Genomic DNA, 72,089 nt, shown 5'->3' on the forward strand with positions numbered 1-72,089 from the left:
AGAAACTTCTGCCCCTGAACATCTGCATCCTCTGTAGGTTCTCTGGGCCAGTCGGGCAAATAGGTTGTAAAGGCTCTGATTCCAATTAGTCACACAAGGAACACAAACAGAGGCATCAAAACATCCTTCGCAGGCAAAATGGCTGGGAAATAGTTCGTACAGGCATAACTAACTGAACTTTCACATGACAAATACGACCCAGGAACAAGTCACTATTTTTCAGGGCTACATCTAATCTTTGCATTTACTTACGGCCATGCAAAATGCCTAGCAATGAAAAGCACACTCTGGCAGAGACAGGAGTGAGATCTATCCTGGATGTCCAATACAGATGTCACAGAATCCCAGGATGGTTCAGGTTGGAAGGGACCTTAAATACCATCTAGTTCCAACCCCTCTGCCATGGGCAGAGACACCTTCCACTAGACCAGGTTGCTCAGAGCTCAACAACTGTTTTCTCAAGAGCAACACATCCTTCCAGCCCACCAGTAACAGACCCCAGCCTTTCCACTGGCTTTTGCCTACCAAATTTGGTGGCTTCTGCCCACCAAATGTCTCCTCCTAAGGAAAATGTAGCTTGAAAGAAGTGGGTGTCAGTGGCTTGTCTGTCAGTGGTTTATCAGATTGAAAACAAACAGGGAAATTCTTCAGGTCCAGAAGGAGAACGGAGGAAACCCAAGATTCACATCAGTTTGAAAAGTGCTGAGGGACTCCTCGATAGGAAAACAACAGACCAGTCAGCCTGGGGTAGGGCTGCAGATCTGGGACTGAAACTGAACAGGTAGGAGAAAAACTCAATATGCTGACAGGGAAACTGCTCCCCACATAGAAAACAAATCTTCCCTGGAATCAATCAGATGTAGTCATGCCTGACTGGAGCTGATGTTTCTCGTAATTTTTTTTTTTTTTTTTTTATTAGATTATCGTTGCTTTTCCTTCTCTGGATTCATTCTGTGTTTTGTTTTACTTGTGTGACTTTTGCCATTATACAAACTTAAAGCAACAATTTCTTCTTTTGTCTTATGCTCAGCATACTGTGCAACTCACTTCACTGGGACCACAGAGCTCCAAACTGATGAGACAGGCACGAACAAGAAAATGAGGAGAAAAGCAACCCTACTGCTTCAAACCCTGTCACCAGAGCCACTTTGCTAAAAAGTGACCTAGAACTGCAGGTTAGGGCCAAACTGTGGTTTCCAAATTTAGAAAGGAAAAGCCTTTATAAAGCAGGTGCCAAGATCTTGAACCTATTAGCTGGTTTTCTATTGCTTTTCTGGGCATGGTTGAAATGTCTGTCATTAAAAGTGTTTTTTATTTGGAGGTGGTGGTGGGAGAAGTATCTTTTTTTTAATTTTTAACACTAAAACAAAAATCCCAAACCTACTCCTGGTCCCCTTCATTATCCAAACTCAAACTCATTACTTCTCTCCCTTGAAGTGAGTATATATATTCTATGCATGTTAAAACACAAAAATAATCAGGGGCCAATTTTTAAGTACTTAAAGAAGTTTTACAGTTTGCTACATTTGACTGAAAGGAGAAAAAAACAAGTATTACAGGAAAAAAATGCTTCAGAGGAGTTAGCAAAGGACTGCAGTAAGCTGGAGCTCCTCACATGTCCTCCTCTGTAATTTCTTCACTCTGTTATCACTCAATGTTTTCTGTCACTTCACTCTTTGTGTTCTCCATTATTTAAGTTAATGCTTCCTTACCAGACCTTCTCCAAAAGTAAACACAAGCATATCATTGCAGACTTAGCACACAGTGGTGGTATTGCAAGTTTGACACAGTGTGTGCACATGAACAGAGAGCAGTACTTGTGTAGAGGGAAATCGCTGTTATTAAAGGCACTGATACAGCTGGCAAAGGAGGTTTTTGAAATATGTGTCCTTCTGAGATTTAACACATCACTAAAACTCTGGTGGCATTTGCTACCACGATATACTTCAGGTATTTGTTTGCAATACCTCTTCCCTCCCCTTGGGTCTGTCCACACTGTCTGCCAGTGTGCCAGGCCAAGGCCTGATGCCATCGAGGCCAATTCCTGGACAGAACTGTCCTGCTTGTTAACAGCTTGTTTAGTTGGTGCAAGTGCTCATGGGTGAAAAGCTATTGCAGCGTGACCCACCTGGTGGTGTGTTGCATTGGAAAAGCACAAATCAATTCTAACGCATTTCTAGCTGCATGGGAAAAAAAAAAAATCACAGTTGTTTTCTTTCAGATGACTGCTTCTCACACAAGTCTTTCCATCAAGGACTTAAAACCACACTCGTAGCCTTTGTGAAAGCAGTTCCTCTTAACCAAGCTACAAAATGAAGATGCAGAAAAAATTGAACAAGTAGACAGGACAGAAAAGTTGAATGAGCATTGGCTCTTCTTATTTTAATGAAGAAATACTTCAAGTTAATATCAGTGCATATTTAGAAATAGCATGTGATACTCCCAATGCCAAATACATCAGCAAATTACAGTTTCAAAACTTTATAAATGAATCGCAAGAAGAAAAAAGATTAACAAAGAGAATAAGGTTCAAAATAAACATCCTGTTTGTTTGCTGCACTGTGTCAATTATATTCCTGGTACTTACACAGCAAGAGTGATCCAGTATTTCATGGTAATTAGGCTCTCCAAAATAGCAGTTATTTTCCTACAAATGAATTAAGCGGTTTGCATTTATTTTTGATGTGTAATTAAATGTTATTCTTAGCTGTTACAAAGAAATTTAGTCATGTCAGAGTAAAATTTCATTCCATGACTGAAAAAATAACACTAACATAGGAACACTGCCTTCTGGTTATACCCACTGGTAACAGTCAGCTGAGAATAGGAAGAACTACATGTAAGCACATTTGGCTGTTACATAAAATGGCTTTTTTTTTTTTTCTGTTTCACAGCCTCATAACAATACTGTTTTTCAACATTGTTCCCAGTCATTGTTTTTAAAATGGTTCATCAACATATCCTGAATCAATCACCGATATAAATAACTCCAGTGACAAAATCCATTATGAAAGGACACAGAACTTCAAACTGAAAGTTGTACTGAATGACTTAAAGGTGGAACTGTAATTACTCCATAAGGTTAAAAGAAAAAAAAAAAAAGAAAAACACACAGTAAAAGCCCTATCTTTAATTAACTGGCAATGATGGAATCTGAAAAACTGAGACATAATTTTAAGAGATGTTTAATTCACAATGGACTCTAAAGCAAGACAAATCATACTGAAGCTAGAGAGAGATGCACATTTAAAGCTTGCAAGTGTTATATAAAAATATTTCTCAGTTCTTTCATTTCGATATAAGGAGTCCAATTCCCTAATGGAAGAAGATAAAATACATCCTCTTTCCTACCCCACTGCTGTACATATAGACTGTTCCCTGGATATCAGGAAATGGCTTTTCCCCAACAAAAATACCAGCCTTGGGAATCACAGACTTTCTGATAGTCAGGGTTTGTTGATTTTGCTTTTTAAAGTATACTTTCAAGCAGGTGAAATACTGACAGGATATGCATTTTGTTCACTACTAGTCTACTGTGCAAATCATGTACGCTGACCCTGTAATTTCAATCCAACTGCAGTCTGCATCACCTAGAATGACTGTGAATCTTACTGTGATACTACAGCATGGAGATGACTGCCAGGTATGAAACACGAGGCTAAATCAGATTAGTGGGAAAGGCACATGCGAGGGATTTAGCAGGAACACCTTAAGGTTCCTTGTTACCGTACCCTTATGCTCCTGAAGTTACAATAATTCTGTGCACTACCTAAACAACAAAGTTTGCTTCCAGAAAATTGTGAGGTAACAGGAAACTTCTGCTTATGGCACGTACACATGAAAGGTCTATGAGTTCAGCTGAAACACTCGAGGTGGTAGGGATAATAGACACAAGGGAGGCTACAGAAACAAAAACTTAACGTTTTGTTATACTGTGTACATTCCTTTTATGCACAAACACGAGGTGCGCAAAATAAGCTGTTTGCTCAGCACAATTTAATGTTTTGCATATGTAAAATAATCACCTAATACTGCAATATAATCAAAAATCATGCACTAGATAAACAGAGCTGCTTCCCCATGAACAGTAGTTCTCAGGAACATTTTATTCTGCTTCAGGTAACATCCTGTGATTTGCCAGCTTACACAGTCCCTTTTACAGAACACAGTATTTAGCTAAAACTGAAGAGCAAAATTAAGAAAAAAAAAAAGAAAGAAGTTTTGATTTTATTTGTGATACAGCTGGGACAGATGCAACTGAGCTGCTGCAATGCACCAAAGAAGAACGAAAATTCAACATGAATATCAGAAGAATAAATATATACCCTAAATTAAGCTCTGTAAATACATTCACAGGTCCACTTAAGACACCCTTATGTGTAATTCATACTTCTTCAAATCTGCAGAGAGAGATGGATATTAGTTCATGGGGAAAGCAATTTATCATATGACTCGGTTTATCTGTCATTATTCCAGCAAAAATCAGTAGCAAATCTGAAAATCTACATTACTTTTCCCCAGACCAACCACACAGAGGCTTAAGTCACAAAATCTGTTATTTCCAATATTTGACCAATAAGGCTTTATTTACACTTTTTTTTTTTTCTATAAAGTCAGGAAAAGGTTTGGTGCAATGTGCAAGAAAAGACTGCACATTTCACTGACTGGAGACTAACATCTGCTTATGGTTTAATGCTAACCCAGAGGCAGCCAATTAAAGTCCCATATATCCATGTTTTTACATAAAGTTTCCTTCCAGATTCTGTCAGAAGCATACTAGCAGTCAGGCCACCTAAAAACAGCAAAGATGGCAAAGTTTTCTTGAGGCTTAGTTTGGAATGAACACTTTTTCCAGGGAACTTATTTCTTCTTTTAGAATCCTTCGCATCATAAAATTCTATTAGTAACCTAAAAGCAGAGAAAAAGAGATGGTTAAAGTCATACAGGAGTGCAAGGCATTTTAAGCAACTTACTTTTCTCCAGTAACTGCTTCTAATCACACATTATTTAACAAATGATCTCACCATACTTAGCAGCTCATCTGTAGCAAGTTGAAACAATGAGTACACCTTATGAACGTGTTGCATGTCAGAGTACTCAACCTGAGCGCTTGTAAGCAATACGGGTATATTTTCCTTGGGGACCAATTTTAACAGTGAACATAAAAATTGAAAAGAATCCTTTTCATTCAGCATTTAGCATAAAAGCCCATAGCACTGGGCAACACTGTAGGACAAAACAACACACAGATAATCACTGAACACCAAAGGAAGAGGAAAAGCCATCTTCATAAAATAAACTAATAGATAACAAGGGCTCACAGGACACTAAATATATGGGAAGCTAAATGTGCAAGAGTAAGATGCTACACCACAAGTTGAGTAGCAACTTTTTTCCTCCTACTTTTAAAAACCTTTGATAAATGGATCTGGAAATTCCGGGTTTTAACTATCTCTAAATTTGCCTGACAAGACTCCTTTGGTCCCAGGAAAGATGTTCCAGTGAACAACAGCCTACAGTGAGACAGAGATAATCAGGGTTCAGTTTTGCTTGTCTTCACCAGACAACTAAAGGGATAGACACTGAACAGTCTTTTATTTTGTGTATCATCTCCTTGTCTATATGAATTAAATTCAGGCTTTCTTCCTTTCAAAAGTGAAGAAAAGAAAAATTTTTTAGTGATCTTAAATGTCTAAGACACTTTAGTAACATTGTCATGCTTACAGATAGTCATTAACTTTGACATGAATTCAAAGTTCACAGAAGAAATGAATCCATTTTTTACTTCCATGGAGTGTGAGACTGGCAGAACAATTTTAGAACACAAGTGAAGAATCAGGGAAATTTCTATCTGGCACCAAGTATTCAAGGATTTAGAAAGTAAACAGATGCAGCTCCTTAAGCTGGACTTAATGGCAAATAAAACCATCATCTCTCAAACAATATTTAAATCCCACACCGAGGTACAAAGTCCTTCCAGAGAACAAGGCCCTCTAGGATCTGCTGCATATGCTCACTGGTGAGCTTATCTGGAGATGCTGGAGATAGCCAAGCATCTTAGTTCTGCCACAATTAAAAAATGGACAAATAAAACTTCTACTTCACCTCTTTTCCCTAGTGAAGGTAGGGATTTTGGGGTTAATTGTGTTTTTATCCAGTCGCTGTCTGGATGAAAAATGTGTAAACAATTTTGGCGGAAGAGATTAGATCAAGACCTACCCCTAACTCCAATTTAACACTGACTACAAGGACAGAATCACACTGCTTTTTGTGCTTGCCTACCACAGGCATCTTACATTCTTGGCTGCACAGGACTCTTACTACAAGCAGATATGAGTCTTGCCTGGAACACAGACTCACGCCTCTTCAATCTAAGAAAGGTCAAAACCCCAGGAATCCCAACCTCCCGAGCAAAAGGTTTAAGCACAAGGTTCTGATACATTTTATGCACAGGAATACCAATATCACCCTCTCTTCAGAAAGCCTGACAGCTGGTACTGCAGGTAACACAGAAATCACAGGTGTATCTATTAATAGAAAAGAAGTAAGACAGATTGTTGAAACAGGAAGTTCTACGTATTTCTACTCACTTATCCTTTATTTCAAAACGTTCATGAAGCCACCTTCTCATATACATCTGCTCTTCTGGAATGTCCTTCAGTTCAATTCGGTCAATGAAAATATGAACTCTTGGGCATTCCTTACAAAGGAACTCTAAAAAGAGAGCAAAACAACAGAACTGAGTCACAAAAACACTGTAGGGCATTTGTTTGTCTATAATACACCAAAAAAAATCAGTCTGTGCATGCCTTGGAAGCCTAACTTCAGTACTCGAAAGCCTCCCTTCCTTATGGTCAGATCCTGAGCACCTCGTTGACCTTAGAAACCACCTGGCCCACACACTTCAAATAGTGGATCACGATCACGTGCAACATGGAAGAATTGTCCTAAAATGCATCCCGCTAACTCCAAAATGCTGTGCTTGAAAACATAATGCTCTACCTCAGCAGAAATCTACTCATGCAGTAGTGTGGGATGCAGTAACTTTGATAGTGTAGCTAACCACCCTGCAATTTTGTTAGTAGTCCTCTTTGGTTGTCTTTTTTAAAATCTAAATTTTGTTGCTTCTGGATTGGAATTACAGTGATTTCCCAAAGCACCTCCAGAAGAAAGTATGCTTCAGTTTAAGCAGTAATCTATCATTGCAGAGTATAAGAGGGCAAAAGACTCAGAACAAAAAGATGCTCTCCATTTTGTATCCCTTTATTTTTCTTCTGTCTTACAAACCTCGAAACAGCCCTATTGCAATTCCCCTACCCCATTTTCTCAATTTGTCCCTAGAAAAATTTACCAAGCAAGCACTAATGAAAAACATAAACCCATTACTCAAATAGCCTTGTGGGATTTCTTACAACTAATAAGTGGCAAAAATACTGTGCATGACTATTGTGATATACTGCACATTGTAAAATATTGTGCTTATTGTAACCACTGTGAAATCCTGTGCAGTGTGTACTGGTAACCATCTGCATTTACCAGTAGCAAGGGGTGCTGCAGTAACCATGGCATCCCTGTACAGAGAGATGCATGGTGTGAGGATGGAACTCTTCAGAAATTTGTATAGTCTTCATGTTTTGGAAAGGGACCAGAAGTGCTTTCCTACAATACAGACAAGCAACAAATGTAACACAGAGAGGGTGGTCCCTTTGGGTTGTTGACATTTTTGGACAGCAGTGCAGATGTACAGAAGACTTTGACCCGTAACTGTTAGGGGTATCTTAAGGAATGAACGTGCAAAATAATTGCTGCAGCATGTACCTCTTTATTGATGTCTGCCAAAGCAGATATCCCTGTATTTATTTTTCATCTTTGCAGGATTACTGATTTGTAAGGACTTTGCTGTAAAAGCAGTCCTTATCATATACTAGAAATTGCCTTAAGGAATTTTAAAAGCCTGTTCATGCAAATGTGTGTGTGTGCTTGCAGAGGGGGAGGGAAGGAGAAGAGATAAAGAGATCACTGAAGTCTTATGGCAGTTTGCTACACAAATCTGTAAGGTGCTGTGTGTGGTTCTGTCCAGAGTTCATGCAAAGAGAGCCCTTCACCAAACCGCACCGTAACGTAAAGGGAGCAACACGGCCCTGCACCATTAGCTGGGGAAATGGCTGAGGGCTCCAACCAGGCACAAGTCCACCTCAGACATGCAACAGCAAACACAGCTGTCACCAAGAGCTTCCTGGTAGAACCTTCTCCTAGCTACAGCTATTAGATGACAGGCAAGTTAAGTACTTGGAGTCAGGAATGGCAGTACATGTAGACATTTTCTTCAGGTTTACGTGCAATGCTTTTACAACCACAAAGAAAACAGTTTTACCTAAAAGCAGGTTTTTCCTCTTGCTTTAATGGGGAGAAAGGATTTTCAAGGCCTGTTTCTCCAAAGATATTATTCAGGCCACTATATGAAGGTCATTGACTATATGATCACCTAAAAGCATACTATTAATATTTTAAAATGACAGATGTATTATCCATGTCTTAAACGCTTATGATGTTCACTGATGTCCAAATCCTCTTTTGAATAGCATTACTATTAAGTAGAACAGTCTAACAACATCCAAAACTGTATCTAGAAAACAAATGCCTGGGAGCCAGATGATACAGTCTTTTTTTGCACCAGACTCCTATAAAAAGCATCTATGGTACGCATGTTCTGCTAGAGCTGAAGATCCAGCTTTAAAAGATATTTGAAACATTCTGTGCATCTTCTTGTGTATGTTTCTTTTGCTTCATAGGTTGCTAAGCATAGGAACAAACAAGTCTTTACTGATGTTAGTTATAACCTCAATTATAAATTATTATGGGAAATTATAAGCCAATCAAAATTCAAGATGTAAGTATTTCAAAAGAAACACCTTACCCCCGCCCCAAGCTGAAATGTAGCAATTCTACAAATCTGCTCGGACAGCAAAAAACCTCCACAAATATCTGAGAGTTGCTGCTCGCTTTCTACCTTGTGCCCAAGTTCCAATGCAAGTTGATTCTTACCACTTCCCACTCTAGACTTCTTCAAACAGTCTAAATTGAGTCCTCATAAGTAAAGATCCTACAACTTTGTCGTAATTTCCCACCTTTGTAAATCCCAATGGTTTTCTCCACAGCCTTACTCTCCCCTGTAGTTTGAGCTTAGTACAGCTTCACTGAAGACTGTGGGATCTGCTACTGCAGGTGCTCCCCTGCAGAGGGTCATGATTCCCACACATCGATTCAAGGCCCTTTTATCCAAAGTCTGGGCATCCAGGACATCTGCAGATAATACTGTAATGCGTGCAGTCAAGCACATCAGGGAATCAGACTAGTCTTTAATTATCCAATTCAGATCAGGGTTTAATGCAACTAATCCAACTTTCTTCCCCAATCTACAACATCACTGCAATCACAGAAGAACACCAGTGGATAAGGACAATATATTGAGGTCGATTTTGAGAAGAAACAGCTGGATTTTATCACTACAACCTCTAAAGGTTAGTGGTGGTCCCATGACTCCTAATTTCACATTAGCTTAACTCCCCAAAGACTTATGCAATTAAGCTAAGAAACAAAATCTTATTGAAGCAATTTATTACGTTCAAATTACATCTAACTTCAGGGACACTAGCCCTGAAGGCCAACATCTGACAGGCTTTTCAGATTCCTACACTTGCCAGGATTTGTTATAATTAACAGCAGGAACAAGCAAGCCTGAACTTTCCTTCAAGAGACAAAACATAAGTGCAAACCATGCATTACAAGCAAACATTATGTTGGGGACAGCATTAGCCAACTGTGTACCAATTGGGTTAAATGAATGCTAACAGCTTGTGTGGGAGCCAAGTGGATTGACTTTCGTGTGGGAGATAATTTCCTAATAAAACTTTCTAGATGGCTAAATAACAGATACAAGCACAGAATGTTTATAATGCTTCTAGTGGCCAACCACAGCAGAAGGAAGGAATTGCAAATAATAAGGTGGATTGAGTTTTTTTTTTTTTTTTTCTTAAACTGTAACACTGTGTCCTTCCTTCTGTGGGCAGGTTTCACACTAACACGGGGCTGAAGGATTCAGTGCAGCATTAACGAATGAGGTGCAGCCTCCAAGAAAGGAACTAGATTCACAAGATTTTTAATTGCAAACCAATGTCTGGAGCTTTCACAAAACTCTAACATTTCTCAACTCCCCACCTTCAAAAGCCCATTAATTCTTTTTAGAATTACCAGCATTACCAGGGAAACTGAGGGAAAAGAGAAGCTCCAAAGCACAGGAAGGGACATACAAATGGCCTCAGACCACCTTCCCCTTAATACTACCATAGAGGTTCATTCCACCACTCGGAACTATTTGCCTTGCCCCTTAAGAAAGTTGTGACAGTGGCATTACACCAAAGCATATACTCCAGTTTTCAATTACTAATGAGGTCTATTTTTATATGCACTTTAAATACGATGGCAATAAAGTAGCTCAGATTTCAACCTCCTACATCGGCTCTTCTACTGCAATGTAATTATTGCCAAAGTCCTTCAAAATTAAGAAAGGACAAACTGAAGCCCGACATCATCGTGTTCACTTAGAGTCCACAAGTCTCTCCTGTTTTAACAGATTTCAGTAATGTTTGTGATAAATTGATAGTGATATCAAAGGAATCTGAAATCTGAATAATGTATATTTATTCTAACTAGCCTTTCAAATATTTAAAAGTATGTCTCTTCAGGAAGAGAACATTGTGTGTTGTGGTGTGTATAGTTTTACAGGCAAACCCATGACAGCAAAGACATTCCTCTCTGAACTGTAGATGCTTTCTTCTCCACTTTTTAAATTTTCACTAGTCTGGACTTTAGTGTTTACCTATAAAAGCAGTTTGCAAAATATCTCCTCCTCAAAGAAAGAAATCCCATCTCTCCACTTCCATTTACTTTGTACACCAAATTAACAATCAAACAGAAAAACAAACACAAATTGAAGTGCTGCATTGTTTCTCAGCTTCATGTGTTCCATCACCTCAACTTGAGCTGACAGGAAACTATTTCACGACTTGCTCTAACAAAATAAAGCAGCGGTACAGCAAAGTGGCACCAGACAGGAAATCAAACATCCAGGGCCAGCAAAGGTTGCTCAGAGTTAACCTGGACAGCAGTGGAGGAGCAGGAAGCACCAGTACCTGAGGTACTGCTGATGTAGGGAAGCGTGGAGGGGGTGTTGTGCAGGCTAGACTGAAGCTCACGGCCAGGACGGAAGCCTGGGACATGAGGAACAGCCCTTTCAGGAATACTGCCAATCCCCTGTGCAAGGCCTGCCATGCACACAGGGATCAGAGCCTCCACGCACCCAGAAGGGGCACGGCATAAAGAGTAAGTGACTTAGGGGCTGGGGGATGTTCTGAGGTGAGAAACGGGATGCACCTGCATCATTATTAAGCTGCAAAAACCGAAGAAGTTAGAGACTGTCTGGACTGGAAGGTAGGGAAGGCTGAAGGTCAGGAAAAGCAGCCTGTTCATATGGATGTAGCATGAGGTGGACGTGGATAAAATTCAATGTGAGGGCAAAACTCAGAAGTTTACCAACAAACACAAGTGTAGGTCTGTACCAGCATGAGATGCCTAAATATGAAGACAGAACAGGAATTACTGGGACCAAGAGATCACCTCTGTAAGGTAAGTACCCAGGGGCCTTGCAGGAGCATGCAACGTTACCGGGCTACCAGATTTCTAGGAATGACAGAAGAGGATTTACAAGTGAGGGAATAGTACTGTGCATCAAAGATTACATAGGTTTCTGTAATAAGGAGACAGAAGCACAATGAAATCCTTTTGCATGGAAATCCTAGGCTCTAATAAAATATATATGAGATAAATATATTAAATTACTTCCCAATAAGTTTGATAACAGTGAACAGAAACTGTGAAGCCAAACTGAGATCTGCAAGTTTGGGACTGGCAGTAGGCATGTGAGATTTCAGCTTCTTGAACTGCATCAATACTTCATCAGAATGAGCAGGGAAAAAACCCAAAGTAAACCCAATCCAAACCAAGCCACCAATCAGACAAAAACACCAGAGGGAAAAAAAAAAAAAAAAAAAGATTGTTTCCTGGAACAACTAGTTACAAAACCCACATGAAAAGATGCCACTCCTGGTGTGGTCTCGAGTGGTGCCCACTGTTAATAAGAAGTGCTCTGGAACCACAATACAATTAATTTCAGTGTTTTAGAGAAAGAAATGCAGCACAGAAATGCAGAATTTTGGGGGATTGGCCTCTTCTCCCAGGCAACTAGCAATAGAACAAGGGGAAATGGCCTAAACTTGCACCAGGGGAGGTTCAGGTTGGATATAAGGACAAACTTCTTCACCGAAAGAGTTGTTAAACATTGGAAGAGGCTTGCCCAGGGAATGGTAAAGTCACCATCCCTGGAAGTGTTTAAAAAATGAATAGACTTTGTGATACGGTTTAGTGGCCGTGGTATTTGGTCAAAGGCTGGACTTTATGATTCTGTGAATTAAAAGAACTATGTAATGGGAGGAAAGGCAAAGCATCAAAATACCCTAAAAGAAACTGTCCAAAAGAAGGCAACCTAGAGGCTGGTAAAAAACCCCCAAACACTAAATACCAAACCCTGGAAAAAAGTGCAATAAAAACCCATGTAAAAGGCGCACAACACTGCAAAAGGAAAAGTTTGTGTGGGTCTGAAAAACAGACCTGTACGGCTTAATGGAAAAATTAAGGAGGCTACTACTATACTCCTACCTTATTTTCCTCTTTGAGGAATGGAAAACTTGTCCAAATAAGGAGAAGCCAAGAAACTGCTCATGCCTAATGTAAGTATAAACTTAAAAGGACCAAAGAGAAACTTGAAAAATGGGGAAGGTGCTCTATTTTAACTTTCCAAAATGTATTAAAAGCAGTAAACCAGCTAGGTCACTGGCGGGACTGCTGGATGACAAAGGTGTGAAGAGTAGCACTCAGGGTAAAGGACAGGACCTTAAAAGAGAAGCTCATATATTTGCTTGCAATATTTTTTCTTGCTGAAATGGGTTGATTCCTGTACCCATTAAATTCTTTGTACCAGATCACTCAAAGGAACTAGATCAATACGTAAACAGACAGAAAGTATTAGACTAAATAAATAAGTTTGATGTCAGGAAGTCACCAAGACCAGACAGCATTCATCCAAAAGCTCTCAAATGTGGACTTTGAAAACAAAGATGTGTAACCCATCATCACAAACAACCATTGTGCCAGAAAAACGGGGAGTTTCCCTTCTACAAATGAAGGCTTTAGAGATGATGCTGGGAAATACAAACTGAAGAGTCTTACATCCCTGGGTAAGATAGCAGGGTCTATAAAAAGATCACTAAGCACAGAGATAACCACAGTCTGTTGAAAAAAATTGGTGTGGGTTCTGTAAAGGGAAATCCTGCCTCACCAATTTGCTGGATTCCTACAACAGTGTCAAGGAGCAGGCAGATAAAGGGGATTCACTGGACGTGACATATTTGAATTTTCATAAAGCCTCTGACAGGGTTCCACACTGAAGGCTATTAAAGAAATTAAGCTGCTACGGGATTAGAGGAAATGATGTTTTATTGACCAAAAGCTGCTTAAGGGAGAGGAAGCAAATGGAAGGACTTAAGGATGGAAAAGATTCAGCAACTGGGGTCCTCCAGGGATCGATGCTAGGACTGGTTTTACTCTGTGTCATCACTGATGAGTTGAAGAAGGGAGCAAACAGTGAACTCTCCAGTTCTTCACATTTCTTTCAGAAGACCCTAAGCTCTCACGGGTAGTCAAACGCTGGCTGAACTCCAAAAGGACCTCAAAGCTGAACAAACAGGGTGAAAATGTGTAAACAAATAAGGGGAAAAAAAAATCACTGAAACTCTGATTGCATGATGCTTGACTTGGAATTGGTGGTTACAATTTGGGAGTTGCTGACCCTTCCCTGAAGCCATCCTCTCAGTTGTGCAGCAACAGTCTCAAATCCCCCAAATATTGGGCAGCACCAGAAAGGACAATGAGAACAGGGCAAAGAGAGTCACTCTGCAGATACAGAAAAAGATTATGAATCCATATTTTAAATATTGTGTGCAGTTCTGATCTCTGTAGCTGAAGGAGGATGTAGCAGACTCAGAGACAGCCACAGAAAAGACCAACTAAAACATTTAAGGAGAAAAAGCCCTGCATAACACACAAGGAGACACTAAAAAGGCTGATTTTTGGTTTGGACAAGGGAAGCAAAAGGAAGGTTATGACAGCGTAAAAAAAATAAAATACATACATATAAATTCCAAAGATAGCAGTTAAGAACTATAGCTCCACAAATCCTGCAAATTCAAGGGTAAATGGTCACTTGTCTGTACCTTCCTGAATATGCAAAGATCTAAAGAATCTTTTAAAATTATTATTAGAACATGGTATATATATTTTTACACATACAGTTTTCTATACACTGGAGAGCAGCAGTGTCACTTTAAGCTGTCTTGCTGATCCAAGATAGTATTTGATGAAGACCCACACTACTTGCCCATTGTAGTTCACCGAAACAATCTTCAAGTGGCTTTAATCTGTTATTTTAACAGATGCACTCTGGCCTTTGTACTGCTCTATAACAATATGTGAATATTGTATGTTGGCCAAGTTAGCAGGAGGTTTCCCACAAAAGCCTAACTGTTTGGATCAACAGGCTGCCAAGGACAGAACCTGGATCAGGTTAGATCTGTGGATTACATCTAAAGGGTATTCCACCACTGGTAACTGAAAATGAGCAAATTTAGGAGATACCTATGTCTTCTTTAGAACTCCTTTAAAGTTTCAGAAGTGGGGAAAAAGAAAGTTGAACTATGCAGTAAAAAAAAAAAAAAAAAAAAAAAAAAAAAAAAAAAAAAAAAAAAAAAAATGCAAGCAAAGATACAAGAGGTGGACCAGTTCAAAACAATGTTCTCTCTAGCAAAAAAACAGGATCTGTTAGGAACTACGCCAGTACTGCTGTATTGATGTTTTTGCCTTTCTTTCAGACAGTCTGTTTTGATAAACAGAGAACAGTACCACAAACAGAAAAAAAGGACTGTGATACACAAAAAAGAAAAAATAAACACAGGCTCTCAAAGCAGCAACATATTTTGGGCCAAACCTGACAGTGTGAAGAAATTAAAGTTGTTTTTGTTATCCTCAGGGTTCAGATACACTTTTGCATAAAGATCAGGAGTTCCTTGAGTGGTTGTAAATAAATGCTGCCTGGGGAGTGGAATGCCTCCTCTCACATGTGCATGAGGTCCAGGGTGCAGGGAAACTTTACGAATCTCCAGTGTAAATACTTTCAAGGGCCACTTTGTGTAGCAGAGGTTTTCTGATGACTGTGTGCTTTCAGATCACAAATTCCCAAAGGGAAGCTACAGATGCCTACCTGCAGTAGGAGCTGCTTGGGAATAACATAAGTCCTGGCCTACAATCAGAGGAACACACACTTGGGGCTTGGAGGGATGTTGCAAGGGGTTATTACCCACACCGAGGGGGTGTTATTAACACAGATGCAGCACCCACAGGTATTTGTGATTTGGGAAAATGAAGAATCATTTAGGCTTGCCCTAATCTTGCATTCCTCCTTAGACATCTGAGTTTGGCTGTTGGTAGAGACAAGAAACTGGGCTACAGGAACTCCAAATACAGTCATCTTTATGTCCTTGTTTTGAGATGGGTAAAGAAACAAAGGTGCTACTCATGCTCAGATTGACTTTCATTTTCTCTGATTCTGGAGTCCTATGAAGAACTACAGCAAGGCTTGAAAACATTCTCATGAACTGATGCTGCCCTTTAGTGAAACATTGTTGGTTTTGAACAAAAGTGCAGTGATTAACTCTTACAGTGAGAAAATACTTTGCATTTACCCAGACTGTCCTTATCTGCAGAATATTGATGCATACGCCCACATCTGTGTGGAAAGTGCCATTTCAAGTAAGTCACCCACAAATTACCAGGCAGGTTCTCATCTTACTCAAACTACATCTAATAGGGAATTACAAGGGGTCTAAAATGACAGATCTAGTCCTAGACGAGAAGTAAAAATGCCTTCAGTTAAAACTGAATGACCATCCACTTTGTGGCACCTGGTGAAATCATGTTATTAAAAAGTTTTATTTTAATATTTTGCACAAAATAAACCCAAGGTTTTTCCTCTAAAGGAAAAAAGTATGATAGAGTATCAAGAATTGTTCGAGTTGGAACGGACCTCTGGGGATCATCTAGCCCAACCCCCACAGAACTATGCTGCCAACTAGTGTTGTTATTAAAATCCCTCCAAAAACATCAATGAAAATTTTACATTTTGAAATATGAAAGGTAGTTAACACTTAAATTCTGCTTGAACAGATGCAGAATGACAAGTTCTTGATGTGAGATTTGCTGTACATACTAAAAAGCCATTGTACACCTGATACAAATTTCACAAGAACTGATGTCCAGCCTCAGCTCTAATCTACATCCTTTCTTTAGTTACTCTAAAATAAATGACATCTACTTTTCAATATTCTTTCATGCAGCAAGAACGTGACAGCTAGCAGAGATCTGAACAGATTATTAGCCATTTCATCACTATAAAACTTACTTCAGACTGTTTTATATTCCTCTTACTCTTTAGGAGCTTAATAGTTTAGCTTTTTAATTCTTTCAACACATCTATAAGCAAATGCTTGTTATCATTCTTTTAATCTTGAAAGACAATGGATGTGATCAAATCTGGGCCACAGTCCAGATAAAAACTGTTTTCTATTCCCCCAGTTGTTTTCTATTCTCTTGTACTTCACTGTCTAACTGGATCCTAACAAAAGTGCAAGTTTTGGAAAAGTGTTTTTTCCCCTAGGGAAGTTAGGCCAGTCTGACCTCCTCAAATTATACTGATCCAAGTGATGTACAGATTTTCAGAAACGCACACATACATATGCTTTCAAAGTGTTTGTTCAGGGACTGATATACTGCAGAGTCAATAATTCTCAGGAATTCCTCTGACTTCTTTAAGACAGAGTCTATATGTACTTGCTATTTTTATTCAGTGTTTATCATTGTCACATGCCGCTATTTCACACACTCTTTCATCTACAATGGCCAGATAAATACCATCTGGTTATGCTAAAGCCTTCAGGCAGAATAATAAAGATGTAGATGTGTATATAATGCTCTTTCAGGTGCAAGAATGATAAAAGTTCCCATGTCCCACAAGATCTGCCCCTTAACACCAGACAAAGCTGGATGTGAACTCTTAGGACATTTATTCAGCAGGGGGAAAACCAGGACCTCATTCTTTCTTCCCAAACTAATTCCTACTTTTAACTTGATGACAGTGTAGTAAAACAGTATCAATAAATTCAGTGCAAGAGTTTCCCCTCCTCCTTTCCCCTTCTAAATAGTTCTTTGAGAATTCAGTACCTGAGATGTACTTCACCTGTGCCTCAGTGCCAATACAATCATTTGCATCTTATTCTAATGACCACAATAAATACTGTCCAGCAGCATGGTCCTCCCCAAGCAGGACCATGACATTATGTCATTAATGATCTGGACAAGCCATCTTCAGTAGTGAGAGGGGAGAAATACGTGGGAAGTCACTATTCTTTGGAAAGGCTGCCAGGTGCTGGAAAACTTCCCCTAAAAATGTACCAAGATCCAAACTTGTTGTAATGAAAGGGAGTCAATAACGAATAAATGGTAGGAAAAAAATTGCATCCATTGGTCATAACTGCATGTGAAGCAACAGTAGAAAGCAACATCCCTGTCTAAAGCTAAACTAATCTTAGTCCCTGTCTAAGACCAAACAAGTCTGATCTCTTCTAAAACAAACAACTTGTAGCTGGAAAATGCTAAAAAAACATTAAAATGCATAAACAGTGGCAAAAAGTTCAACACATTCGAAAGGATATACTATCATAATCTGCCTATTCTAAAATGGCACCATGTTATCAGGTATGTCTGTTATTCACTGTTGTTCTGATAGTGAATGCCTGTTTTCCAGTTGCTAGTATACTATGCTTTGTTTTAATCTTGTTGAGCAAGTCAACATCATGATATTTAAGCTTGCTGGCCTAAAAAAAAACAAAGCCAACCTTGCTAAGAAAGACTGTTTAAACTAGAGCTGCATTTTCCAAAATTCAAAATGCAGTTCATTTTTTCTTCAGAATTTTTTTCCCATTTACAGTTTGCTAACACAAGCTATCAGACAAAGCATGATAGTACTCCCCACAATCCCTAAAATGTTCCTTATAACCTGCTCTGTTTACTGCTGAAGACAGCAGCCAAGAGCTGACCATGTCCTAGGTAAGTATGGGTTTTTCCAGAAGTGGCATAGGTCCTTCTAAGGAATTGAGATTTATAGAACTGAAATTAAAATGTATTTCAAGAAACACACTATATCTGTGTGGAATTCAGATTTCATTCACATGGGAAATGGCATAGTATGGGAAATGAAGTCCTCAAGTAAAGTTGTGTTTATCAGAAGTTTGTTTTCCATGTAATAAATTTCAATCAGAGTTGCTAGATTCAAAAAGACATGTCAACCTTATCTTTTAAAAATTACCACGATTGCATTGCCATTTTATTCCGATGAGAATGGAAAACAAAATTCTCAACCAGCACGGACACAATTATGAAATATTCTTATGAAATAATATGTCCTTTTCATGTGTGCATAATACATTTTAGTACTGTAAAAAAGCAATGCTAAAAAATGTCAAATGCATAAGTATGCCTAATTCAATTCTTGTTATATCTCTGAACAGACCAGTTTTTGGACTTCTGGATAACAAATGGTGAAACGATCTCGATCTCTTAGAACAAAAATTGTTTTTCTCCCACTTTGTGTCTGGAGGGCCTAAAAGAATGACAACTATGTTCCACACTGTAATTTATAAAGTGTTCTTAATCTACATAATTTATATTATATGGAATACATGTGACTGCCACAATCACATGGAATGCCCTGGATAGATATATCATTTATCTGCTCTGTAATGGGTAACAACTGGTTGGCTGCACTTCATTCTGTATAACTGCCTTGTTTTTAGCCAAGGCCGAGACAGTAATTACCCCAGCCCTAACAGCAAGCCTGGCTGAAAGATACGCCTGGACTGCCTGCCATGGAGGCTCCAAAAGGCTGGATGTGGAGTAGCCACCCCAAACCATCTGATTACTGCTTGACTCCAGACTAAAGAAACAGCCAACAGGGAATTTCAGTTTGTTGGTTCCCTTTCCATAATTATATCATGCTTCATGCAAACTGGAAGATTCAATAGGTGAAGAGGTCTTATAAGGAATTTGAACATTTGCCATCTTATCATTAGGTAATGACATTTTAATAGTTTAATTAACCATCATTCAGTGAGAAGTTCAGTATGAGAATGGTTGAAACTGCATAATAATTAAGTCATGAAACAAGATATGCTGCAGGGAAGGAGAAACAATCCTATTTGTTTTGAAGGGGGTCTTAAAAAGAGTTGGGTTGATAGGACAAGAGGGAGACTGCCCAGTCTTCAAAGGGTACTGTAAAAGGGTCATAAGGCATTTAAAAAAAATACTTAAAAACTTTTAATAATTGAAATCACGTTTGATATTTAGCCATAAGAAGTGCCCATTAGGAACAAAACGTACATAAAGTAAAACCATCCTAAGACCTTACAGTACAAGTGCTAACAATATACAGTGTTAACAGTTTTGTTGCTCACCTATCCAAAAGACTACTAAACAAGGTGAAAATGTAAAAATAGACAATTTCAGAATTTCTAATCACATAGCACCTGAAAGCAGTTCTCAAGGAGTTACACCTGCTAATGAAGTGACATGGAAACAGCCACACTACAACCTATTTTTAGCAGCAGAAGGAACAAGTCCCAGCCACATTGGGTGAGCCAAGAGGTAGGGAGGTGGCTAAGAAATACCCTGCAGGTCCCTCAGTCAACACTGATACCTTGCTCAAAATTCTGGACAGTTCTGTGGAACTACTGTGGCTTCTTCCCCCCACCCCTTCCACCGCCACTTGGTATCAGTAGTGCAAGACTCAGAAGTTCCACTTTGAGACAACTAGCAACAGACAGTCAGGCACAGATATGGCTGAGTAACACATCAACTACAAATAGAAAGATCGATCATGTCTGGCCCTCCAGCAGAGTGCAGGTAAATGAATTATGTAGAAAAAAAATAAGTTATCCACCAAGCATAATAAACAGCAAACCCTGAAGTGTTCTGTCCCAGAGTTTTCCCTTACAGAAACCCCAGCACTTGTTTTCTGGTTAGATTACTCAAGGAACATAAAACTAATTTACCTGATTCTCTTGCGGTGCTGTAGGTGGTTTTAAATACTACAACAAGTTAAGCCTGTTTCCATAAAATGCTATTACCTGTTTGTAAGGTCACTGGGTATGCGTAGCGAATTGAAAAACTGCCAGTAAAATACTACTACTACACATTTTCCTTTAAAAATACACATTTCAGCAATTTGATGTACACATGTACCTGTACACATATGCAGCACAGCAAAGGGAATTGAGGATAATGCCAAATCCCAGTGCTAGAAGAAACATGAAGGTAAATGGCACCTGCTGCCCGTGGCTCCAAGTTCACTTTGACTTCAAATAACACTTGCAGAATTGGAGTAGGGAAGGGAAGGAGAGGACAGGAATGTCGCAGGTATCTATAGTGAAGCCTAGAAGAATGATGCCTACTAAAAGATGGTAAGATGGCTGAAGCACTGTGGAGATTACCTTCAGAGCATTACAAAGCACCTGAGGTTGGTTCTGTATATGAACAATTCTGTATATGGCTGAAGCCTGTCTAATAGACATCAATCAACTCACCTGTCATAGATGGTGCCAGCTTCCTTTGTCCTTTGTGGTCTACAGTACCTTCATAAGCTACAGTCACATCATACACTGCATCCAGATAGTCTTTCATTGTGTCAACAGCTACATGAGTTGCCTTCACACGTGGTGTCAGCACATGCTTTAATATAGCAAGTCCTAGAGGGGAAAAAATTAAAAATTACAGTATTTGAAAGGAAAGTGGACTACAGTCACAAAAGGAACACCATGCCAAGGAACTGCAGGCATCTCCACTCAAAATCACAAAAGGTTCAATCTCAATTCTCAGTTGAGAGAAGGTGCATGTGCGCACACTGCGTATGCTCTACTGAACACCTGCTGAAGATGAAACAGAAATCCCAAAGGATATTAAGGAGAGGAAGGCTGCTCAACAAAAGAGCTCTTCTCATAGCTCCTGGTCTAGAAGCAGCAATGGTTTAAATGTGGCTCATTAGTGGCAAAACAGCACTTCTCTTTACTGTTTATATATGTCCAACTGAGGTTAAAAAAAAGAGCAAATTATCTGAGAAATACTTAACACACAGGCATCACCTCCTGAAATTCTGTATCAGAAACAGATTTGGCAAGTGAGGAATAAGCACAGAGAATTTTAAGCATGCCTAATGCTCATCCAGCATTTTACTGCCCAAGGAGAGGTCAATTTAGTAAACATACTGAATCCTAATCTACTCTCCATCCCAGTAGAAAACTTAGCAGAAAGGGGGAGAAATACAGCACTGAGAACCAAAACCAAGGAGGAAATCTGTGCTTTCCTGTGAACATCCCATTACAACTGACTTGGCTACTACCAAATTCACAGTGAGAAAAATCAACTGTTGTCTTTAACTTCTCCAGGCCAAGACACATAGATTGGTATGACAAGGACCCAAGAGCATCAGGTTTAACATCCCTCTGCAAGTCTTAACAGCAGTGTTTAATATTCATTTTTGCTCATTTGACCCCTTCCACCAGAGCACGCTTTAGAACATAAAAATACACTGGGCTCAAAAGTATAGAACTGATTCTGTTTCCAGAATTTTAATATACAATAACTTTCAAAATGAAAACAAGCAAACCAACAAAACCAAACCCAAAACCTTTTCATGGCCTGAACACAGCTCTTCTATGCTTACTTGAAAGGGTTTCTAGAAATAAAAAAAAAATAAAATAAAAAAAAAAAAAAAAAAAGAAAAGAAAATAAAAGAAAAGAAATCACACTATGCAAAAATTTTCACTATTTTGCTATGGCATATCTATCTTTCCAACAGAGAAGACAGAGAAGTACTGGTGGTTTTTTCCTTTCTACCCTATTTCTCATTGGCTTACTCTTCAGTCCATTTTTAAAGAACCGTCCACTGGTGCTATTGGTTCCTGATAGATGATGCAGAAATTTTTCTAAACAAAAGTAATGTAATCTTTCTGCTTGCAAAATCAACTCAAAGGACTACATATTATGTCCTGATTTTGTACTGAAGTCCCTTGCTGGGCAAAGCATATTTTGATCTAAAATGATGAAAATATCTACTGTAAGATAATGAAAGTTTCTAACCTGCTCTAACCTTCTTAAGAGTTGAAAATTTCAGTATAAATCATTATCTTGATTTCTTAATATTTGTTAAGAATCTGCTTGACTGAACAGAGAGATAAAAGGGTATTTACTAGCACTCCTTCTGAAGTCATTGTTCTATGCTTTACTGGCAATAGCGATAACTGTCTATGCAAAATGTTATATGGATCATGTAAATATTTTGAAGCATAACACGGTGGTAGTGTTTTCTTAGCTTGTGAACTGTTACATCAAACACCTAATTATGTTATGTTTCAAAATGTTTACTCTGTAAATGAAGCACTGAATATTCTAGTGTATTGTCAGCAACTCTATTAGTGTTGACATTACATTCAACACAACCCTTGTTGGGCCAAATTCCAAAACATATTCTAAAAACACCATCATTCCTTTCCTGCCCAACTCATCTTCCCCTTAACCAAACTATTACTGTAAGGAAGAAAAAGGGAAAACACGCTTCAGTGAGAACCGAGTCCTCTAGACAAATTATTAATTTAGGTATCTTGAACTATTCACTGCTGAGTTTTTTTTAATTCATGACCAATTATGGTGATGAGGATGGTCAGTGACAATCTGTGAAGTGTAACTGTAGAACAAGCCACTCTTACTCCACATGCTGCCTGTGAACTCTTGAGAGTTTAAGTACAAAATGAGGATGTATCTAAATAAAATCAATAAAGTCCATAATTTATATTCAGAAATACTGACAAACTTGCAGCAAGTTCAGCACATCTTTTTAAAGAATCTGTTTTATAAAAACATTACCACCCATTCTTGCAATTACTTGATGATCTTTGCTAAAATCAACATAACAGAATTTAAATCCAAGTAGTTACAGTATTATTACCTTGGCAAGCTGCCTGCATCAATTCACAAAACACACTGTGCTTAAACTGTTTCTAATGTTGTGCAATGTTTAGTTAGAACCTCCGTCACAGTATTTGAGGTCATGATATTTTACTTTAAATGCCAAAGAAAATGAACTGGATACTACTAATAATGTAACACTCTACCTTAAAATGCTCTAGCTTTGCTCTTCTAACTCTCTACTGATAAGCAGACACAGAAAAAAAAAGCAAAAACTTGAAGAAATATGGTAAGCAATGATACTTCAAATATCATACATTTACTTCACTATAGTAAGATGCAGAATTACTTCAGAAAGTCTGCAAGAAAACTGAATGAATTAAAAGAATTACTTCGGCAAATACGAAAGCCCAAATTACTAACATCTATAGAACTGAATTTTACATCTAAACACAAAAAACTAAAAAGCCACCAAACAAAACATTATTTATCTAATCTCTCAGGGTAAAGTTATATATAACAGTAGCTCAGTACAACTGCTCTTCCTCTTCCCTTCATACATGGCAAAAACTCACAGAGCAGTTCAGTACAGGCAGGCCATCTACATTTTCAGACTTGGACTTTGTTAGTCATATTTGTACCCCTGATGTGCACACACCACATTTTAAAATGAAAACAACAAAACCCCTGGCTCTACATTAAGAATACCCTATGCATTACATTAGCATGACCACATTTCATCAACAAAAGTTATATGCTCACTGGAAGTGGATGTCAGAATTAGTCCAAGGGTTTTTTCCCCCCTTGTAAAACCACGTACTTGAAAATAATACAAAAACTGGAACTAGGGTGAAAAGCTTTAAAAATTGATTTCAATAGCAATTAGAACTGTCCTTTTTCATGTGAATGTGTATGAAGTGATGATATTAGGCTGAAAGCTTTGCAGTTATGCGTGCTGTCCCAAGTACTCACCCAACTCTGAGTTCCCACCAACTTTCTGGAACACCTCCAGTGATTGAAATTTCACTTACTGAAACCAGAGTTAGACTTACAAAATAACATATGGTGGGAGAGCTCATCCATTTGTATTCCATTGACTTACATAAACAGGACTCAGCTGATAGCAGTATTAAAAAACTGCATGCTCTTGTGAAAAGTATTTTTCTTTTACCATGAAATAAAATACAGGAAAGGCAAGTAATCTCCTTGGGAAGAGTACAACCATCCCACAGCCAGACATGGGAGACATCACACCTTGGTACACTTCCTTCTGTCATGGGTATCTAGAGAAATACAGTGTAGCTTTTTGTTTTTCTAAACTTAATTTCTAAGGATGACTCTTAATAACATCCTAATGGTTGGTGTCTCAAATGCTACTCAAGGTCCATATGCCACTTTTTTTAAACATTATATTCTCTTTTCTGTATCTCAATTTGTACTTTTAGATTAAGCCTGCTTACATGGAAGTTTAGAAAAAAATATTACCAAAAGCTATTTTCTTTAAAGACAGTTCCAAATAACATTCATGGATATTAAATACTTTGTATTGCTTTAGAATACAATTTAAAACTAATGCCAACTGGAAGGGAAACATTTTGTATTAGCTCAGTTGAAACACCTCTTTTTCATAGGACCTGTAAAAGCAATTCTCAGATAAGCATATCCTGCACAGAAAAATATCTTAGCAGAAAGCACGATTATTTGTCAAGACAAACTTAGCATTAAAAAACATTTACGTTAGCAACTTTTCTGCATAAAAACAAGGAAGATAATAAATGAATACCTAAAAAGGTTTGCTTGATTAAATGACCTTAATTAGAAATTAAACATTAATAAAAAATTCCATAAATGCCTTTTTCCAGGGAAGATTGTTTTGTCTTCATTCAGCAAAAATAAGCCAAGTTAAATTTAACTAGCTTCTGGTCCCTTTGGTTTTGACTTTTAAGAATTACGAATATTACAAGTAGGAGACTTTGGATTATTCCTATTTATTTTCGATTTTTTAAAATTCCATTTCTTAACATTTGGATAAAATTCATATTCTACAAAACCTAAGAAATTTGTGGTTGTTTGGGGTGTGTTGTGCAGGGCCATGAGTTGGACTCAATGACCCTGATGGGTCCCTTCCTACTTAGCATATTCTATGATTCTATGGCTGACTACTACAAAATGATGAGAAAACTACACATGTATATTTTGGGTACATATGAATGGAATAAATTTTATACCAGAAGCTGCTACAAAAAGTAATAATCACATATTTTGGGGGGTTTTGTAGATATTTGGTTCTATAGTCCAATACCATTAAAAAGATCCAAGCTTAAAAGATTAACATTTTGAGTGAAAGAGATACAATAAAAATTACCACTTCTATCATGACAAGATTAGTTAAATCCCCATGAAAATATGAGTGCCACCTACAAATTAATACTATTCAGCAATTCAAGCCCACTGACTAGCGTGGGCGAATTCCTGCACTTCTAAGATGCCTAAACTCATGGATTAGAGCCTGAAAGGGTCACCAACATGTAAGTCAACTGAATGACTTCATCAGATTTTGAAGACAGGAATCACATTAGCTGGCTGCTCCCACACAATGGAAAACGAAAGTGAATTTGATTACTGTCTATATACTTAAATACTGGAATACGGAAAGCAAAAGCTTGGGAGACAAGGAGCAAAAACACATGACATCACATTTTTAGTCGTTCAAGAGAGTAGAGGATGAAATATCTGATTATGGGAATGTTGCAATATGTCCCATTAGAAACACAGGAGTTGTCAACCATACTGAAAGAGAGAGCCCATCCTGGAAGCAACTGATGGAATCATCTCCCTCAGATATTTGCTTTCCACCAGGAGAGGACAACCAGGTCTATCAGGTTCAAATCCAGCTAATGACATACATCTCCTTCAGCTTGGAAGCCTCCACAAGAAAGGAGAAAACCTGACACATTTTCATCTAATATTCTGGCAACACCTGGCTTATGTGTTTCGCTGTAGCTGTGAAATCCCAGCAAATGCTGTTATATTGGGCAAATAACATAAATATCAGAATAATTTTCTCAACTTGTTTTATGAATAACTCCTGCATTAATCCTACCACAAATAACCAAACAACTTAGTTTTAGAGAGGTAATTTTTTCTTTCTTTTTAATACTTCAAGAATAGCATTTTTCCTTTCCCAAAGCAATAAAACAAACATATTCTGTGTTTAAAATACTTTCTGTTCCATCTCAGGTAAGAATCTGATCTGACTGGAATCTTCTGCCACTTGTGAAATGCATAAAATGAGTAATCCTTGAGTTTCTAATGGTTACCAGCATTATCCCTAGATGACAACATTCTCAGTCATCACAGTAAAATCAGTATTCCTGGAAGTAAGCAACTTTCTGTTGCTTATTCTCACTGAATTCAATTGTGGACAGAACTTACAATGGAGTTCAAGCTAATTAAGAGTTGCTGTATCAAACTGATTAGTGCCTGAAGGCTGATACATGTGTCAGGCTCCAACATGAAAACCACATATATTAATACCCTAATTTAGGGGATTAATTAACTCTAATCAATGTTACCTCTAGATATTTTTGGCATTCTTTGGTTTTAATAAACAAAAACCTGGTAGTATATTCAACTTGAACTTAGCAAAGCATTTAATGACAAATTTGAAAAAACAGGCCATGGACTGAATTTATTAATGTACAGTATCCTTTATTTCTTTCTAAAAATAGTACAGTTCTACTCCTTCTCTAGAAGTTTCTCTGTGCTTTATGGCCTTCAGCCTCAACTTAATCATCCAGATCTACCTACATCTACTGGACCTACCCCCTGGTGGTCTAGAGGTTAAGGATGCGGCGCTGTCACCGCTGAGGCCCGGGATCGATTCCCAGTCAGGGCCACTCCCCGGGCAGATGGAGCTCGTTAGCCCTGTAAGGCAATCCATCTACGTCCTGAGGACCTCGCTGCCACCGTCCAAGCTCGCTTGGCCCCGGTAGATGAACCTTGGGATTAAAGGGTGAGCTCAGTTCCGCGCACACTGTGTCTCACCTAAAAAAATCCAATGTGCAGGCTGGAAGGTGTAAAGACCTTCCCCGGTTCTTCGTTCACGAAGATTGGCCATTATACCCTGTATATTTGATTTCCTTGTGTTTCAGAAAGAGGGAAATCACCTATTCTTGCTAGGACTCAAGATCTTGTGTAGAACCCGAGTCCCACAGCAAAACAATCGTAACAGGAATTATCAGCATTTTTAAAAGTTGCGTCTCTTTCAAGGGTGACCGTAAGCACCTCCAAATTCTTTTGCTGTTGAGTGTCTTGCCATCCTATTCACAGACAGATAAGATTTATTTATATATTCATACCAATGAGGAAAGACATAATAGTTGAAACCAGCAATGTCAAAACATTCTGTTGTATGTCAATCTCAGCTATTTTTTAAATTTATCTTACATTTCTTTTTGTTGAACTGCTCCAGTGACCAACTGTAAAGAGCCAGTAACTGTGTCCAAAACTGGTGTTTACATAAAAAGACCATCAAGATATGAGATGCAGTTCATCAAATGGTTCCACTCAGAGCAGGTAATTACGTTCAGCCCAAAAATTCTGCCTAAACCAATGAACCTTTACTCTAGATGAGGATCCAGCTCATGGACAGTAAAAGTAAACACAAATCCCACAAAACCTCTTTATACTTCCTTTCTGCAAAACTAATAAAATACATACACACACTAATGTAAAAAACAGTATTTCAGACAGCATGATAAACACGAGTTACGCTTGTGCTCTGTGCTCTAGGAATAGTTTTGTTATTTTTGGGTGTAATAGCTCTGGTTTTATCATCAGTTTCAAGTTTAATTCTTCTTAATTAAACCACTTTTTCCAATATTACACTTGCACTGTTTTTTCAAAATAAAATTGGGCAAAAGTGTAGGAAAAAATCATTATAAAGTTTACATTTCAAGGTATAAAACAAACAAAAAAATTCCCCTACATGTCTGTAAAGCCAACCCTAAAGCACTGTGCTCTGTAACTAATATACTAAGATGACAAGACTAAATTATGAGACTTTGCTATATCCCCATGAAGAACGAAGTGCAATTTTAAACTGTAAGTTACAGTGTGCCCTCATTCCTCTGACTAACAGAACCACTGGGCATTACTACCCTTCCTAAAACTGTAGCAAACAAAAAGCCTTCAGACAAGTGTGGAATCGTGTTTTTAGTTCATCCGAGTAGTGTCACATAACAGTCTCACATGCTCACAGGGAGCACAACCAGCACAGCGTGCAGTGACCGACTGGTGAGGTCACGGTTCCCAGGCTGCAGCCAGAGCATCCAGCCAGGACCGCGGTGGCACTGGGGTTGCTGGGTGGAAGCTGCAGGCCAGTACCAGCAGTGCTGCACAGTAGCACGGTGGGACCCTGGGGAGCTGTCATCACATCCTGCCAGCTGCCATGTGGAATTCCCCACCCTCACAGCTCCCCGGTGTACTGGTACGTGCCGTGTACAGGTATGTGCCTTGCACTGGTATGGGCCTCGTAGCTCAGCCTTCAGAGCAGTTCAGGAGCAGCTCTCGGCGTCAGCCATCCTGTTTCTCAGCACACTTGTATGAAGGGTGCTCCAGTTCCAGGGAGTTTCTACCTTTGTGTGAACACGCAGGGAGCAGGGTTCTGTGCAGACTGCTTCCCAGTCTCTCCACATAACAATAAGACCAATCACAGAAGAACTGTGCAGTGAGGAAAAGCAGATCTAGAGGATTCTGCACTAGAATTGGAGATGTTTCTTTTTTAATAACTATTTGTCATGGGAGTTTTTAAAAGGAGTAATCCTTACAAAGTAAAAGCAGACCAATACTGGAGAGAAGAGCACTAGAAGAAGCAAACAGGTGCTCTGAAAGCACAAAAGCAGGGTTTTACTGTTTTGCAGACTGCATAGACATAATTAAGAGGTGAATTAAAGTAATAGCAATAAAAATCTTTTCCCTGAGAAAGGAGGAGTGGAAAAAAAATCCCTACCAAACACCACCTCCCCCCAAACTCTCAAAGAACTGCCAAGCTAAATGAAACATTTGACTTTCATTTCCGACAGGAAACTGAAGCAATGAACAAATACATTATGACTTAAGCTGTCCTGCTCATACACGCAAACAAATTCCATTCTTCCCAAGGAGAAGAAGAAAAGCATGTATCCTTTTGGAGAAGAGCTAACAATACTTAAAAACTTGATGATATCAACAGGCTGATTCACAGACTTGTGAATTCATTTCAGTGTGTCACAGGAATGAATTTCCCAGACCTATTTGTTATGCTTTGTTTACCTTCAGAGTGAATTATTTCGCTTTTGGTCAACAGGAAAAAACAAAATCAGGAAACATGTTCACTGAACATGTTGGACTTTAAAGTCTACATGTATTGTGCATATGATGTGAGAAAATACGAAAAAGCTTGGGACCCTTGGCTTTTTGCAAGCCTTTCCAAAGAGGAACTAATTCCATCTGTGATTATAGAGACAACGCCAACAATCAAGGTGACTTCAGAATAAAGTTCAACCAAAAGAAGGTTGAGACTGGAAGGTGAGAGAGGAAGACAATGAAAACGCCACAGGAGTATTAACACTAACTAAAAATGAAGTGATGGAAGACTTTTTCTTTTAAGGCACAACAATTTCTATGCAAAATACTCTTTATGTTGGCTAATAACTGTAATTGGAGCTACAGTATCAACTTAGGTGGAACAGCTCTGATTCAATGCAGGTAATTCCTACAACCTTGAAACAGAAAATAAGTACATACATAGATATAGGCAGAAACTATGGAGAACCTTCTGGAATATTATTACTCTTGCACATTGTGAAATGCATGAAATATCTGTATATAAACTACTATAATCTTATTTTATGGTAAGAGAAAGACTAGTTTATGCTATTTTAACCCTTTAAATACCAATCAGGCTGTCTTAACAGTTCAGTTAAGATTATCTTCAGATTGTATAACAATTTTATATAATATATATTCACACTGTAACTAAGAATGATTTCAAAACTTTTTTTGCTTACCTTCCTTTTCAGCAAATGATTGACTATCTGCAATGACTTTTGGTATTTCTGGATTGTAACGAGTCCCCTCTGGAAAAATCACTAAATACATCTGTGGGTTTAAAAAGAAACAAAACAGACAAGTTCTTATAATAAATGTAAACTGATTGCTTTTACAGAAATTATCAATACCTGATAGGTCCATATTGTAGTTAGCTCACACCATCGGTTACTGTAAGGATCCAAAGAAAATCAGAATACTTGAGCTAAAATTTCTTAGCTCTAAGAAACTTACTGTTTGAGGTTCAAAATAATTTCCTTTGAAAATACACCATAGAAAGTAGTCCAGGTGATTTAGAAAAGGAGATGGAACATGTCAACAAAAGTCAGTAAGTCAGGAGCAGCTAATATCAACAAGAGTAACAGTTTTAAGAGATTTTGAAGACAGGCAAGTATCTCCCAAATTACTGAAATTTTTTTTCTTTAATACTGCTCTTGCCTCTAGTCTTTTCTTATATGGAAATATACATTTAATTCCATCCATAAGCAGAAATCCTATTAACTGAAATTATGACAGATTACCTTACATGCCTCTATACCTCTCACCGCACTGGATATTAAATATATTAGGAACTGAAACTCATAGCTTAGCGTAATTTGAACTTTAAAGTCACATTCCTTTCAGCACGCATGTCTGCAAGGTTAGATTTCCCGAGTAAATTCATTCACTTGCCTGTTCAGCAACAAACTATAGGTTCTCAAATCATTACACATGTAAAAGCTGCCTAAATATCTGCATATCTGAGGGTAAAATTATGTACCCGAGTAGAACCAGTCAAATTTGATGAATTTTTCATTTTCTTTGAAACAGAACAGAGGTTTCTTTCTTTTTTAGTGTCTGAGTCTTGCATAATCTCCTACAAACAAAGCTGATGCAAAATATCACTTAAGCAGTGAAAATTTCATACTGGGGGCTCATCTGCAGAGGAGACCACAGCCACAAATGGTAACTAGCATGGAGCTGAGCGTGACACATTCACAGTGAAATGGCTACTGTGCCTACACTAACTTCTTAATTTATTATCTTTAGAGAAATGAGTCTCAAGAAATATTTGAGGGGAAAAAGAGATAGTATTTACAAAACAGTCCAAGGAGGATTATCAGTGAGTAGATGAAGACACTGACAAGTGGGAGTGCACACCATGTAAAAACACAAAGTTAAATGAAAACTGAGAGACACACAGGAATCTAACTTTGTGCTTCTGGCCCACAAAACATCAAAGTATCCTGGTATTGCACTTAGTAACTGCAGAAGAGCTAGAGAAAAGGCTGAATGCCAAAAGACAGGCCCCAGCAACTGAACTGTCCAGAGTCACCCCCCAGTGAGGAAGGCTGAAAGATGTGCTAAAATTTAGAGATGGGAAGAAATCTAGGAAATGTGCCAACCAGTGAAGGCAGCAGGGATTGAGAAAGAGGAGAATTGAGTACACAGCCTAGAACCTGGCAGGGCAAAAAGAAAAAAGAATATATTAAGAATAGGAAAACCAGTGCCAATAGAGTGGAGTAAAGAGAGCTACAGAAAAGGCTGCACTTGTCATGACATGTTTGGGGCAGAACTGGCAGACTGCAGAGGCAGGTAAAGTCCAAGAATGTTCAAGGGAGAGCAGAAATCCAAGATGTATACAGATTTGGTGGGGAAGAAAAGAAAAAAATGCGTTGAAGAGTCAAGGTGCTTACTTTTTTATAACATAACTGTAGTGTAAGTACAGGGACAAGTACAGGAATCCTCAGACCCAGCTGCAGTCCGCACTTTCCCCAGTCATCTATACATTTCGTCTATGAAGTACGCTGTTGAGATATATAAGTGACTAAGTAAAACTTTTCTGAGTTAGCTGTAAAAGACATAATATTCAAATCCAGATGCCTTTTTTTTTTTTCTCCTTTCATAACTGTGCTCGTATTCAAATCACATAATTTGGATTCTTAGAATGGTACTTCAAGATGAGGTGTTCCACTCCCCTTCTTCCCCATCAAAGACTGTATGCTTAGCTCTGAAGGGTAATTCAGTGGCTGTAACAGGTAATAGAGCAAAGGAAGGGAAGCACACAGGACAGGAACACCATTCTTGGTACAGAGGTCAGCACTTACAAGCATGCAACAACATTACTGATCTTCAAAGCAGATAATGTAACCACCAAAAGCTGATTACACAACAGGGAACAGTATCTACTTACTCCAGTCCTACATGTGTAATACAAAGCAGGGATTGAAATTATATTTTAATTATTCTTGTAAACCTCTAAAACACAAGCAGCTAAACGGGTTTGTTGACCAGAATCTGAATATCTCTGAATTGAAGGCATACCAACAAGACTGAGAAGTGGCCTTTGCTTTAAATTCAACACATATAAAGCTACTATGTAGCTCACTAGGACTACTTTAACTGAGTAAAACTCATAAATGTAAATGGATTCCTATTTATATTCACATACAGTCCTGCACAAGACAAAGATATCCTGCCAGAGCAATTAAGCCTACCAGACCTATTTGTATGACTGGCTTTTCTCCCAACACGGGCAGCAGAAGTTAAATCCTTAAGCACTATTTCCAAAGACTGGAAATCTCTAAGATTTTAATAAATAAATAAGCTCTCCTGAACTTGGAATAAGACTGTTGAGGTGTAGAAGCATTTTAATTGCCCAGAAACACCAGCTGCAGCTAAGGTCATTTTTATATGGATTTTTTCAATTATGACAATTAGCTACATAAAGTTACATATTTTACTGCAGTGGCTGCAAAATAAGTGCTCGTGTTCAAAATGGCACAGGCAGTTTTGGATTACTGTCATCCCTGATTCACTGAGACATGTATTTTAACCCAAGCAGTAGGTTCCTATGTTCAGTTAGGTGGTACTTTCTTGTCTGTTTCTACATGATGGTTGGGTGTCAACAAACTCGGTATCTCTCATCAATTTGAAAGCTTCAAGGTGAAGCTTTGAACCAGGATTCACTTAGTAGAATCATGCTGATTCTTGATGGAGTTGGAAAACCAGGAAAGAGGCAGGGGTTACCTACAGAGTCCCCACTGTAATGCTAGTGCACTTGCCACAATCCAAAATGAAATGAATGGAAGATGGTAACTGCATTCACCCAAATAGCAACTCTATTCATTCCCCCAGGATCGTCGAGGCCTCCCAAGCAAAACCAAACATAAAAAGCCCCTAAGGGGCTGTGCCTCCAGAACGGGGCATAGGATAGTCAAGAAGTCCCTGCCATATATCAGAGTGCCACAAAAGGAGCTGGGTGGAGCAGTGGCCCAAAGCAACTGATGAGAGTCCCTGGAATACAGAACAACCATAAACATACAACAAGAAAAGGTGATAAAGAGAAAAGCTGGCCAAGGACAGGGCTTTGGAGGGTGTCCTGGAGAAAGCTGCTGCCATTCTGTAGAATAACACGGAGCATCAATAAGTGGTAACTACTGACTAAAGGTATCTTCCATGTACTGTGCTTTTCCCAGGTGACAAGGGAAAACAATTAAATATTTTCATTTATAAAGTTCAGAATCGTCTTAAGCAATGTAATTGCTTAGTTTTACTATTGCTATTATTGCATCCTGAAAGCTAGAGAGACTCATATGTGTTTAGACCACTGCCTAGAAGGCATGTTTCTGGCAAATTGGATATGAAACACTATCACTAGATCAATAACTGAAAAAGATATGGTATGAGAAAGCCTACCTGGTATAATTGAAATGACATACAAAAGGTGATGTGGGGAAAGCAGGCAAGAACATCCATGATTTATAAGTTATTAGGGATTTGCAAACTAGTAACTATATGACAAAGTAATTACAATAAGTCTTGTAGCAGTTGCATTAACGTACCTGTCCCCTCCACGCTTTTATTGTTTGATTGGCATTGCTTCACATGACAAAACTGTGACTAAATTACAAAACCGAAACACATAGTAATCAGCTAAACACTGTTGTACTAGTTTAAATCTCACATCTCAGAATGCAGATTTCCTACTCTCAGTGCATGATAAAAATAAATATAAATTACATTTTCATTTATCAAACTGAAGAGTTAACTTTATAAAACAAGTAGATTGAGCGGGATATATTGTTGCATTGAGAAACGCATTCATCTTATCACAGCTTAGAGTTACATTAAAACAACATTAACACAGAAGTGCTCTTTAAACAGTGTGACTGTTTCTGTTCTCATAACAAGACATAAGATTGCAATTTGTTAGCAATCAGTCAGACTTCTTGGAATTTTAAACAAAATCACAGCGTTTCAAGTAAATTTTACCAAGAAAAGGTCCAATAATGCACCATTTAGGTGTATAATTCAACAACAGTTTGGAAAGTGAACTAATTGCCAGAATAAAAAAAATTATTAGTTCAAGATTCCCACTAAGAAAACACAGGTGCAATAGTGTTTCAGTCTAACATCAAAGTTTTGCGTGTGTCTGATATTGCTGCACTGCATCTGGGAAGAAGGGTGGACCAGCTGCAAACTGGAGGAAATGGGGCTGTTGAACGTAGGAAGGTGGAAGTCATAAGAGAAGGTGGGCAAGGAACATCACGCAGTCCCACTGTTACTGCATAAAAGGAGGCTTACCGGATCACTAATCCAGTTCTACTTTGAATGTAAGAGGCCAAGAGACAGCCTTACTTTTCCTGTCAGTTTTAACTCCAATTTACTTGTAATAAAAAAAAAAAAAAAAAAAAAACCAGAACAAAACAAAAACATCCACAGTGAAACAGTAAAGATCTTGCTACACTGAATAGAACAGAAAACTGGTTCTGTCTTCCTATATGTCTTCAATTTCTTAATGGGAATAGGGATGACTCCAGACTGAACATTAATCATCTGGATTCTTTTGTTTAATTGTATGTGCAGAGAAACTGTGAACAACAACATGACCCTTAACACAGATTCCTGTCCATCCCTAATCTATTGGTATATAAATCTTTCCTTAGCAGCTGAAAGGCCAGCTCTTCTCCAACACTACAGTAAAGAAAGAACACTACCACGTACACACAGAATGACCAAGCTTCACCAGCTGCCCTCAAAACTGAGGAAAAGATCACCCTGAGCTATAGCACACAGTGCATAAAAATTCCAGAGTAGTAGATCAGTTATTTTTGTATGAAGCTGATGAGTTTAGGGCATACTTGCTTTACTGATCAAAATGTCTTTTATTTTGAAAGCAATATGGTTGCCCATGAATGTCATGCTAAGTTGCAGAACTCCAAAGTATCTTCATGAATAATGATGTAAGGACAAAAGTTATCATGTCCTTCTCAGAGTAGTAACTGCATGTTAAAGGCCATTTAATAGCATCTACATTTAAATTCGCAGACAAAGTGGACTATAGAAAATTTAGTGTTCCCTCAAACAACAACTCAATGGCCTGTGCTTTTTACCCCAGCAGATGCAAATATTTGCCTCAGTAAATAGGCTTTTGACAGCTTTGGTTTTGTAAAACTTGTAATTTCCTATATGGTTTGACTGAGAGATTTTAAATGGAATGAATGTCTGCAGCAACCCTAGATAGTATGAGGAAAATGGCAACAACTGCCTGGGACACACATCCAGGTTCTGGGCCCATTTCCAACACCACCAACTTTACTCATTTAAGCCTCTCAGTAAGCATAAGGCCAGTTTGTTTTTTCAGCACAGACACATGCACAAACAGAAACTCTCTATCTGCAAAGAAGAAAAAAAAAAGACTATTACAAATGTCAAAACAACCCATGCACTCCTTCTACCCAAGCCTCACCTTTTATAAGGCTTGACAATATGAGCAGTCTAATTCCTAATCACATTTTTAAATAAAATGAAAGGGTAACTGTTCTGTATCAAGGCTTGCTTAGTTGGTTTTCTTAAGCTTTGCCAAAAAGGCAGAAAACTTTTAATACACATCAAGTAATGGAAGCAAAGCACAGTGATTCTAACCACTGAGCCACAAACCATACAGGGAGTCATGAGAAAAGTCACTTGGCAGTAACAATCATTCTTCAAATAGAAAATTATCAAGAGTTTGTTTTGGTAATTTTTTTTCCTCCTCCAGGCATAGCAGACAAAGTTATTCAGTTCTTAAGATGTCACTGCCATTAAAAATGATTGACCATCGTGATGATTAATTAACATTTGGTAAGAATGGTTCTTGATTTTCAGAAGTCAAGAATATCAGTCTCTGACAAGCACCCAGTAGTCAAAATGTTATCTTTTGAAACAGACTGTTTCTCTTTTGAAACAGACTGTTTCTCTTTTCTCTTAGTGGTTTCTCAAGGAAGGTGCTACAGTTCATCTTCTAATCCAGATCCCCCTTGCTCTCTACAGAGAGGATTACAAAGTTCCTATCATTCACAAAGGACTAGTCAAATTTTCCTAATTTTAATTAGAAGCATCACTGTAATCACAGGAAGTAACTGTAAAAACACAGAAAGAAAACAAATCCATGATTACCATCTTGTAGTTTGTGGGTATCGGGCATGGCTCTTTTCTCCAATAAGCCTTTGCCATTAAAAAAGTCAAAGAAATGAGAAGGAAGGTATAAGCTTACTGGAGTCTCAGCTTTCATCTGGGCCCGCAACTTCTCTCTCATTTCTTTCTCATTGAATTTGGCACTTCTTTTTACATAGACTCCTCCATGCTATCAGAGAGAGAGAAAAAAAAAGAAAAGCATTAAATATTTAGATGTAGTTTAACGTAGAATAGTTGACAGAAGAACAAACAAGACAACAATGACAAGTCACCTTTATGACTCATTACTGCAAATTGCCCACAAGACATTTTCTCCTAGGATGAAAGCACCTGAAACTAATTTTACATTTGCATGTATTTTAGTTCACAAAATCCATTTAAATAAAAATTGGATACAAAAAACTTCCCAGTTCATAAGACATTTGAAGTGTCTTGTTTAAAGGTGTTAAATAATTAACTGGAAGATGTCACTGGAAGTGACCCCATGGATCTATCCTTGACAACACTGAAATGCAGCTTAATTTGTATATCAAGGGAAAATCACACAAATGAAGTTACTCACATACAAGTATTTACAGGTCAATGCTTTCAATTTTATGCACCCGCTCTTAAATAGTGACTTATGCAAATACTGGAAATGCAAGTATCATACCTCTACATACAAACTGTATGAATAGCACAAAATAACTAGCATAGGTCTTGGACACTTCCATGCACTTCTTAGAGAATCAAATTTTCAATAAAAAGTTACATACAGAGATAACTGAATAAAGTAAACCAAAATCTGTAGAAGATAAAGAATTTTATAGAAGTATTTTTACTGAAAATTATTGCAAAAAGTTAGACTATGTCTAAGAAGAGATTTACTTTATAACTTGTTGCACACAATTTATCACAAAATCTTCAGTAGCAGGACTATGGCAAAGTACACATGAAGAGAAATGTACTTTTTTTTTTTTCCCCCCACTTCCACCACTTTGTTTTATCTATGGAGTAAGAGGATGCAAACAAACGTGTCAATATGAACTACTGATACAACAAAATCTGGAAAAACAAAATTAGCTTCCAAATAACAGAATTTCAGTTGGAAGGCATCTTGTTGTCATGGGTTTCCTAATGGACTCCATAACTTCGTAATATTCTTTTCTGTCCACCCTGACTATTAGTATTAGGTTCTGTCAGACAGCTTCTGTCCATTTATGGTTTCACGTGCTCTTAACAGGAAGGTGACACTAAGATTAAAACTACTAAGAGCTGAATCTCATTTAAATATCTGATCTCAGGAAAAGATACAGTACACATTGTAGAAACAGGGGTGGTGGGCTGTGTGTGGAAGTGGAATGACATGGCATGGCCAGGAATAAAGTTTGAAGGGTTAGGAAGAGATCATGCAAACTGCTTTCACCCTTTGCTTTTCATGGCATGGAGAGATGGCCATGTTGCTGCTTAGCTAGTGGTATTTGAGGTGGCTTTTAAGTTGTTTTCCAAAAGCTGCAGTGAAAAGGAACACAAAAGTCAGTGGTGCATTAACTCCATATTAAATAGTCTGTCTTAAAATTATTGTCTGTGGTTCTCTGCCAACTGCTCTAGCACTCAGTTGGGTTGCTGTGACTGCCAGGGAATCAAAACCATAAACAGAATTCCCCAGGCCACTAGGTTTGGCCTTTAGCAGGCAAGAGCACAGTATTGGGACCACCCCATAAGCAGTATTAACAGTTTAGACAGATAACGGCACGAAGAGAATTATGTTCCAAAGCTGGGTAGTAAACAGAGAGCCATATGTTATCTCCACACTCCACTTATAAGACCATTTTTAAGATCTGACACTAATAAAGGGAAGAAGAATTCTTAAGTAGACTTAAGTACAGTTGTATTCTGACACTTGCCACAACCACCCCTTTCAGGAGTGGTAAACTCAGTTTGGTATCAGAAATAATGCATCTACTACACAAGACTTCCATGTAATTGGTAAGTCATCATTCTGTGTAAGCTCAGCTAGGTGAAGCTTTGATAAATGGGAGAAGGCTGAAACCAAGGTCCTCCCTTATAAAATTACTAACCAGCTGCAGTAAAACGGAAACATACTGAACCAACTTTTCCTTGATTAATTTGTTAACTGGGAGAAGTGAAGTTACTATTGTACAGTTTGCTCAGGGACACCATAACACCAAAGACTCATCTGGTATCCCACCTCAGATTTCTTAATGCTCAGAAGCAGATCTGTACTTCTGAAGTAAACGAGCATACAGTCACGTACGAACAGACGAAGTATGCAGTGTAAGATCAGGATTTGCTGCACACAACCCAAGTATGTCACTGCGTCAGGTGCCCCAAGGCTCAGGTTTACAAAGCTGAAGAGAGGCAAGATGCCATATTAACTAAATATGTCGCTAAAATTCAGTAACAACCAAAAGGGTGCACAAGCTGAGGTTGAACAACAGAAGAGATTTGCTTCCTATGTTAAAAAATCAGGCAAACTGCGGGATATCAAAAACACTTATCAAAATTACATCCCAGCCTCACTGAAATAAGTTCTACCTTATAAATCAGACCCAAAACATAACAGGTTAATTGAAGTGTTTCTTTTCTTCTCTTGCTATTAGATAGCTGCCTCCAAAGAAGAATGCTAGTTATGCCATTGTATATAGCTTGAATTCCCCAATTTGTATTGCATTTCCTTTTCAGTAAGAGATCAAATATATGAACTCTTTTCAAAACAGATTTCTGGAAGTACTGTTTTTAAGGTTATAATTTTTTTCCGCTGTACTTTAAAAGCCCCTCTCTCAGTCAACAATGGATTATGTTTACAAATATACTTCCTTTGTGCCTGAATTTCGCTCTCCTGGACATCCAGACCACGTTTATTTCCAAACAGGATGTTTACCTGAGGAAGGGAATATGAATTCCGTGAGCATGGCGTAATTATGTGGTTCTGGAAACTTTTAGTGGAGTGTAAGTGACATCACTGACAGAACATCAACAGGAAGGGCAGGAAGTGTTTTATGTTTTTGCACTGTTTGGTGTGATAAAAACAATAAAAATACCTATTAGCTCGCACTGCAGGCCTTCAGCATCCCGTCTCAGACATTTAAGCACACATGCATCACCACTGTCTTCCAAATGTGTCACTGAATTAAATATATCTACATATATATATATATAAATAGATATAATCACCCCTCACTAAATCTTGTAGAAGCTTTATTTTTTTGAGGAATCCAAAGCTGAATAGATTTTATTTAATATATATGTTTTGATTAGAAATGTAAGCTACATTCAGATTCATTTCCACAGGAACCTTCTTTTAACACTCAATATACCAGTCAGGAAACTGAGCACTGGATATTCCAGATAGCAAAAGTAATTTTCCAAGATCTTGAAAAAAATCATTTCTGGACACATAGTGATAGTGGATGGAATATGTATCTTGTCTGTATTTTAATTAAAGCAGACTTAAATCACCATCAACATAATGACTACAGGCAAGAACAAAGAGCAAAATATTTCCATGTAACAGACTGGTCACTTTAGTGGATGAAAAATGTAGAGAATGACTGGGGACAAGCATTAGACAACTGAGAAGTACATTTTCTTCCAAAGGATACCCTTAGTGAGGTATGACAGGGTCTGATAGTTTGAACTTATTTAGGGGATTGGTACAGCAAACCTACCAACAAAAGAAATTGAGAACAGTTTTCTTACTTTCCCTGAAGCGTGTATTGCTCTAAACATACCAGTTTTAGCAGAGCCTAGATCTATAACCTACTTGCTATCTAAGACACTCATCCATAAGAAAATAAAGATTTTCAACCATCAGTTGAAAATATTGACCACTGAAAATATTGAATGAGATGCCAAAGATGAGGGAAAGAGTAAATTCTCCTCTTCAGACATACATATCTTCATTTATTGCTTTACAAATTAATATATAGTTCTAATCATACTCAGTACAGTATTTCTTTCAATATTCCCCACCCTCTTAGACTGGGCTGACAGTAAATTCAATCAGTCTAATTCTATTAGAAGTATTTTTCTACTTGATTTCTTTTTTTTTTTGCTTTTCTTTGCCCAGGTGGTGGGGTGGGGGAACAGAAAGCAGATTCATGTTCAACAAACACGTACGAACATAGAAAAGACAAAGGAGAAAAATCTTATTGAACAAGCACTTTGTAACAGTTATCCACAAATCTATCTATTTCTATTTTAACAACTAAGCACCCATCTAAATCCTGAGATAAGTACTGTAAAGCCATTTCTGATCACCTAGAAAAAAAAACAAAAAAACAAGCAAACCAGTACTTTCAAAAACATTCTCCTCTACATTTTATTTTTTGTATATAAAAACAGTCCTGCTTTCAGAAAAAGCAAAGAAAAGACATGACAAATTCAGAGAATTTTAGGGAGATAAGTCGTCTACACTGCCCTCCACCATTTTAGAGTGAAGATCACATCTACTTAGTATGTTGGCTGTACAGTGACCATGGCCCACTGTTTCTCAGTAATTGTGTACTTCTGAGTCACATCAGGTTGAGATCTCAAACTAAAAGGGACAAGAAGAACATTATGCAGAAAGAGGAGAAAGAAAAATGTAGTAATAGGATTATTGTTAGACTCAGGCTTTTGCTTAATTAAAGTCCAAAGCAAAACCATCAACACTTTCACAGGGCTGCCTTTCCTCCACTAAGATCCAATTTTTCTCTATTATATTGTGCTAAAACCAAACAACTGAAAAATAAATAAGTACATCACAGAAATGCCAATTTACTCCCATTTTGTAGCACGATACACAGAAAAAAAAAGTTTGCTTACACCTAGTGCTAAGTGGAGTTTTGGATTGTTAAAAGAACAAAGATCTAGAAAATTTTGAAATTTCTAAGAGACAGTTTTAATTCTACTAATGAACACCATCCATAAAAAGTATTCATTTACTGAGTCTTTAATAACTGTCTCTCAACTTAAGATACACATCTAACTACACTGAGTGAAACCAGCTATTTTCATGTGCAAATAAATGAATGCCAGCTCAGAACTACATCTTCCCAGCATACATGGCAAACAGAGGGAAAGTACACCTTACATATTTGACCCACAAACAGCAAGGAAAAGGTGAACAGGCTTACCTGTGAAAAATACCACCCGTAGAGCGGAAGCCATTTTAAGCCATCTTTCAGGACATACCGGACATGCCCAAGAGCATTCTGCCTAATTGCCAGCATGTCTGCAATAATCCAGTCAACTGCAAAGACAAAAGCCCAAAATACTCAGTTAAATTAGTTCTCAGCTGCTACCGATGAAACACAAAGCACATGTTGTACGTGTAAATGTCATTAAAGGTTTCTGAATTAGAAGTTCTTGCTCATTAGGGCAAGGCTGGAAAGAGACATGGTAAAGAGACAAGTATATTTTTTAAACCTACACAAGTGCTAAAACAAGCAAAAAAAAATACAAACCTGTACACTGATGATTTGATAAATATATTACATTTTCTTTATTTTTTGGCAAATCCCCGTAGATTATTACCTAAAAAAATTAAAAAAAAAATGTAGTATTACTTTATTATTTATTTTCATTGCATTAGGCAGCGATGACATCCAATGCAGTTACTGGGTATTTACTAGGAAAATTGTCAGCAAGTTAGCACCATCAACAGATAATCACCTATCACTGCATCAAGACCCACCACGCAGACAACTGACTCATCAATAAAGTTGTAAGTATTAATTAACGAGGGCTTAAGAAAGCTATCCTGTTTTTGTGCCTCAGCCCTAGAACTGGATCCATGGAATCTGACCTTCATTCACAAGATCCCTCCATTAGTATAACTAAAGCTAATAGCCAGGTACAAAATCATCATTTAACTTCATACATCCAATAAATAAGACATGCTTCAGCCAGATACTCACTCTTTATTATCTTAAGTTTTCCTGGGTTAGATCAATCTCAACCATTTGCCATGATTTTAACCATCAAGAACGAATTAAAAAGCATGAGGTTGAGGGTGTCTTTAAATTGGTCTGTGGCTTCCAGCCAGAATGTTTTTTTACAATTTTTTCTTTGTTATATTAAAGACACCCTTTAACCTTGTAGTTTCTCACTCTGAGAGGCAATGGCCTCTTACTGAAACAATCTTCTGGGAGCAGGACTACAAAGCAAGATGCTGAAGCAGGAATCCTAGTCACCCTTTTAAAATGGATTAATTTGATTCCTTTAATAGAAAATGAGAAAGGAATTAAACAATTTTAATTCTGAACTGAAGAATCAATTTCAATTATCTTCAATAAACATTTTCAATATTTAATGAAACTTAGCTTTTCCAATAAGCACATTCTAGGTAGAATTTAGCCTTTGCTCTGCCAATACCAATGGGTGTACTCCTCATTTCTAGAAGTTAGCTGTATCAGATATACACACTACCTCAAAATTACTCCATTCACCAAAAAAACCTAAAGGGCTATTTGGAAGGTTTACCCACTTATTATCATCACTTCCCTGGTCTGGAAAATTTTGGAATTTTATCTGGAAGATCTAACTAACATTCAGATCTTGATTGGTATCATTTAGTATGCTGAGTCTCATATGATGGTCTCAACCAGCATCTCTAGAAAATCTGCCCACCTCTTAGTTAACCTGTAATAATGGATGAGTAATGCCTTGTTTTGTTAACACTAAACAAAAAACCCTCATAAAAGCTGTAAGTTTTACATTCATGGCTTTTCCTCTTTGAAAATGCAACCGCAGTCTTGATTAAATTTTGTTTTCAAGGCAGAAACCAGATATTGCCAAACTAAGATATTCAGTAAATACATGAACAAGAGACCACTAAGCTTACAGTACAGAGCACATTACTTATTTGGATTAATTTCCCTCCCCCCACCAAAAAAAGGCATGCAATAATAAATTCTAACTGAACATTATTTGTAACAAGTCAGTTGACACGTGTATTCTAAACAGTATTGAAGAAATTCAAACACGATTTTGCTAGGAGGAGTCTTCTCATTGAAGTTCCAGAATTCATAACCTTACTGCTGACACTAGGTACCACTGTTCAGCGCAAGGCTGACCTTACAGTTCAGGTGCAAAAATTCTGCTGAAACAAATCCTGCTATTCTCACAGAGTTAAAGCCTCATTTTCCAAGAGTACACTTTCCCACCACTGTTACATGTGAGGTCCATAAACACTGTTTTCTTTAATTTCAAGTTAAGACTCCACTATGCAGTTTCTGGCAAAGACTGCTTTAGAGGAAGGGAAAAGGCCCAATACAACAAATCACTAAACCATAAGGTCCTGAATGCTATTCAAGCTTTTCTCAAATATATTAAAAAAAGAAGAACAAGAGGAAAACAAAATCTGCCCTTGATCCCAAGAGCTGCCCCACACAAGAAACAGGGTTTGAAATGAGCAATTTATAACTTCAACTTGTAAATATTTCCACTTTAATGCACAAAGTCAAGATCTCAGTGTAATCAGACCCACAATTTAAAGCCTTCAGTTGTGACTATTGCATGAGTAAAAACAAATATAAAGGATCATTCCCTTAAAAAAACATGTATGATGGTGCCTGCCAAATATAACAGTTAATCTGTATTATTTTTTATTTCAATAAGATTGGATGCAGTTCACTTTAAATCCCAAAGAAAATTTCTTATTGTTACTGTAAGCAATTTCTGTGTACAACATTATGTTTTACCATAACAGTTGTATGTGTTTCTGTGTAATGGACCGAAATCTTTTACTCGTGGTAAAACACAGAAAAATACCACTGTACAGAATTTAAAAAAAAAAAAAAAAATTCCTATTTATAATGGGTTCTCATTAAACATGCAATACCCACACATTTTATTTCAAAGCAAAGATAAAAATGAGAAAATCTGGAAGCTCTATTTTGTTTGCTCAGATGGCTCAGCCTAAGAGGATGCGACCACTTTAACTGCAGCATCATCCACTTCAGCACTGCCTATTTCACTGATCTCGAGAAAAGGCTTACACAGTTCATTAAAGGCCAGCAAACACCTATTCATGTGAGACACCCTCAGCTAGGAACTGAGCTACAAACTTAAGCCTGTTACTACAACCAGATAAGAATGGCAACTTCCAGCCTGCAATCCCAGGAGACACCTACTCTGTGGGCACCCAAGCAGCTCCCCTTCTGAGACCCAAGCATTTTTGCTTTATTGAGTTTCTGAAAATTTTCATCATACACAACAATGGGGTAACAATTAGAGCTTCAAATCCTGCAGAAATGTTGTCCTTTTTCCTTTGAGATGATGTCTGAAGAATTCACCTGCTCCTGGAAAAGCAGGTCCTTACAGGAGAGGCCTCTAATTTCTGGCAATCTGATGTCTTTCAGTGAACCAGAGACCTAATGTATATTATAGCTGCAGAAGGAAATGATATAGTACTTTTCTTCATAGTGTCCAGAAAACCTCTGACTCCCTGCTGTTTTACACAGCTAATTTTGCAGAATTCCTTGCTGAAGAGGCCATGCAGTCTCTGGCTCCTTCTCAGCCACCTCAGAAGGTGCAGAAGATATCTGGGAGTCACAGAGAATCACAGAACAGTGTGAGTTAGAAGAAACCAACAAGGATTGAACTCTTAAGTGAATGGCCCATATGGGGACTGAACCCAAAACCTTAGCTTTATCAGCACCATGCTCCAAGGCAAGCACTTGAGTGATTTACCAGGGACAGCAGTGCAGGAACAAGTGTCCACAGTGCCAGGCTATATTCAAGCCCATTTTGAAGCAATCTGAAGAAAGCGGTGGCTAAAAGACTCCTAGCCCCCCTCAGAAGAACAATGCTTCTCTCAGGGTGTGCAGAGTACAAGAGGGGGTAGTCTTCCCCTCTGCAGCCAGCAAACCAGGGAAGTAGTGCAGGAAATGCCTGGGATACAATTTTCAGTTTCAGAAGCTAAGTACCTATTTCTTCATATGTCACAGTATACATACATACATTCTACCTATCAGCCTAAAGAACCGCTAAATGTCCTGTCTGCCACAATGCAGCACAAGCTGTTCATATGCTCAGTGGGCACAAGACACACCTTGGAGTGTCACGTCCAGATGTAGCTCTGATTCACTGGCAGGAGGTTACAAGTTCTCCTGATGACAGAATTTACTAATTCAGTGATAGGCTGATCTAGGTATGCAAATGAGAGCTCCTGGGTAATCTGGTGACACCAGTTTCTGCTTCCCTACCAGCCTCTGCTTCTTCCAATGCATCATATTCAACTATGGCTGTGCTAACGTGGTAGGTCACATAGCAATGTAAAACAGTCCTGCACGGCAGTCACACCTGAATAACTCATAATTTCCAGAGCTTTTCACTGCAACAAGGTGGACACACCTAATTTAGAGCTTTACTTCTTGCTTATGAAATCTGTACATACCAAAGAAAATTAAATAGATCATTTAATCACGTCCTAGCTATATCAGCTCAGTAAATAGTGCCACGACAAAAATAACTCAAGAGGTAAAAGTAATCACACTATATGAAGACCTGCTTGCCAAACCCTAAGATGATTACCTTAATATTATAATTGGATGTGGCTGATAATGGGAGCAGTTAGAAGTTGATCTGCAAGCAGATCTAGCACTTCTGCTTCTGTAGTAGTAAGGCAACCAACTGGTTATTGCTGGTAAAAACTTGGGCCATCTCATCTGATGTCCTGTCACATCTACCAGCACACTCACTCTTGGTTTCTCAGGCTTCTTAACCCTCCTCCCTTCTCTATTCAAAGAAATTAGGTGTGAATTGCAGAATGATGCTCCCTGTGTTGTTGCTTCCACAAGACTGATGTGCACTGGAGTACTTCGAGAAGGTGGACCATTACAATCAGGAAAAACATCAGTTTCAAGCACAGGCAATAGCAACTGGAAAAAAGGATAAAAGTTGTAGGATAACAGGGAGAACATTCCTTCCCTCTTCTGGAAGAAAAGAGGAGAAACAGAACATTCATAACATCAATAGTTAAAAACAACCATACAGACTCCATATACTCAGCTGTACTACCCTCACAAGATGCACTTCTCTGCATATCACTATTTCTTCCCAATTAATAATTAGGACTGTGTGCTCTTTGGGACAAGAGCATTCTTGTTAGCTGGGCACTACTACAAAGTGTTTATTAAAATACATAGTATCCTAGGGCGTCTGTCTCATGTTTGTTACAAACTCTGGATACAATTTTGTGGTGAAGGGGTGGAGCTTGCATCAACCAACCAACAAAACAACCACCGGGCAACAGCTTCTGAAGTCGGCACATAGCCCAAGCAAGCTGACCTCTGCAGGCATCTTGAGCAAAGTTCTTTAAGTCTCTTAGACTAATTCTCTTAGACCAAAAACCTGCCTGATGACACAAGTCCTTTTAGCTTCTAGAAGCCTTGCTCAGGCTCAGCAGCAAACCATAAAATCATCATGTGATCCATTTCATTACATTAAGGTTCACTCAAACATTCTGCAGCTATGTATTTTACTGAGGTTCAGTGAAGAAAACCATTGCTAAGAGACCAAGCTCTGGGAAATATTAAAAGGATTCCTATGTATAATGTAATGCAATTTTTTTAAAAATACGTCTTTCATTTGACTGAACCAGAGAGCACAAAACTTCAGAAAATACACTTATTGCCATTCTATTTCCTTTTTATAAGAAAACCTATATGGATTATGCAGCAATGAATCATGATGTTAAATATGAAGTCTGTACACTTTTGCTTTCATACTAGCTTTTAGTCTCATGGACTAAATTGACAAATTTTTATAAACATTACATTTCATTCAGTGTACCTAACTCCATGTATAGAAGTCATCTAGTTCTGATGCTGACTGCAAAGGCTTTACAGTTTTTGAGCTGAATTAAAGATAATGGACCCCCTTAAAAAATATTTAAAAAGGTGTCTGTATAACTTAGATGTTCTAGTCTTGCTAACAGAAAAAAAAAGCAAGACTTACCAAGAACATAACTTTAGGATCTTGGCATCTAAATTCTGAATAAAACCTATTTTCAGCACCCAAATAATTTATTGATCATTTCTCTAAAGGACTTGCTTTTGATTACAATGCAGTTCTATGGCACAGACCCCAACTACAATCAATGATCACTTGGGAAAGTCAAAATTAGAGCATCTAAATAATTTTTATAGTAAATCACAACTAATTATGTTTTGTTTTGTTTTTTTAACAATAACTGTCCATATTTCAGACATATATAGCACATGTGAAAGGAGATTATTTGTATGTCGAGAGTTCAACAGGAGTGTTTTTCTGAACATCTGGCATCTTGGTATCACACAAAACCCAAACATGCCTTCCAGCACAAGAGTGGAAGGAAGTATCCCACCTGTTCCAACAGAAGAAAGTCTCTTTTATAAGTCTTTGGCACCTCCGAAGACTTCTTCCCACATATTTTTGTAATTTCATTAAAAGAAAGGCAAAAGCAACCCACACTTAATGTGACTATTGTTTACTTTATTACTTCTCTGTAGTGGGAAATACAAAATGGTCATGTTCTATCCTGTCCATTTAGCCCAAAGAGCAGCTTCACTACATTGGTACATGGAGCTCACTCTGTAAATAACCCTTGTGCATCACACATCAGCCAGAAGCAGGAAACCTTGTGACAGTTTGCAGTGTTTTCTCTAGCCAGAACTCTTTATAACAGGAACTTTGCTTCTGAATATCTAGGACTCCAAGGAGGAGGAGTTGTATCTTTACTTGAAATACTCGTACAAGTGTTTTTATAAAGCACAGACTGAACTGGTGCGAAGCTGTCAATAAGTTGACGGGAACGGGAAAGGGGATGATTAAGAAACCTCTATGTTCTCTGCTTATGATCATGGAATAAGATTTTTGAAAGCTTCTCCACACACCATTTTCACTAAGTATTTGGAATTTAGGCACTACAGACTTTCACAGTGAGGCAAAGGAATCACTACACAGCAAAAGAGAACATGCCAGGAGGTATCTGAGCTAGCTGCAACAACTCCAGCTCCAGAACTGGACACAGTAAAATGAATCAGCCAAAAAAAATCACCAGATGAGAATTACACTAATCTGCTCACCACCACAGTGCGTGAATGAGTCAGTTCACCTGCAGCTTGCTCAGGACTGTGCACTATGTTTGCTTACTCAAAAAGAAAAATGCATGCCCTCAGATTCCCAAGCAGCCTTAGAAAATGGAATGACTTTTCAAGTCAATCCATAGGTTCCGCAGGAAAAATTATTGCAACTACCACAATACAGTTCAAAGTAACTAGATGGAAAAAAAAATTAATTTGCATTATGTGTTAAAATACAGATTTGACCAAATCTTGTGTAGCTAATTTTACACTTAAAAATCAAACAAGCATAAATGGCTATGATTTCCTACTCCCACATAGAGGATCTAGTTGTAACAGGGAAGATGACAAGTAATATGTGACAGAAATGAAAAGAACAAAAGAAAATTATTTCCCCAATTTTTTTATAGCAAATCCCTTCATAGAATAAATTCAAACAGACAAAAGATAGATTAAAGAGTATTTTTCCCCTGAAAATATATGCTTCCTCATAATTGTAATGTCAAAATCTCTGCTTTACCTAACACAACTAAAACAGACCAAAAAAGGATACCCTGTATGCTGAAAGTAAAAAGTTTGAAATAACTGCATTCAGAAGTTTAACTATGAATAGAATCTTCTCTTAGCAAGAACAGTGTCCAATAGTAGAGTACTAGGAAAAAAAAGTCTCAATTAACAACCATCCTTACATAAAGTACCTGAACGTATTACATAAGCAGAAAGAAAGGGCATAGAAGATCACTGTAAAACTCCCTAGCACAGTATCTACCAAAACACAGTAAAATGCAAAAAGAGAAAAGTGTCCAAAACTCATGCAGGTTAAAAAAAAAACATTAAAAAAAGGTGATAAAACCAATTATTTTCATGTGTAACAAATTATGCAAATTTAGAACAGATATTAAAAACTTAATATACAAAAAAATCTTAAGATACTAAAATTAAAATATTTAAACAGAAAATTCTAAAATCAAACCATGAGATTGCAAAACTTACTGGCCAAAGAAATCAGAATTTATAAGTGCATTCAGACTTGCCCTTTGACTCCTTAGCTTTTCCTACCTGACACATATATTTTAATATTTTCATATATTCATGTAGTTAACCTAAAAACGTAAACACACATCTTTTAAATTGCAGACTGCAATAGATAAGACTGATATAAAATTCAGATTCAGCTGTGACTTCTCAATTAGAAAATATATGCTAGTCAAATCTTCACACAAAGCTCCTAATTTATGAACACAAACAACAATATTGGTTCAGGTAGCTGACACTGGATTTCTAAAAACTGCTAACAGACCTCAGTTTTAATTTATTTATTTTATTTTTCATATATCAGGCAGGAAATGGAGGATGATCAGGATCAGCACTGAATGTAATCTCCCCATACTAAATTCTTTCCAGATTGTCCCAAAGCCAAATCTGCAGCACACCAGAACCATAGCTGGTATCTCACTGAACCAGAGTCATGAAGGACATAATTTTCACCCTCAGAACTACAGCCAAAGGCAGACAGAATAAAAATTAAGATATATGCAAGTACCTGGTTTGCAATATCTAAAACAGAAAGAGCACAAAGCTTATATATCTAATGTATCTGGTTTTGCTGCCTTATACCACAGCCGAATGTAAAGTCTAAAATTAGGCATACATCTCAATTTGAAAGTAGCATCCTTCAGGCTTAGCAGGTATCATTTAATTTCTGCTTTAATAACACACAGGACTTTGTTGTATACTATAAAATACATATATGCCTGGAGACAGCTGTGCACTGAAATCTCTAATGAAATATGACAGGGTAAACCCTTTAAATGGAGCCAGTCTCAGAGCAGAAAAATTTCACTGGGCTTCTTTCAAAAGTTTACCACACAAACATGATACACCTCACTACACTTTTCAAATTTTGCACTTCACCAATCCCCAAATTTCTACTGCTCTCCCAAGACCTTTGCTTCATTATTTCTACCATCACATGCAACCTCTCCAAGTGCCCCACAACAGCTAACATTGTTTCACAAAGCAGCAAGATGAGCAGGTGCTAATTGGGGTCACTGCTGTAAGTTACATGACCTAATAAAGCTCAGGCCCTGGGAGGCTGTTCAGCTCCCACCTGAGCTCGGAGGTTTGCCTTGACTGCAGCTCTCTGCCCTCCTGCTCAGCTCCCACATCGCCCCAGTACCCTCCCGCTCCTGAGCTGCCACAGAGGGAAGAGGGCTCAGGGGAACTCAAGCACAGGTTCGTAAACCCAGGCTCGTGCCAAAATGCAATCGCCAACACTTTCTTTCCAAACACAATTGAAGAAGGGTGAAAAGCGATGTTTACTTTGGATTTTCCAGTTACGGCATTTGCCTAGGAAGTGGGTCCTCATCTCAAGAGGAGTCAGACCCTGTCACTCACATCTACTGACAGAAAGCAGTTCAAAGGCAAACCTTCACCCTGCCATGATGAAACCTGGTTATGATGCCTCTGCTATCATGGAGAGGGAAGAACCAGTTTACTAAGACATAAAAAACCACCTCACCAACAGTAACCAAAAGCACTTCCCTATACTATGCTGCCACTTCGCCACTAGACTTGCATTGCCTCTTGCCTTCTCATCTCCACCTTAAACCCTCACGAATTACCTGCTGGACGGATGAACAGCTTCAAAAGGAAAAGCAGGGAATAAGTAATCTTGTCTGAGAAGGTTGCTGTCCTGGGAATAGAGATGGGCACACACACTCACATCCACTGCCATTTGGCCAATAGCTGGAAGACTAAGCATCTATCCCAGTCTCAGACACCAAGCTATCCTTAGAGATTTCCTAGGAAGCCAAGACACAAGAAAAAAACCCAGGCTCTACTCCACTGGAAAGCATCGTCAAGAGTTTAGCAGCACAACATCTCCACAAAGTTTTAGTTTGCTCGAACCCTAAGTAATTTTCAACCTCGTTGAGACACAGCTTCAATATTAAACCAGGAAGCACACTGCGTCGTCTATCAGGGATCTCTTGTATTTTATAAAATAATAGTTAGAAATACCACTGCTCTGCTAAAAAAACATTGAGGTAGCATTTGATTCTCACAGCCCTTCCAGAGTCCCATAATGACAATGAAAAACACAGTTTCAAAATGTCTTTAATGAAAACACTAATTCCAAAAAATTCTATTCATCAGGAAGTGGGGGTAGGGAACAACAGCTAACACAAGTACTGAACAAAATCCATGTGCATTAATTCAATTATGGATTTCATTCAATTGCCAAAACCTTTCAGAAGAAAATGATCCTTTAGGAAACTCTCTGAGTGATGATTTATTATTTCTTCACTGGCATTCCATACAATATATCAAAAACAATTACAACAAAAAAAGTTAAAGAACATTTAGTCCTCATCTGATCTGAAACATGTGCACAAACACAATAGACATTAATTTCATCACCCTGACAGCAACTGGGATAAGATGCTAAGGGTCAGAGAGAGATGAGAGCATTCTGCATAATAAATCACTAGCCCTTTCAGCTCTTCAAACACCCTAATCACAGGCATATTTGCAGCCACTCTAGTTTTCACATTCTAGGGTAAGATTCAACTGTTTATTGCCTGTACAAAATGTAAAAGATCAGACTTCCCTACCACAGTAAAGACAAAAGCAGTAACATCACCACAGTTCATCAGCTACTTGATGATTTAAAAACTTGAGGCCAAATCAACTATTATCACCAACAAATGCAAGTCCTCCAAAGTGCGTGAATAGCACCTGTTCATACCAGTTACTGCCTTGGCTCATCACTGATAAAATTAACATCCTTTACTCTCTGAGACTCTCTCTACAGAACACTTGATTCACTTTACATAGTGTTCCAGCATTATGTATATATTCGTCCTAGAAAACAGCACTGTAGGGTACCTGCAGCTCACAGCAGGACAAGTGGGAAAATACAACTGCACTTGCATCAAAACCAACATAGGGTCAAAGCAGGGCCGTTCTCTCTATGCCACTTTCCAACAGACAGCATTTACACATTTTCATACCTATGAGTTTATAACTTTAGAGATTATTAAAGAGCACTGTCACAATGCCACATATGAATTAATTTCATATATTTATAGCTCCTTAATAAAATTCACAGAAACCTGCCAAACTGTAATTGCACTGACAAGTTTACACAGCATTATAGGATTTCACTTTATAGTCATACTGGCTTTGTCCAATTTACCTCACAGCATTAGGATGCTCTGGTTGCTTTTTGTACTCCAAAAACTGGTTCTTCAATCTTCTACAGCCAACTCTGGCATAATTGTCAGCAAAAAGGACTATTTTTGGCAAATCATTAATGAATTCTAACATTATTGGAAAACCTAAAGTGATGCCAACTTAGCTTGAGTTCTCTCAGGCTTTGTAAAACAAATTGTTTTGGTGGAAAAAAAATGTGTCTAACCCAAAAGGGAAAATATTTACAGTATGAGCAAGTAAGAAACTCGTACAGTTATATTAGGAGCCACTCTCTAGAACATAAGTACTCAGGACTCACAGCAACTATAGATCTGCAATTATTTTAGAACTCAAGTGAAATACTTAAAAGAAAGGGAGAAATAAAGAGAAATCTCAAAATTTTCTGTTGTGCAGATCAGGTTATCACCTTATTTAGTTACATTTCCCAACAGAAGAGATATTGCTATAGAGACAAAAACCCTTCCTAGAATGAACTAGAGTTTTCTTTTAACAAACCTGGCTAAAAATCATCCAAGTCAAGAATAATAAAAAAAAAAAGAAGAAAAATACACTTATGCATACAGTCGTGAGGGGGAGACAGATTTAGATATTTGATGGACTAACAGCAGATGACAGACAGAAACCTCACCTCCTGACAAATACACAGAAAGTAAATATCATGATACAGTAGTATTTCATTTAGTCAAAAAAATAATCCATGTTTATGACCCAAACCAATGTTAGTCTATTAACAGCCCACTCACATTACTGTCTGATCAGACAACTCAAATATCCACAACTACCTTAAGAGTGTTTTGTGTTGAAAAGCCACAAGTACTCTGAGTGAAAAAACAAAGGATGCCAAACAGTACATAAATAAAGACTTCTTATGTACAATAAGACGCCAACAAAAAGTCATTTAATCATCTGTAGAAACCTAACGACCTCAGTGAGACTTCACAGCAAGTTCCAGTATTCTGATGGAGGAGGTTGTTGGCCTTCCATCCAGTTACAAAAAAAAAAATATCCCCCAAACACTTCAATCTATTGAATAATCTAATAAACCTGAAAGAGACATGGAATTTCCTCCCTCCCATGGCTATTATGGTATAGGGCTGGTAAAGCCCTACAACTGCCTATATGAAGCCACTATTCTTGTTAGTTTACTGGAATTAAGTTTAATGATGCTACACTTCTGCATATAATTACATGCCTTATAACAGCTAACCCACAGCACCTCTCAGGTTACCATCCCAATCTCAAACACTCAGGCACATGGTTAACTTTCCACTGTGAGTTTCAAGTTAAGCACAGGGTTAAGTACAGGGTTCCAAGAGTAAGTCTGAAAGGACACTGTTTCTCCTCCTCAAACAAAGAGGGGGGGGATCTTCCAGTTAAATGATACATAAATTGTAAGGGTTATACCTCTTACCTCCCTACGCATGCACGTACTTTCCAAGTTTTTATTTACCCCCCAGTCTCATTTACTATTTTACTTTTGACATGTCTCTTCTTCCACCATCTCTTAGCGTCATCTGTTGCTTACTGTGACAAAGCATCTCTATTTTAATATTGTCCTAATTGATCATCTGTACTGTCTCCCACCATTTTTGTGTGTATGACATTTATCAATGCAATAAAACAGAGGTCAACAGATTATGAATGCCTTTTTGTTTCTTTCGATTACCATTTTCCTTTCTTTACCTCTATGCCACGGGCATTTTTTGGATAAAAGTTCTTATAAAAAATTCAAAGTGTTTGCTACTCTCTGCACACCAATCATAGGAAACTTGAGCAGTTTTTCCATTACAATTTATATACTGATTTTTGGCTCTCATTCTTAGAACTGGTTGAACTACTATACTGCTACTTTCAGCACCTAATGATCAAGGTGTAATACTACACATCAAGGTATCTGCACTAAAGACACTACAGAAGGCAGATAAAATGGTAAGTACTTAATCTGTGTGCTACTACTCCCTCTTGTCCTTTTTCTTCTTTTTTTTTTTAAAAAAGAGCAACTCAGATATTTAAAGCACAACTCAAGTTAGCTAAGCTGGACACAGTGTAAGGGTGAAGTCACGTGAGTTACAAGCTGAATCAAAAACTACCACTAAAGGAAGATCTCACTTCAGGTTTGTATCTGTTCTATTTACCCTTATGTCAAACTGTGCAACTCCTGATCTTCAGTTGGGGTTTCCATCAGTCAGTATGAAGGAAGCCCTACAACTGCACTCAATGGTGGAAATTAGGGAAGATCTAGCCTGACTCTGAAACAAATGCTTCATTAGGAAGTGGAAAAATGCCTTAGCTGTAAACATGAAGAAGGCCTTCTTTGTACAAGCTCTGTCACCTGTCAATATGTATTGCTACTCTTTACTCTCAAGCACCTAAAGACGACAGTAACTTCAAACAGACTTCTGCATATTCAAAACATTTTGAAAGTCAGGTTTAGGTGCAAGAAGCACCTGTCATTTTTGTAACTATTTTTTACATGCAGAATTAAAAGTCTCCTTGCTTACTTTTCAAATTACAGACAAATACGTAACCTCTCCAACACTGAGCACTTTGTGAGGTATTATTACTTAAATGCAAATATCCCTCTGGTCACACAAGAAAGGCCTCTAATTGCAACTTATTCACCTGGAACTGAGATCCTGAATAATCACAATCCATGGCTGATCCAAAATTTAAGGGCCAAAGACTGACATGAGGTAGACTGCACAAAAACTGAAAACCTGTAATAATTTAGAGGTTAAGTAATCTATTTATTAAAAAGTTGTACGTGTTTTATGTACAATTACAGCGACAGCTTTCTCATCTGCTGCCAATTTAATACTACAGATGTGCAACACAGGCCACGGGGCTTCAAGTGTGCAAAGGTGGCTGCCACTCAAGTGCTGACAGAGCACGACCGGTGTCGCATCTCTTCCGTTTTCCCGACCTGCAAAACGAACACAACACCAACACTCCGTGAAAAGCATCACCAGCGGAGCAGCGACGGCTGCGGAACGAGGCGGATCCTCTGCGGACCAGGCACAGGCCGGGGCCGCACCTGCCCGCGGACTCCGCACGACCCGAGAGCGGCACCGCCGACCCACGGCCGCTCCCCGGGCCGCCGGAGCCCCCTGCCCTGCCCTGCCCTGCCCTGCCCCGCCCGGCTCACCTGCACGCCCGTGTAGTTCTCGAAGAAGAAGAGCACCATGCTCTGGTAGATGGTGTACAGCCGGTCGTCCACTTCGCGGTAGAAGCGAGCGGGCAGCACGGCGGAGAGCAGGCGCCAGGCGCCCCAGGCCAGCACGTAGGTGGGCGCCGTGCCCATCATGACGGCGGCGGGCAGCACGTAGCGCATGGAGTAGGTGTGCAGCACCAGCGACAGCAGCATCTTCCCGCTGCCCCCGGCCTCACCGGGACACCCACATGGGCGGCGCGCTCACACACGGCCCCGCAGCCGCATCGCCCGCCGCGCCGGGCCGGGCACACCCGCCGGGAGGGCGGGAAGCAGCAGTGGCGGCGACCGCGGCCGGGAGAGACGAAGAGAGAGAGAGCGGCGGGAGCGGCACCGGCTCAAGGCTCTGCCCGCGCCGCCACCATCTTGCCCGGCGGAGGCGGAGTCGCGCCGCAGGAAGGCGGCCCCGCGGCCACCGCGCTTCCGGGCGGGGGGGAGTCGAGCGGCGCCGGCCCGGCTGAGCTGTCCCGGAGTGTGCCCCCGTTCCCGGTGTGCCGTGTTCCCCGTGTGCCCCGTGTCCCCCCTCGTCCTGTCCTCGTCCCTCTCCGCGCAGAAGCGGCTGCGGTGGTGGCCCCTGGCTGCTCGGCTCCGTGCCAAACGAGGCACCCGCGTTTGCTTCCTGCCCACGAGTCCAAAGTGGAGCGCTAAGAAAACTAAACTTCTCCCTTTGCCAGTTCCAGGCACAGTGGTGCTCAGGGTTTAGGAGGCATTTCACGTTACCGGTCTGCGTTTGGACGCGTTCTCGCACAAGCAGGCAGCTGTCCTCTCTGACCCCCAATAAGCTGGTGGCAGAAGCATCCGGATGCACCAACTGCTTTTCAAGAAAATACAAGAAGGCTTGAAGAAAACAGTTCCATAACCTTCTCAGAAGGAATTTCTTATTATAGCGAGACATTTATTCCTTGTCTTTAAAAAATAAGTTTTATCCTGAAACTTGTAAAGATCTCGTTGTTTTGAAAGAAGTGGATGCTCAATACCTTCTACTAAGATCTGTTTCCTTTGCCAGGCTTTAACTGGGACAAGCTTTGTCCTTCACTGCTGTTGACCTCGTGCTAGCTATTTTTTAATGTGTGTTGAAAGTGGCATCCTGAATAATTCTGCAAAATAAGATTGGGGGAATGATACTAGGTTGAAGTCTGTGGCAATGTTCTTTTCAAACACTCATAATAGCATCTATGTCCCTAACAAGACTAAAGGGTCTTTATTTCGTTCCCCTATACAGAAAGGGGAGGTAGGAGGGGTCATGGTAGCTTTTCTGTTAGGGCTTCCCATCCTGTGCATACATTTCTGTCCTCATTGAGTAACTGCATACACTACCCTCTGCCCTGGAGTACCAGAGCTGAGTAGAGGCACTGTCCCCATCACAGCCTCTTTGGCAGGGAGTTTTTCTGCTTTAAGTCTGGCAAAGCTAGGTTAGATAGGAAAGTGATGAGGAAGCTTCTGTTTTCTGATGTCTGTAACATGATCACATGGAAGAGAAAATAATTCACTATAATACAGGGAGAACAAAGTAATCCAGCACAACACAGAGAAGGTAAAGTGGATTCGAACAGAGCCAGGTGTGGAGGAGTGAGCGCTCTGGTGTGGGTGGAACAGTGGGATGGATTGGAGAGGAGATCCAGAGCTGCTGCTTCACAAAGGTGATGGTAGAGAGCGACGAGGACTCTGAGCAACTAAGTGTCTTTGTTTAATGAAACTGTAATCAGGAGTGGAAAATGTAGATTAGCAATCTGAACTGGGATTGGGAAATGGCAGAGTATTGGGGGAAATACAGTGAAATTAAGATGGCTAGGCTTAAGAGCAGACTATAACTTTATAAGAAGAGGGTAAAAACTCAGTGAACAGCCTGAAGACATGACTTGCAGTGAAATGAATGTGAAGTGAATTAAAATAATCTTCATATCAAGGAATAAACTTGAAGCCTGTAATTCCATGTATATAAAACCATATCTTTTCTTATAGGATTCTAAGTTCAGTCATGTTTCTGAAGAACCTGCATATTATATGTTTACAAAATCTGCAGAAATGAACAATTCTGCCACTGGAGAACAGTTTGGCTATTATGTAATAACTAGGAACTGAGATGCAATGTGCTCTAAGATAAGCCTACTTGAGAAGGGAAGTTGGACCAGATAAAATGTTGTGGTCTCCTTCAACCCTACCCGTGAAGACAGCTTGAACAAAAAGGGAAATAAAATATCAAGCTCATCCAGAAATAATACCCATTCCATGCACCAAAGGCAGTACAGGTCTAGTGAAAAGTAATACATAGTTGAACTCAAACAATCAGTCTTAATCTGGTATTTCTTGACATTTAAGTGCTGGAATTTGAGCTTTAATAATACTCTTTCAGTTTAGGGTTTGTGAGACCCTACTGTATTTATTTACATGTGTTTATTTACATGTCTATTCTTCCTGTTTGAATCTGACTCAGTCATTTGCCCCAGTGCTAAAAATGAGCACTGAGATCATTCAGTTCATTAGGCTTGGATATAAAAATATCTGTGTTTACGAGTTTTAGAATATTTCCTTTTGATTCCTTTGAATGTTTTTGTCCTGTATTACGAAGACTGCCTGTATTTTCTTTTCTGTGTTTTACATGTTTTTAGCATGCTCCCTCTTTTTTTTTTTTTTTTTTTTTTTTTTTTTTTTTTTTTTTTTTTTTTTTTTTTTTTTTTTTTTTTTTTTTTTTTTTTTTTTTTTTTTTTTTTTTTTTTTTTTTTTTTTTTTTTTTTTTTTTTTTTTTTTTTTTTTTTTTTTTTTTTTTTTTTTTTTTTTGTTACGCTAATGTTTGAGTTTTATTTTTGCCTTCCATTTTACACTTTTTCACACCGTACCATCTCACACCCCACATGTGTCCATGCTCACACACTTCATTTCTGCTTTTCATAATTTGCTATTTTCAACAGGTTCTTTTAATATATTTCCTCTCCTAGCTGAGTGTATATTATCACATGTATAGATACCATTTTCGTTACACAAAAGTATGAAGTCTATGTTCTATGGTTTAGGGCTTAATTTACTCGTATAACTAGATCAGTATGATGTGGCAATATGGTGTTGAAACATCTGCAAATGAATGAAACCCAAACTTTTCCATTAAAGAAATAAATATGCCACAGTGATTAGATATGGTATGCTGCTACCAAGTCCTTGCTTCTCTTGATTCAGAGACACTTTTTATCCGAGATCCCTCTGTATTGTGCTGCAGGATTTTGATTATTGGCCTTTCAGATTCTAGACCACAGAGGCAAAATAAGAAAATTGTTTTGATCTTTGCTACAGTTTGTCGTTTCTATTCCTATGAAAGCAAAGGCGCTAATTGCAGTTTCTTTGACCAAATTGCTTTCTAAGCATTTTACTTTCATCTGGGAGAAGCAAAATCACCCATTTAGGATGATTAGAACTCCATTTAGGATATTAAGATTTCAGACCTGTTAAGGTATTATTTTCTTCTGTAGAACAACCTTGAAATTTAGAGGAATAAAGCCTTCAATTTAGGAAAAAAGCATTGGTCTTCGATGCATAAGGAGCTCAGTCTGTTTAGTGTGAACATAATTATTTTGTATGACCCTGATTGTTCTAGTATTAGGTTCTGCCAGTGATTGTCACACCTAAAGTGGGCAAAGTCACTCAGATTAACTCAGATGTTAATCTTATAGCAAAAAATACTGATGACTGTGCCTCTAGAAGGAACCACAAACTATGTTGTTAAGTACCAACTCTGAATATTAAGGGTTTTTCTCATACCGCTAGTCACAAAATTGTATTTCACAATCCTGTCAGCCACTCAATACAATTGCCAAATAGACTAAGCAAAAGCCAGATAATGTTAGGTACAAATCAAACTGCCTTGAGATTTAGAATTTACACCTTTTCAGACGGTCTTATCTTCAGCAATATCCTGGGAGATGATTTATTGGCATTACCTCTATTTTTAAATGTTGATAAATGAGACACTGATATTAAGGTCAGAGATCTAGATCCAAATAAGGATTTAATCACCTGAATTCCTGGAGTCCAGGACTTGGAGTGGGAACTTAGGCTTGCTATGCCATGCATGTCATGCAGAGAGCTAAGAAGCACAGAATAGGATCCACAGCCATCATCAGTCTGTGCAGAAACTTGTTTAAAATTAGTAGGTTGGATGTGTATTTGTGCAAGGTCAGGTAGAATGAAACACTGAGGACAGTGTTGTGGCCTAAGTATGATCTTGCAAGTTCTCATTCTGTATTTCGTAAGCACATCTGACAACTTGAGATCCACAACCCTCAGATCTCTCTCAAAGAGTTTGGTAACATCTTTTAAAAATGTGGCCAGAGAAGACACCAATATCACCTTCTACTTCATAGAAGTGGATTCAACATGGATTCGGTTTGTTGAGGGTATCAAACTCATACCTGCAGGGTAAGAGTGATGAGCATCTCTCATGTTGAAGATGCATTTATGTAGCAATTGTTTAGTGTAACATATAAAAATAATTAGATTACAGTTAGACTAGTTTAGGCAAGTAGACTAGTTTATATTACAGGTCCTCTAGCTGTGTGTGTCTTTTCTAGAAATGCCCATGACCTTCTGCATCTCTCTGCATTTGCTCAAGCAAACAAAGGCTTCCTTGAATTCTGCAATCCTCTCCAACCTGAGGTGAGAACTGTAATAGTTCCTGTCCATTCCTAACTCTGTCTGGCCTTGCAGGGCTCCTTCTTGTGCATCTATCCGATTGGACTCCATGGTTTCCCCTCACACAGAACATAAGGCTGCACAAAACCTCAGTAACATGCCTACTACATGCCTGCGCTCTGCTCTTTCCATTCCTCACCTTCATGTCCTGCCCAGAGACTCTCTTACCAACAGAAAATAGCGAGGAACCACACTGGGCCATCTTGTGTTTTGGCTTAATTCTGTGGCCCACAAGAAGATTTTCCACTTTATGTCCCTGTGTGGAAGCAGGCATGGTTGTGTTTGCGGTGTGATTTACACTGTCTGTGGTGTGATACACTGTCTTCTGCATCATGCCCCTGCAGTGATAGGAAAACTCTGGTTCAGTTGTACATTAACTTAGGCAGGTTTCAGTTCTTCTCTGCCTCCTAAGAAATTTCTTCTTAAGGATTTGGTTATACTTTTTGTGTCTACAAGTCTACAGTCTCTCCCATTTGTGGTTCAGGGTCTAGATCCAGGTCTAATTCCCCAACAGATTTATCCTGTGTGTGTCTACCCATTCTTCCCTTTGCCCATACTGGCTTTTAGCCTCCGCAACAGCCTTTGACAAGCAATAGAATCATCTCATTTTGTTTTGAACCTGCCGCATTATAATTTCATTTTATGTACCTTAAAGCTTGTATGGAAAGAGACAGACTCTCTTATTTGTGCCACTCATGATTTTTGCAGATTTCTATATATCCCCTCCAGGTTATTTCTTTTCAGAATGAATTTTACTGAGTTTTGCCCCATATAAAAGCTGTTCTATGACTTCTGTCTTGCAAGCATAGGCAGAATTACTTATGGCATTTGCTAACTTTTAAAGTTTCACTTTGCAAGTGATTCTTCTTTTACCAAAAATAAGTTCCCAATCTTCAGGTGAGACATTACTTTCAGTTTCATAGGATTTATTCATAAAAATAACTTAAAGATTCTGTAATACAAGTCTAGTATAATATGCCTCCATTTAATAAACCAAACTAGTAAATGAGGAGAAGCACACTTTTCCAATGGCTCTAAAACATATCTCATGACAACAGAGATATGATGATTTTCAAGACTCTACAGATTGTGGAGGAAAGAGAGTTTTAATGAACACAGACTCTTTTGCATCAAGCTGGAGCACTATCATCTTTTATCTGCCTCCAAGTTTTCTTGTTCTTCTGTTTCCGGTCTTCACCCATCAAACTCTCAGTCTCCTTTCCAAAACTCATCCTTTGTTCTCAGCTATGCTCTTTCCTCTCTCCTTCCCAGGCAAACCTAGCTAATTCTACTCCCATGACTCTGTACATCCCATTCACATTTCTCACACAATGTCAGTCTCTTTTTTTTCCCCAGTGAATCCTAGTTTGCTCTTAATTTCCCTCGAGAGCTCCTAATCCTGTTATCCAGACTTCTTTATGTCAGTCTCTGCTTGAGCGATTCTAATTTTTACTTCCTGCCCACTTGGTCACTGTCCAGTCTTTCCTCAACAATTCTCAGCCATAGCTTCATCCTTGACCAGCAGTTCTAGCTCTGCCTTTTTCCCCTGCTTTGGTCAAGCTCTCAGTCCCCTTGTATGTAACTTGGGTGGCCTCTGTCTCTGTGGCACTTCAGTATAGGCAGGGAGAGCACTGAGAGAACGGCAGAAATAAGGTACTGAAGCCCTGCAGCTGGTCCTTGGACTGCCTGAAGGGTCAAAGCATGCCATCTCTCTGAAAGGACAGCATCTATAAAGCCTGTTCAGTGAGCCAAGGTTCATGCATTTCTAGCTGCAGATTCTCTATTATGCACTTGCAAACAGATTTATCGAAGATCTGTGACTTAACCAAATTTGAGCCGGTTTTCACAGTAGGAGCAGAAGTCATATCCATAGTTCAAATGCTATTCACAACCTTATCAAACAAACCCCTGTTCAAAGGCCAAAAGTAGTAAAATGTAAGAGGGCTATGGGCAGCATAGCAGAATAGCAGATTTTACTTAGCTATATTCCCTAAGGGAAAGCAGTTTAGGAAATTTCAACCCTAAATTTTAAAATAAGCAAAGACAGCAAAGAAAAGCTCTTAACAATTGAAATTAAAATCTACTAGTAAAAACTGAACTGACTTTAATACCAGGTGATGCTACAGTTCTTCCCTACAATTAGGGCTGTGTTCAAAGTGGAAATCCAGCTGAAGGACGAAAACTGAGATCATGAAAGACTTGGGGAAAAAACCTTCTGTGGTGTGCCTAGATACAGATGTAGCTGCTTGCATTTAGCAGAACCAGGAAAACAAGTTGAACTGTATATACAAGTGTTTTGGGAAGCATTAGTTATCTCCTTCTATCTAAAGTTTTAGTTCTGTACTACCCACAGCCACATGAGAGTTTTAGTCACAGTAAGCCAACATTTTTGCAGGGATAGTATTGCTTCAGTATAAGAAGACTGTGGCACAGAAGTATTTTGCTGTAGAAATCTATAGTGTTGCTGCAATTAGTATGGCTAGGTAAGTAGAGTAAGGTTGTCTGAGGCTGACTGTGTCTTTTTTGTGTACCTTGTTCATGTAAGAAACAGGTAGGCTTCTTACTAAAGCTCATCAGCTTTAGAAACATTGGGTTCAAGTCTTGGCTCAGATACAGGCTTCCCATCTGCTGTTGTACGAGTTATTTTAGTTTCCTATTTATAAAATGAAAGTAACATTTATCTCACAAGTTCATTGTAATGGCAAATTAAATTTAGAATAAAGAGACTCTTGTGACTAAGGGATGGCATGAAATCTAAGTTTGCCTCTTGACTGTGGACTTTCTTCAGTTCCTGGCACAAGTTACTTCTTATCTCTGCCTCAGTCCCCTTGCTGTAAAATAAGGATAGTATTTCCTCCCCACACCCTTTATTTGTTTAGATTATCAGTAGAGACGGTTGGAAGAATTCTGGCATGTTTTTAATTGAGCATTTGCTGACTCATCAAAATCTAGTGTTTCAGTGAGAACCCTACCAGCTTCCTGACAGCTTGCTGACCTGGATCCTTGGCAAAAATCTGGGAAGTGCTGGGATCGGTGGCTCTCAGGGCTTCCAGGCTCATTCTTTCTTGGTAGCTGGAGCTCCCAGTGTCCACAGCTGTGGGGCAGCCTGCTGCACACAGACTCCCATTGCTCGTGGCTCTGGGGCAGTCCACCTCTGGTTCCCTGAGCTGTACTTTCACACCTTTTTTTTCTGAATAGGGTATTGTTCCCAACAGAAAAGCACTATATTATGAAATAGCAGGCTTCTGTAAAACAAACTTATCCTTCTTTATTGAACTTTTCAGAGCAGGACTGTCCTTTTCTTTAATGCTGGTACACTGCATAAGACAAAGAGTATAGCCCTCTGCCTAAAAAGAAATAAACCATGTAGAAAGAAGAGTGACACAGAAGTTAGTTGGTCCTTTCACTGCCTCCCACAATAATTTTGTCTCAGTTTCCAGTCTCAGAACACTGGATGCATTGCTCAAGCCACTTGCTAGCAAATAAGACATCGGTGTAAGAACACAGCTGGAAGTAGGTGGCTGATCTTCACTTTACCTACTCCCTCTTCCTGTAAAGGGTAGATGATATCCTTACCCTGTAGAGGGAAGGTGATGTCCTTGCCTGACACTGTAACACCAAAGAAAAAGGGTAATATATATATAATGTTTTAATAATATATCAAGCATCCTTTTCTCTGTTAGTCTTCAAAGGAATAATATGAGATGTAAAGCAGTCAAAGACTTTGTAGAAAATGCACACACCCAAATTCATAATTCTATGTACGTTCACCTGTAATATGTGAATGAATAGATGTAACAGGATAGAGGGCTACCAAATGGTTGGCTGTAGGCCATCTTTGTCTCTGTATCCTGCAAAGAATTAGTCAAGGAAAGAAAAATAGAATATGCAGATATATCCATGGAAATGATCATCTCAGTGCTCAAAGGCACTGATGGTGAAATTTTCAGGCTCAAAATGTCTGTTGGTGATATTGGCAATGACTTCCTGTCTCGGGAGAAAATCGTTGAAATGCAAAAACTGACACATTTCAAGAGATATCAACTTCAGGCCCCTTGCATTAAGAAAAGCTCCAACATCTGGTGTGCATCAGGAATCAGGCTGAGGCCTCACCCTGAGTGCCATGTGTGCAGTTTTGGGCACCACAATATAAGAGCTATTAGAAAGTGTCCAAAGGAGGGCTACAAGGATGATAAAGGGTCTAGAGGGGAAGCCATATGAGGAGCAGCTGAGGTCACTTGGCCTGTTCAGCCTGGAGAAGAGGGGACTGAGAAGAGACCTCATCGCAGTTACAACTTCCTTGTGAATGGAAGAGGAGGGGCAGGCGCTGATCTCTTCTCTGTGGTGACTAGTGACAGGATCCGAGGGAATGGCCTGAAGTTTTGTCAGGAGAGGTTTAGGTTGGATATTAGGAAAAAGTTCTTCACCCAGAAAGTGTTAAGACACTGGAACAGGCTCCCCAGGGAAGCATTCATGCCACCAAGCCTGACGGAATATGAGGAACGTTTGTACAGTGCTCTCAGGATCTCAGGCAGCTGGATAGGACCAGGAGCTGGACTCCCATCATCCTTGTGCATTCCTTTACAACCCAGGATGTTCTATGATTCTATGATTCATACCTAGTCTTTTACATCTTTAAAAAATCTTATTACCAGACTTCTTCCCTGAAGTATCTTTGCCTCTTCTTCTTCCAGGAGCAAATAAACCTAAAAGTTCTTCAATCTCTCTTCCATGATGCAATTTCTACATCTCATATTACTTGTGGTTTTTTTTTTTCTTGACTCTCCCTGTTCTGGAAACTTGTTAAAACCCAAGTTTGAAAACCTGTTCTAAACAGAACAGAACAAAATAATTATTTCATGTTTTGCAAATGCTTTTGCTTAGAGAGATAAGAACCAAACAGTCAGAAAGGGAGAATCAAAATGATAAACCATGTGCGAACACATAAGACCACTGGAATGAAAGCGATAAAGAGTATGTGAACTCTCAGCACCACTGGTATTCCACCAGAGAAGACATTTTGAATGGAACAGTATATTAAAAAAAGAAAAGAAAAAGCAATGTTGTTCTCTCAAAGATGGCTGCAGTATCTTAAGGAAGGACAATCTCCCATATACACTGTGGACTGTAAAACTGAGGACATAATATGCTGTAGATTTACTCTTTGTGACATACACTTAGCTCCTTCTCTCAGACATAATCATTCCAAGTGTCTCTTTAGAGTTCTGGAGAGGAGTTAGAAACATAGCTGGGCATCAACATCACAGATGGCAGAAATTATGTTCTCACTTCAAAGGCACCTGCAGGGAGCTGCTACACTGGTACTACAGGGATTGCTGATATAATCCAGAGTAAATGCAGGTTATCCAGTTCTACCTTGGGCAATACAAAGTGTATTCATTCACATTATCCTACTTGAAATACTTGTTGGAGGAATTTATTGACTTTGTAAATTACTGCTTGTCTACCAGCAGTATTTTCATGGTCTACTGAGAGTAGGCAGAATGTGTTGTGTGAATAAGAAGACAGATAACATTGATTCTGCAGCTTGCAAGGTTTCAATTATATCAATACATGGTGCTGTATTTAGGAAAAGTACTCTGGATAGTATTTCAGTTTGACTTCACAGGATGTAAAAATCTGTTTTTGATGGAAAAAATTACCAAAGAGACCAAAGAGGATAAAATGCAAATTGCATTTTATTATTCTTTAGTAAGATATCTGAAAAATTGCAATAAGACTTTATCAGCTTCTCTAGAGGACATGATACAGTGTCAAATGATAACTTAGAAATTAAGGCAGAGAACCTGATGTTCAGCATTAGAATTGTGAGCAAGGTGACAAACTGGCTAAAGAGAAAGAAGAATTAGTGTAAAAGCAGAGTTCCTCGAAGACTGGTCTTGAGCCTGATACTGTTAAATGTTTTCTGTAATGACTTTGCCACAAAAAGTAGATCTGTGCTATTGTTATTTCTCAATGGCACAAAGCTGAGTAGCTGGTGAGGACAGAGGAGGTAGGAACACCTCCCAGCAGTGGCAGTGGCCCATCAGACTAGTGCCTGGGGTGTGCTGGTTCATGTGTGGACACAGTGAAATTATATTTTTTTATTATAATAAAGCTCCAGGCTTCCTTAAAGAAAAATAAAGTTATCATTCCTGTTCAGTTGCTTATCTTGTTTGTTTTGACATGGCTGACAGTTGAGCTAGAGGCAGAAAAATGGCTGAGGAAAGCTGCAGAAAATTAGCCTTAATTATATTTTTATCTTGTTATCTGCTTTGCCAGGTTTTTTTTCTATGTATTTCACAACTATACTGATTCATAAATTAATATATTAGGTAATCATTATATTGGTTAATATAGTGGAATTCTTTTTGTTTACACAATTACATTTGTGAAAACTACCTTAACACTCCTTTTTCATAATCCTGTGGTGATGTATTATTGTGATTTAACTTTGCACTTCACTTCTAGCAGAAGATATCAGCACACTCATTTATGGAATGCGCGTGCATATTTTTCTTTCTGAACTAACAAGCAAGGTCACTCTAACCTTGCTAGGATAGTAGAACATTTTCTGTTTATCAGCAGAACGATAATGCAGATCTTGTGTATCAAATATGTTTCTTAAAATTACACCATTCCCGATGCAGCTCTGTAAAAGCAAAACACTGAAGGTTAACAGGGTAGATGAGAACTGGAGAAATGGAAGTGGGACTAAATGTAATTGTGCCAAATGCAAGTCGATACACTGGAAGATTAATACCAGATAATTCTGTTAGATGACAGAAGCTTATCTCTTGGAAATGAGACCTTCCTTACAGGTGCAGAGAGGCAATGAAGCCTAAGTAGTTTTAAGATGGAGTTTGATAATTTTATTAATGAATGATATGACATGGCCCTGAGATACCAGACAACTGGGATTTGATGACTCAGATAGTCCTTTCCTTGTCTGTGTTCATTTTTTGGTGGTGGTGCTGCTGAAGGAAGAGCTGGTTGTCTCAGGTAGGATGGAGAGGTGCATATGAGGAGCTGTGAATCACATTAGCTAATACAGATTTCACATATTTTTAAAGATCTGTGAACTACAGAAAACCTCAAAGAAATAAAGTTTTCAGACATATGTGAAAGGAAATGTTTCTGGTCTCGTTCAAAGAGCCTGTGTTGTCCTTGTGACCCATGTCAAGGAGTTACAAAACAGGAAATGGTCTTGGTTGCTGGCCCAGACTATCTGGGAAACCAAATTAGGGATACCTGGTGAAGAACACCTGGTGTGGTGTCTCGTGTGGAGCAGGAAAGCTGAGTAGGTAGTAGGAGAAGGGTCTGTGGTCGTCTGCACCCTAAAAAAACTAAAAAGTTTTTTTTAAATCAAGATTTTGCAAAATCAGACTCTTCTTATGTATAAGGAACAATCAGACAAAAATGTTTATTTTCAGAGATTAAAGGTTGTTGAAAAATGTCTGGCTGATAACCAGGGGATCAAGATCTTTGAGTCACAGGGATGGGATTTGTATGCAGCACATATATAAGATCTTAAAAACCCAAGTATTTGATTTCCCAATTACTTGGGGCAAAAACAAGAGAAAGAAGTGATGAATTTTTCAAATTAGAAAATCCTTGGATTATACAGACAGAACATTGGGATTAAGATTTGCTTTCTGAAGTATAACTACCAATTATCCAAATTTATCCTAGGACATTTGCTAGTGGGCTGTAGTAGCCAATTACAGTATCAACAAAAATACACACATGACATTTCCTGTTTTATAAAAATTTTTGTTGTAAAAAAATGAGGGGCAGTATTACATTAATAGACATTTGAAGCCATGCATTTATTTCCATATAAATTCACTTTATTTTAGTCAAGCAATCATTGAAATAACTTGTGTATCCTTTTAAAGTAAAAATAAAAATATTCTGCTGAAAACTGAGGAATACCAGTACTCCCATTACTCCCCCATTTGAAAGTGAATAATATTATACATCATTTTACAGAGAGAACTTTTAGGAAAATATGTTCCCTAACATTCACAAATGTAAAACATTTAAATGAAGAAAAGAATGAATGGAATTCCTTTCACACAATTATAGCACCATAATTAAAGACAGAATATATATTAATCATTTCCTTTAGAACCAAAAAGGAACTTTGAAATCCCACAGGTCATTAAGTTGGCAACTCATTAAAAACAAGACATTTCCCATGCAGCAGCACAAGTGTACTCCTTAGTTTCACAGAATTCAGTCCTGTAAAACTAAAGTTGGATTCATAAGAAATGTTTCATATGAAAGTGCTGAATACAGTTAAATTTCCATCCTTCTAATGTTATAAGCATATAGGTGTATGAACATATAATTTCCAAAATGTTTCTTCAATCATTACCAGCACAGTAGATAACATTCATCTAACTTTGCTTTGAAAATATAAAGAAACAAATATTAGCAGATCAAATAGTATCACATTTCCAGCTGAAGGGATCCATTTCCAGTATTACCTTGTGATTTTTTACTTTCTGTCACTGCCAGGAATATTGTAATCATATTCTTGCCTGAGCAATTTACCAGAGTTTTGAAACCTTACCCAGAAACTCTTTTCTCATGGGAATTTGTTTAGGGAATCTCCAAGTCCTAATTATTTCCATGCAGAGAGTCTCTGTGGTTACACTACCTACAAGAAAATTACAAAGGCTGTCAATATATCGTTGGCCAAATCCCAGGTACAGTCAGGAAGACATTTGTACTTGTTCATACGATTGCAGGAATTTATGTCAGTTTCTCGGATGTGTTTGGCATCAGTTGGAGACAAAAATGGTGAATTTAACTACATGTTCACTGAGTTATTCTGGGGCTTTTTCCTTGCAGGCAATTCTACAGAGGCAATAATTTTAAGTAGGATTTAATTAGAAGTACGCTGACATGTTTTGATTGTATTCACACTGGATGAGGAATGTCCCTTTTCCCCCTGTTGGGCTGAAGCTCTGAGTGCCTGGCTCAATAGGAAAGGGGCTGTGGGAAGTGATGACATTTACTGTAGTTCATTTATTATTAGTGCTCCCCTGCCAGTGACACTGTGAGTTGGATGGCAATGATATGGCAGGCAGAGGCAACTCATTGAAAAACTGAGGACAGAGAAACCCTTCCGTGGGGTTTGTGGTGTTGGGGAGATCATCATGTCAGTTGCCTGCCTACCCCAGGGTTTATCTCACCTCCCTGCCTCATCTAACCAGTCTAGCAGGTTTCAAGGACTTCAGGCAGCACATATCCCTCCTCCACAGTCTTGCATGGAGGCTTTCTCACTGCCACGCTGAGGTGAGAGGACAAATGCACTCTGAAGCAACACAGACATCCAAGAAATTGTATTGATTTTCCTCACACAGTTTTCAATGGCAGACTTGCCATTTAGGAAAATGGATGCTCAATCATCTTATTAATTGCACTGTGTGGAATTTCTCATCTTAGTCCTTCACAGTCTAGCTCTGAGGATTCTGATCATACTTTTCTTATGGGGCAATTTCACAGTATATCTGAGAGTGAGCCTGGTTCCTACGGCCCTGTGCTCACACACTGCTTCCTCAAGCTGGGATTTACATGTCATGGAACCACAAGCTGATCAAGCAGATGATTCCTGCAGAGGAGGAAGTGGGACCAACCTTTTTGGTGACAGTCAGCAATCACATCAACTTAGTGTGATCTCACTCCTCTGGCTAATCGTTTCCTTTGAGGAGGCAAGAGGTTTAGACTTCTTCCCACTTGCGGCAGATTTTCCAAGAAGGCTGAGGTGCATGTTCCCATTTTACTAATGTCATCAGCAAAAGTCCCATTGCTGCCAACAGGAGAGAATTTGAGTTCTCAGACAGCATTTCTTATAAAAAAGATGAGTATAGAAGAAGTGACTGACCTTCTTCCCTCAGAGAGTGAAAGAGAGGAGAGTGAGATGTGACAGAAACAACTACAGTTTTAAAAATAGTCTATGAAATTGTTGGGATTTCACCTTGACTGTATTATATTATGAGATTTTTGACAGTGGCCCTGTGCTGAAATTCATGGAGATTCTCCTTGTATTGAAGGAGATTTGTATTCTGTCAGTTTGCAATCACCCAGATACATTTTCCTTGCTCCATTTTGCCGATTTCAGTTTCCTTTTTTCATTCAAACAAAGATTTCTTTCTCTCTAAACATCGCTTTTACTGCCTTAGGAGCATTGCCAAGCTTGTGCCCTTTTTAATTCTTTGCAGTTAGGCTGGAGCTTTAATTCACGATATTTAAATAACATTTCAGCTTGATCATTTAACTCTTTCCTCTCTCAGCTTACTACCACATTCAGGTGCATAATAAATCTTACCTAGAATAGTGTTTAGGTATGAACCTTGACCCAAGCCCTCTCATCATACTACTTCTGTTTGGAAAACGTGTTTGGCTCTTTGATCCTGTAAGAACTTGCTCCATGCCAAATGAGAGCAGTGTTTTGAGTTGAATCCATTAGAGTGAATTGCATTACACCCTACAGAGATAGGGAAATACAGAAGAAAAACACTGATCAGAAGGGAGATGAATGAAATTACTGGTTCAGAGGCTGTGGCTTGTACTATGACTATTTAAATGAATGTTTACCAGTAAAGGAGCTCCACTTGAAAAACAAGATTGGAAGGAAAAGAAACTGGGTCAAGGAAGGAGCATGAGTGCTTACTGAGTACTCAGTGACAATAAGACAGAAGCTGTAAAAATTTTTTTTTTTTTTTTTTTTTTAACTTCACAGAAGTTTCTGGGATTACTCCACATAAGTGCATGATGCATTCTCATTGCTCTTTCCAAGGAGGAAGGAGTGTTATGTATCAAAGCTGTGGCTGATTCTCTAACTTTGTTTGGAGCTTATGTTCCTACTGTCATAACAGCAGAATTATTTTAGTGGTCTGCTGGTATAGGCATCTCAATTCTCATTCAAAAATACCCTAAATGAGAGTATGTGCTGACCACTGCATACTCTTCCTGATCAAGAGATCAGGCTTGTCTTTTATCATAAACCTTGGAACCACTGCTTCTCTTTTCTCACAATTAGCTTAATATAGAGGTAATCTGTGATGGGTAGAGTGTTTTAAAGTAGACTACAGAGCATTCACTGATTGGATGATTTAGTTTTGGTTGATCAGCTATGATATAAAGGTTTGTTA

The 72,089-nt window shown here is 38.6% G+C and overlaps 1 protein-coding gene across 1 annotated transcript; it reads right to left on the reverse strand.

Moving 5' to 3' along the window:
• Positions 1-2,350: 2,350 nt before the first annotated feature.
• AGPAT5 (1-acylglycerol-3-phosphate O-acyltransferase 5) lies at positions 2,351-56,633 on the reverse strand. Its single transcript, XM_027898231.1, has 8 exons — positions 56,182-56,633; positions 42,219-42,288; positions 41,889-42,004; positions 36,848-36,937; positions 30,291-30,381; positions 20,862-21,023; positions 6,591-6,714; positions 2,351-4,908 (listed from the first exon to the last, which is right to left on the reverse strand). The coding sequence occupies exons 1-8, from the start codon at positions 56,398-56,400 to the stop codon at positions 4,683-4,685; spliced, it is 1,098 nt and encodes a 365-aa protein (XP_027754032.1). The 5' UTR covers positions 56,401-56,633; the 3' UTR covers positions 2,351-4,682.
• Between the last annotated feature and the right edge of the window lie 15,456 nt (positions 56,634-72,089).

The sequence above is a fragment of the Empidonax traillii genome, unplaced genomic scaffold (genome assembly GCF_003031625.1).
Source record: "Empidonax traillii isolate 1590-97213 ecotype Southwest subspecies unplaced genomic scaffold, ASM303162v1 scaffold585:size537962, whole genome shotgun sequence".
Lineage (NCBI taxonomy): Eukaryota > Metazoa > Chordata > Aves > Passeriformes > Tyrannidae > Empidonax > Empidonax traillii.

Coding starts and splice junctions, on each gene's coding strand:
- AGPAT5 (XM_027898231.1), bottom strand. CDS start 56,400: ATGCTGCTGTCGCTGGTGCTGCACACCTACTCCATGCGCTACGTGCTG. Junction 42,005..42,218: donor ATCAAATCATCAGTGTACAG/GTTTGTATTTTT, acceptor TTGTCTTTGCAG/TTGACTGGATTATTGCAGAC. Junction 21,024..30,290: donor ATCATTTGCTGAAAAGGAAG/GTAAGCAAAAAA, acceptor TTTCCCCTCTAG/GACTTGCTATATTAAAGCAT.